The sequence below is a fragment of the Malus domestica genome, chromosome 10 (assembly GCF_042453785.1).
Source record: "Malus domestica chromosome 10, GDT2T_hap1".
Classification (NCBI taxonomy): Eukaryota; Viridiplantae; Streptophyta; class Magnoliopsida; order Rosales; family Rosaceae; genus Malus; species Malus domestica.
The window spans coordinates 38,081,480-38,145,119 of record NC_091670.1 but is presented as its reverse complement, the minus strand read 5'-3'; the positions used below and the strand labels follow the sequence as shown (position 1 = coordinate 38,145,119).

Here is a 63,640-nt window from a genome sequence, read left to right as displayed (position 1 = left end):
AAGATCAAGAGCTCACTCGCTGTCATGAGGAGCTGCATGCCACCGTTGTCGATTACGGGGTAATTAAACACCGCCGGCCATGGAGGCAGAGATCACCACCGCAAGCAGGGCACCACGATCACATAGCAGCCAAGCTAAAATCAAATCCCTAACATGAGAGCTAACCTCTAATAAGGTAGTTTTGTAGAACATCAATAATTAAATTTAATAACTTAATGTGTCACGATTCACAAGGATGTGAATAAAGCCAAGTGTATATACAATTTATCAAGAATATGGTGGATAATAATTTTAAAATCATTCTACAAGGCTTGCGACACTAAACTAAGAAAAGAAGCATAAAAAGATTAATGATAAGTAGGGACGGGCAAATACCCATTGTTATGGGCAACCGCGGTTATCTGCCTATTTAAATTAAACGGTTACGGTTATGGGTAACCGCTTAGATAAATAAACGGTTATGGGTATAACCGTTTACCCGTGAAATTTAAATGGACGGTTATGGGTATTAACCGCGGTTGCCCGCCCGCCATAACCGTTGCCCATCCCTAATGATAAGTCTATAGTTCATAATACATTGTACATATATCATTGCTAGCTGCCTTGTAGCAACGCTTAAACCTTGTAGCAAGGCTTAAACGTCGGCAGATCCTTTAGCTAAACTTGGTAAGCTATTGAAAGAGTGACCCATTGGTTACTGAATGCATCACTTAAAGTTGGGCCATGGCAACTGTATTAGGTGGATATTCATTGGACAAATATTAATTTTTTTTATATGTTTATGTTTATTTTGTTTATATACACACTAAAGGGTGAGGGAAAATTTGTTTTGAACTAACCATTCACGAGATTGGAATTAAGCCCTTTTATTTGCAAGTAAAGAAAAATACCACTAACATTTTAAAAAATAATAATAACAAAATTCAAAATGTTTTTTTTTGAAGGGGGGGGGGGGGGCGGGTGAATCACTTAAGTTATAACCATCTTGTACAAGACCCTTGGCAATGTTCTAAAAATCTCATTCTAGCGCCGCCGTCCCAATTAATACATAAACGTTGACATTAAGAAAGAGTGCCCAAATCTGCCTAGTCGCTCATCTAGCCCACCTAGGCACTCGCTTAGGTCGCGACTCTCACTTAGATAAAAAATAGATAACTTAAATTTCATTTTGTATTTATTTTTTTCATTACATTGTAAGTGACTTGTTGAATACCTTGATAAACACTTATTATATGTTTGTTCCCCATGTTTTTAATATGTTCCAATACTTCACTCAATTTGCAATTTATACTTCTCAATACAATTAATTATGTATCTTTTTAAGTGTAAGTAGACATTTATTCATATGTTATATGATAAATTTAACTAAAATTAAAAAAAAGCACCTAGGGCTCGTTTGGATGTGTTTTCAAAATGACTGAAAGCACTTTTGGTGAACATATTTTTCAAAAAAATCCTTAGTAAAAATCAAAGTGTATCATGAAAAAGCACTTTAAGTGCTTCTTGTAATAAACATATATATGGTGCTTCTTCCAAAAAGCACTTAAAGTGCTTTTGGAACTCAAAATCAATTTCACCAAAATCGCTTTTAATCATTTTAAAAGCACATTCAAACGAGCTACTAGACGCTAAAGCCCTGCCCACCGGCCCACTAGAGGCTAGTACCTTTTAGAATCATGATAATTAGTTCACAAATTAATAAAAACTACGGAAAAATAATAAAAAAAACTACGAAAAAATAGAACCCTTCAAAGCAGTGAAAACGATGGTGAACTGCATTTATGGTATTAGGTCTTGCATTGAAGACATGAACCTCTCAACATCATTTGGAACAAATGTATTGTTGCTTTTGTGGTCCCTTTGCCTTTGGAGAGAATATAATTAGTTTCATTAGACTTGGACTTGGACTTGGATTTACTTATCAATATTTCAAATATGTTTAGATATGTATACGGCAAATTAACTTAATTAGTACGTTAATAAACATATATATTTAAGTGGTATTTTACAGAGGTTAATTATCATCTGTGAACTAAACTACTTTCTTTTCCCTTCTTAGCTAAACAGTTCAAAGCTGCCTTGTTTCTGGATTTACAAAGGGTTGATCATGTTTTCGTGAAACATTACAAGTATATATACAACGAATAGTAAGAATATGTGTGAACCGTTAGAAAATTCCCTGGAGTCCTATCAACTGAATTGGGGAATTGAATTACAAGATGTTCAGCTAGTGTTCCTTTTCGCAATGTCAAGAAAAGGCTATATATCGTACCAGTTTTTTACCAAAGTCTCTTAGGGTTTAATTTTTCCATTTGTTTTCGACTGTACTGTTCACACTAGGGTCGCATCCAACGTACCGATAAAGAAAGCCGAAATCACACCCGAGATTTACCATGCGTGGATGGATATGTATGAGTAGGGTTTTATGATATAGGTTGCCCTCAATGTGGTCCTCATTGTAGATATGGGGAGATTTTCTTGTTGTGAACAGAGTTTTGACCTGTGAGAACATGGAGAATTACCATGACCTTTCTGTTTTAGAACTAAGAAAACTCAGACATGAAGCAATGAGATAAGAAGGTGGATTGGAACGTTTTGAGAAAGCTTATGCACATATATATTGATAGAGGAAAGAAAAAGAAAGAAGAAGATAAGAATCGAATCACGGCAAATGATTGAGGGTGATGTTTCACTAAAGATTGATCATATAATATTTATGGCGTCAGCACAGTAACATACGTACAAGGGACAACAAGAACATATATATGCATTGAACAATACATATACATATACATATACATATACATATATATATATATATATATATATATATATATATATATATATATATATAAAACATATTGTTAATTTGTTATGTGGCATCTAAGATCGATCTAGCGTCAGTGATGTGTTATTTATGTATGGACTCATGGTGAAAGAAATTTATGGGCAGTGGAAGTTTCGAGATTAAGGTGAAATGATCACATAAACAACAATAAACGAGAGGTGAGGAAACCAACAATCAAAACAAAGCCAGGAATCGTTGTATGGGATCAAGTAAACCCTAATTGTGTTGATCTTGGAGATTAGTTGGCTAAAATTCATGTTTTACACATTTTCCACACATTGCCATATTTTCTTTCATTGAATGATTAGTATCCTTGACTTTCTTGCTTTTATTAAAATGTGTGTATTTAAATTATTCTGTTTTCTAACTTATTATGTGTTAGTACACATTTGAAATTTAGAAAAAAAAATGTGGATACAATAAAACTCGCAATCCAATTCCTGAAAGAAGGAAAAAATCAGAAGTCAAGTCAACTGGGGGCTAGTTGATGTCACTACCCATTCATTCTTTCTTTTTCCTGATTCATGATTTCAAAGTAAGTAAACATGTCAACATGAACTTAGGGGGATTTTTATTCATGTGCATACCAATTATGTAGTCTATCTTATTATAAGATGAATGTTACATACATTCTTTATCATACTTTCGACATGCTCTTCTAGCCGTTTTTTTACTTAAGTGATCCAAGCAAGCATTGAAATCCCCTACATGACAGCCACAGACAACACAACACACAAGAATCAATGGTGCAAATTTGCTACAATAATAGATCAATGGTGACAGATCTGGATCAAAGAACACATAGAGCCATCACAAAAGTGAGAGGATACAACCGCTAGGTGGCACAAGCAAACACAAATTACAACTAAGTCGTGAAGGAAACCACTGATGACTAATTTCCATGGCGTAAAACAAGGCAACTCTTTCAGGCCATCAACAACGTCATTGTACCTCGAATCATCCGCAATACAACAACCAAGGCAAGGAAACCCACTGCAAGTCCGGCCATGGAAGGCTTATTGGCCATAGATCAATCTTGGGTTGAGACATGGGTTCACGAATCACGCCACCGCTGTATCTAGATGGATCCGTGTTGAGACATGGGTTCACGAATCACGCCACCGATGTATCTAGATGGATCTGTATCAATTATGGCCCAAACAAGGTGAATTCAACTTAGAACTAGGTGTACAATGTAACAACCCATCCCAAATAATTTTACAGATTTTAGAACGGAGGGGTATTTTGGTAATTTCATTGGGATGAGCTAGATATTTTAAATTGTTGCTTTTGGGTCTTAACTTGTGTGCTTGGTGGGGCCCACTGGTTTTGGTTTGTCTTCCCCTGGCCCAACCTCTTTTCTTTTCTCTCTGTTCCATTTCTGTCACTCTCCCTCTCGGACCTCTCTCTCTCAACTCTCTCGTCCTCTCTTTTCTCTGTAATGTAGAGAAAGTCACCAAACCTCGACAAATCAACACTCCAACCACCACCACATCCACCCTTTAGACCTCATGAGCTCAAACCCGAGCTTTGTTACGTAGGAAAACTGAGCCTAGAGGCTATAACTCAAAGCTCCAACGAGAACAAACTTCCCCAACATAACTTCGACGAATTTTGTAATTTTTCCGACTTGGGTAAGTCTCAAAACACTCCAGATGTTTCTCTTTTCATCCTTGTAGTACATTTCTGACCATGTTGATGTGTGTTGGACGTCGAAACTGCAATGAAACCACCTCGGAATGCCTTTCCCAAATTCCGGCGAGAACCCGTGGGTTTCAGACCGTTTTCTGACCAATTCCAGCCACCACTCGACTTGAAATTGGTACAAATCTCTTCCTGTTCCTTGGGCTTCATTTTGGTATTTTGCATGATAGGTTTTAGTTAGGTTTTGGGGTTGAAAGGAGCTAGGATAGCTTCGGCTTTCCTCTTCATCGAAACCGGCCAACCCGACTTGGAAATGGGTCAAACCCAAACCGCATAACTAGCCCAATCCAAAAGTCTTGCCCAAACCTTGGGCCTATGTAACCAAGCCCAATTCGCTTAGCCCAGGCTCAACACACCTAAACCTAACCCAAGCCCAATTCGCGTGGCTTGCACATGGGCGTCAGTCTTTGTTGGCACATGGAGCACATGCGCCTCCACCAAAGGTACTGTGCTCCGCTGCCGTCCACGGTTGTAACCACGATGGCGTTGATGATTTTTTCGATGACCCAACTCGACACGTGGCGGTGCGTGGAGGTACTTGAGGTCTCCCATGATATTTTTCAACATCCTGAATCAGTTTATGACGTCCATTTCCTGAAATTCAATCGTTATGATAGAGTTTTATTAATTTGACCCTTTATGTGCGTAGGTGCAATTATTTATGGCGTTTCAGTCCTCTCTTGTTTGCACAGCTTTTCAGCGGTGAAATATCTATGAGTGGACCACTTAAAGAATGCATATTTTTATTATCAGAAATGCATACATGAAAAGCATGATTTTATGTCTACATAAGTAATTTGGTTTCATGCTTTATGAATTATCATGCTTATTTGACTTTACATTCTTTGTGGTATATATGATTGATGACTATATACCTACTTATGAACGTGGTTTTACGATATGACGTTTTAGTTACTGAGCTCCAATTTGAGATATATATTAGAAATATTATGTTAACGTTTTTATTTGAGATATATATTAGAAATATTATGTTAACGTTTTTATGTGCTTACTCAGTGGTTATTCATATGATACTGCTTACAGGCGAATGATACTAATATATGGCTTCGGCAGGATGTGTGTAGGTGGCTTCGACTAAAAGATATTTATATATGGCTTCGGCGGGGCGTCTGTAGGTGGCTTCAGCTGGAAGAGTTTTATATGCCTTCGGGCGAGTAAGGAGTTCTATATGCCTTCGGGTGGGAGATGATACCACTACTAAGCACACTATATGATATAGGTTTTATGAAGGTTTTATTGCCTGCTAGAGTTTTCGGAAAACCTATTACATATTATACTATTGAGTTTTCATAAACTTTGGGGGTTAGTACGTTGATGAATAATTGTTTCCGTATTACTTATATATCAACTTGGTCCACTCATGTTTTGTTATGCGCCCCCTTAGGACTTAGAATCGAGGCGTACAATCTTGGCATCAAGTCACTCCAGCATTGGCATCTTCGAGTCCTCTCGGTGTAGGACGCATCCTTTTGTTCATTCAATTTAATATTATTCCTTTTTAGTGTCTTAGATTAGTTGTATGCTCTGAACATATTCCACAATTGCATATTCATTATAGTTAAATTTACAAGTTTTATTTATGTTAGTTATTTCTTTCTAGTTCTTATGCATTCTAATATGGCTTCGTCATCTTCGAGTGTTGGCTAGCACGTGCCTACCTTGATATTTGGAGGATATTAGGGTCGGGCGTGTAATACGAGGTGGCTTAGCCACTAAAACGGCCGAGGAGCGCACGACCACCATGAAAACAAGCAAAAGAAGGTGGCTTCGACCCACCACAAACATAATACCACCCCACAACCGTATATTTGGGATGAAGCTCCATTAAACTATGGAGGTTTGTTCCCAAATAATGGGTGAAGAGATGGGGAAGAGGGAGGCACGTGATAATGTGTGAAAGAGAAAAAACGTAAATAAGGGGATTGCTGCCGACCCCAAGCCATGGCAAGGAGCCAACGGCTGAAGGAGAAAAGTTTTAGAGTTTTCTTTTGGATGGCAGGGGAGGAGAGAGGGGAGACATCCAACCCAAAAATCAATTGGTAAGTAGTGATATGTTCATAATCTTTTGATCTATTGATGCAAGGCTTTCATATTCAATCGTGGAATAATACTCTAAAGAATGAGATTGTTCCATATATACGGTATATATACCAATCTTAGTAGATGGCTCCTAGGAACAAATTCACATCCATAAATCAAATTATATACATATTAATTTACCAATTAGCTAATATGGCACATAAATGAAAGCACCTCCGATGATTAATTGGGTAGTATATAGTAGGTCGAATTATATGTAGCAACAAGAGAAAGATGGATGGTGTTTTCCAATGTCGATCGAGCATGGCCAACATTACACCTTTCCTCGCAAACTTGTTATCATCCCTGTGTTTGCAATTAGGTGGGTAAGGAAAAGTGACATGTCGTCTACAAACCACGAGTGACATGGCATAACAAACAAACAGATGATCAACCTGCAGGAGTACACGTACAGGTGGGCGAGATCCCTTTTGCTAGGTCTAATCAGATCGAATGGAAGCCCCGATTTACGGTTAAAAGTGAGAAATTGGAACGTTTTTTTTTTTTTTTGAAAAAAATTTAGAAATGTCACTAACTAACACATCTTGTTTTACTTTGCCCTGTAAACTTTCAATTTGGTTTCATGTCAGTGTTCTTATCGCCGTTTATTCTGTCATCAAATTGAGGATTGTTTTGTCCATATGGTATAAGAGAGCTTTTTGAATTTGCTTCACATATGCAGGCTTGCTAATTTTCTCATACACTAAGCTTCCAACCATTTGTAGCTGCTAAAGCCAAGATAAGCCTCGCAGTTGTGTGCCTAACAACTGGTCTCCTCATAGTCCAGACCTAACTCTTGACGGGTGACACAAATTGAAAGTTTAGAAAGACTCAAAGCTAAACGAAAGGTTCAAAGGAATATATGCTGATAATATTTTTCAGTAAAGTTAAGAATGAGTATGACTAAATCAAATGATCATTGACGACTGAATATTTTTCATTTTGATCTGACCAAAAATTGGGACTTGGTTATGGAAAATGTCAAATACATGCTAGCTATGACCAGGCCATCACAACAACAAATTATTGGTCACTACAAAGTGATCAAGAGCTCCCTGTATTATAAATATACTCGTTAAGGAGCTGCATATATGGCTGGACAATATGGCAGACAAAGTTATACTTTGAATTAGCTTATTAGCAAACCATCAACGAACTCAAATCCAAATTTTAATATATTGATCAAACGAGAAACGTTCTGTACTTTATGCTGTTTTTTCTTGGGAAATAATTAAATTGGGTTATAAATTGACATCATATATGGTTCATGTGGGAGATGGGGATATATGTATTCTCTCATTCCACCAGGACCAACTCCTTTTTCTATTTCGTAAACCCCTTGTTATCTAGATTTAGGGATATATATGTATCTTATTAAACATTCCAATTTAAGAAACTAAATTCAAATAATTTTTAGAAACAAACATTAAATGAAGTTTGACCTATACTTTACATAAAATTAAATAAATAATTAAGAGTAATAAATAATAATAAAAAATAAAAAAAAAACATGCGGTGAATTGTTCTAGTTGATAGGACTTGCCAAGGCGGGCGTAAATTGTGGTGATCTCGAGGTTGCGTGGTTTGAAGGGCGCCCAGACTTATTAGCAAATATTTGGATGGATGGTATTTTTAGGGATGTGATATCCACACACTCCATTTTACTTCTCGCACATCCTTCTAATTTTCGGCTGTCAGATCGGATTAATTGAAAAAGATCAACAGACAAAAATTAATAAGGGGTGTGTGAGAAGTAATTTGAGGTGTGTGGATAGCACACCCTTATTTTTATGGGAACTTTAACGAAAAACACCTGGTACTGTTCACTTTAACGAAAAACCACATTTTTACACTAAAAAGTCAATCATGGTACTATTCACTTTACCCTTTATTTTGTCCTTATCATTAAAACTCAAAGTTTTCAAGCCATTTTCATTAGTTTTCCTTATTTTTATTCCAAGTTTTGTAATGGTGACCATTTTTTTTTTTGAGGCCGGATTAAAAGTCTGACAAATTTTTTTTCCAAAAGTTCACTTTTTTTTTTATTTCTATCGTATTGAACGAATTATTTGCGTCTTTAAATATAAAGAAAAGTAATGAAAAGAGTTTCAAAATTTTGTATTTTAACAAAAAATCATTTAATAACTTTATTTAATGATAATGACAAAATGAAAATAAACATAAAATATAAACATGTGTGCCCAGCGCGCACTAGTAATGTTAAGTTTTATAAATAATGTAGTACCGTTAAATTTCATAAACAGCATTGTAAGTTTCATAAACAGTGTAGTACCGTTAAGTTTCATAAACAATGTAGTAAGTTTCATAAACAGTGTAGTACCGTTAAGTTTCATAAATAGTGTAATAAGTTTCATAAACAATATGTGTAACGATGCATGGGTCCCGCGCTTCAATTTTTTTTAATTTATTTTAATATTAAAATTATGTTTTTTTTCATTAAAATTTAAGTTCTTCTCAATTTTATTAAAGTTTAAGGGTTTTTCATTAAATAAAGTTATAGCATGATTTTTGGTTAAAATAAACTTAACCCAAACTTTTTTTGTAAAAGTTCCCTTAAATATAGTGTACTCTTTATAAAAATTCCCATAATTTATTTTATTTCTCTATTATTTACATGTATACATTTTGTAAATATTTTAACCTAAAGGGAGGTGTGCTAGCAAAGCCGCTTAGCCAAACGTCACATTCACACCATTAATAATCGCTTTCAGAAAGTAACCCTTCCCTTCTCTTTCTCTCTATTACCTCTCATCCTTCACAGGCATGAAAAATATATTAATAATAAAAAAATAAGTAATAAATAATAAATAAAGTGAATGGTTGATGGAGTCTGAATCAAATGAGTGAATCCCATTTCCCATGTTTTCTCTTTTGCTTCATCTCCATTACATAACTAGCCAGTGTCCTCCAAAAAATAAAAAATAAAAAAATTAGCCAGTGAAAAATATATAAAGTTGTAGAATAATTGCTTCGGAAATTAGAACGATTGAGAAAATCTCGTTTTTTCTTTTATAAATACACACCTCTCATCTCACCTCACTTCCATTTTCTGCATATCTCCTTGTTTAGATTTGTGGAGCTGTGAAAAAATCCCAAAAGGTAGAAAGAAAGAACTCTCTGTTTCTGTCCTTAATTATCATCATCTTATGATCTTTTTCTTGCCATGTTTCACTGAGCAAAATACTCAAACACCATCTCCTAAATCTTCTTCATTTGCTTCACTTCTTTTAGCCCCATCAATCTTTTTCACCAAGATCATCCAAAACAAATATAAAGAATTCAAACTTTAGTTCTATCAAATCTCTTCAGCCACAAATTCTTGAAGTTGGGATTGTTATCTTAATTGTTACTTAATTATAGTTTAAGCTCCCTAGTTGTTGTAGTTGAATTGCACCAAGTTTTCATAATTTCATTTGTTTCTGCAAGTTTCAAACTTTTTGTTGGTGATCTGGAATATAGTAATTAATTAAAGTTCTGGGGTTTTTATTTTAATTAGAAAGGTGCTTAATTGATTGATCTCTTTGTTCTTATTGATTCAGTTTCCAACTATGGCCTATGAAAGCAAATCCTTGTCCATGGACTCTCCCCAGAGAAAATTGGGTAGGGGAAAGATCGAGATTAAGCGGATCGAAAACACAACGAATCGTCAAGTGACCTTCTGCAAGAGGCGCAATGGGTTGCTCAAGAAGGCCTATGAACTCTCTGTGCTCTGTGATGCAGAGGTTGCTCTCATAGTCTTCTCTAACCGTGGCCGCCTCTATGAGTATGCCAACAATAGGTAATATTATTGCTTCAATTTACTTGCTAAATTTTCCTCTTCTTGTTCTTCGTTTAATTTTTTAATGAAAGAATTTTAGAAAATATTTCAGACCCAAGTTTTGTTCATTTTAAATTTACCTTTTAATACAAGTTCTTTGTTCTTGTTAAAGTTCTTTTCTTTTTCTTTCTTCTTTTGTGCAAATTTTGGTCACAAATTTAGCATTTCAAAAAGTTATTGGTGTTTCAGTCCTCAAGATTTTTTGCTGTGAGATAGATCTTTAAGTGGATATAATCAGGAAGAACATAATCATTGTTATGGTACTCAGTTGAGTTGAAATTGAGTTCTCTCTCTCTCTCTCCCCCCTCTCGTTCTCTCTATCTCTCTATATAACTTATAAGATTCACTTTCTTGTGTTTTGTTTTTTTTCCTCGTATGTGCTTTTGTTGGGCATTTTTTTTTTTAAATTTAATTTTTCTTTTCTGTTTATGATCATTTTCTTAGCTCTTGGTTTGGTGGAAACATAGATCTGGTGTAATAGATAGAAAAAAGTAGTGGTTTTTGGGAATGTATGCAGGCTTCTGAGATCAGCTCCTTACCCTCCCTCCCTCCATTGCTGTTAATTTTCTGTTCCCCTTTCTCTGTTTTATTTCTCTCTCTCTCTCTCTCTCTCTACATGACTCTCTTTGTCATCTATGAAGCTAAGCAGGCTTTTAACACACAAGCTGTCATCCCCCCATTAGCCAAGCCCCCCATCTCTTTGACACTTCCTTAATAGCACGTCAGTTGTAGACATCACGAACGTAAAGTACAATTTTAATATAAAAAAAAAGAATTAAATAAATGTATTGACAGGACCTCTCTGCAAAATAAGCACAAATTAGGGTTTCAAGACACCCAAATGTGTTTTGCTTGAAATATGAAACAAACTTCCCTGTAGATCCATATCTGGCTACAACCACCAAAACCCAGAAGCTAAAATTCCCCAAATCTCAATTTCACCACGTGGAATTTCCCACAGAAAATTAAAAACCCTAATTTCCCAGATTAGGGTTCATAAGGAACAACATTGGGTAATCAATTTGTCCAAAGATTTGTGTTGGGTAAACCTTATCGAGTAAAGGAGACATTTTTTTCCACAGCCAATCAAAACCCAAGTGTCAAAATGTCAACTTTTTCCTTAAATTTAACATTTTTTGGGAATGGGATGTGGTCTAGTTAGGGTTAAGTTCTGGGTTTTTTTGGTTTCGTTTTTTCTACTTTGTCTTTGGTTAATAGAATCTTTGGTCACGTCACAAAAGATTTTTTGGTTCTTGACTTCTGACAAAAGGCGTTTATATCATGATTCCTACATTGTCTTCTCTTCCCCTTTTCCCAGTTCTTCAATCCTAAATTTTTAACCTTGCCGGTTAATTTTTTCTACTTGGATTGGGTCTCACAAAGTAATTTCTTTCATAATTTATTTTTCCAAATTATTAGGGAGGGATATTCTGTGTGTGTGAGATCATAGCTCAACTGGGTCATCAAAATTATGGCATCATAGAATGGTTATTGCATTTGCGGAAGATCTTGCATATAGATATATTTATGCAAGTTTTCTTTAGTGTTCGAGAGATACAGAGTGAAACAGAAACAACGTACGACAAGTGCGAGCCAATGGGAAACGTCTGAGCGTTTGGCTTATATGTCAGCTGCCTTCTCTGTTGCTGAAAACAGACGGCTTTGATGTTCTCATCAGAGTTTCAGTCTTTCAGACAGAAAAAAAAAAAAAAAACAATAATAATAATAATTTTTGAGGGTGTTTCTATCCACAAAAAACATATCTTTCAAATTTTTACCGTCGAATTAAAAGAATTGAAGAAAATTAAAAATAGAAAAATAGGATGTGTGATGTAAAAAAAGGGGGTGTGGTGTAAAAATATACAAAGTACTCGAGGTGGGTAAAATGGTAAACTCCGGGTAATATCCCTTGTGTAATGATTGCAATAGGTACGGCCCTTAATCTAGTTGAACCAATCATATTGGGGAGTTGTGCCACGGTGGCACGGGGAGCCAATCACAAGCTCGACGATTTTAAGGAATCAGTATGCATAGGAAAACGTGAGTCTTTATTTTTTAAGAAATGAATGATCTTTTTTATTTATTTGTATAATTATGATATTGATATATGGTTTTGTATTCACATCCGTCAGTTGAGAGACTGATTGAAATAGGTCAGCAGGTCTAACTCAGAAAACCGAGTTTTCTTTTTGGTGTCAAGGAACTGAGATTTGATTTCGTAGGCTTTGTTAACTGAAAGAGTTTGTTCATTTGACCGTTAGTAATTGCCTTATAATTCAAATTTAGTCATAAAATCTCAGATTAAGTCAGTAGGATTAGCCCTTAATGGTATGTGATAGCATGTGTGCCTAAGGAAATGAATAGAACTAGGCAGAAAGGCTAGAGCTTGGGGAAAGAAATTCAAATTTTAGCACAGGCAGAATCTGACTCAGAAATTCTGCTGAGGATAAGCAGGCATTTTGCAGAAATTCTGCTGTGGTTGGGAACTCCCTTTACATGTTGTGTTCTTCTGTAAATTGACATGAACATCAGCAGTTTTATATCTAATTAACCCAAGCGTTTATATCAAGTTAATTAAAAAGGAACTTTAACGAAAAGTTTTCGGTACTGTTCATTTTAACGAAAAATCACATTTTTACACTAAAAAGTTAATCCTGATACTATTCACTTTACCCTTTATTTTGTCTTTATCGTTAAAACTCAAAGTTTTTAAACATTTTTTCATTAGTTTTTCTTAATTAAAATGCACTAATATTCATGCTCATTAATTTTGTAGAAACTATTTGTGAAGAGAGCTCCACTTATAATTGCAAGCACCATGCCAAGAGATGACAAGAGAACCCAATTAGAACTGTTGGTTAAACTGAGATTGGAACCCCTACATGTATAAAATGCTTCATTACTTTGGATCAGAGAAGCTAGTAATTAATTTTCTTTTGTATAGTTATCCCCAAGATGTTAATTAGTTGAGAAAAATATTCAAAGGGGTAAAGGGAAAATTTGAATTTGAAAAAAAAAAATGTAAAGCATTCCATTACTTCAAGCAAGTTACTACTTGTTTTTTAATTTATTATTATTAACGGGAGGGGAAAGAGTTCGAAACTATTATAAAAATGTAGAGAGAGAGAATTTCGAACCCGAGATGCACAAGTAGAAGAAACCCAATACATTATTCACTACAATATTAAACCACATGCAACGACTTACTACCTAAGGCAACAGAAAATGGTAGCATCTCATTATTCCTAACCTTTTGCTTTCTTTTGCCAATATAAGAGGGGTTTCCAATTTGAGACCTCTTTATCATGACTACAGAACCAGTTGGTAGTTCCACTACAAACCATGTTCTTGAAGTTTACCATCTTATCTCCCTAGCTAGATGCCTTAAGATAAAGGTTGATTAATTAATATCTTGTTCTTTAGTTTCACAGTTTTTTTAGGGTAGAAAATGTTTAGGAACTTGTTTCATACCTGTTCATGTTTGAAAGTTTGATCTGATAAACTAGACATAGAACCAATCTTTTGCTAGCTAGGTAGCTTTCCTCAGGGTATGCCTTTCATATTAACTATCACAATTTTTTAGACCGTATATTTCTTAAGTGTCTGGTGCATAAGCAATGCTATAGTATATAGATGTAGCTTGCTTATAATTTGAGGATTTGGTACTTGCATTAATTTATATCGGTGTTTTTTGCTTTTGAGCACTGTTTCCATACATATTGGTTGGACTATGGGTTTGTTTGGTGTTTAAGTTAAATTGGATTTGATAACTCACCATATTGAAGTTGTGTTAAATGAAGAAATGAAGAATTTTGTCCAAGTTCAAGGTAAAAGGTGGATTACTCATGAAAAAAACTTACCCCTTTCAATCTCCTCAGAATAATAGGGTTAAAAGAGATAATATTTTCTTCGCGTCTAATCCCTTCCTTTTTTTTTGGTCAAACATCTAATCCCCTTAAAATGAAAAATTATTTACCCCTCTCTACCTTCAACATACTTCAATTTTATGAGTTGTCCAATCCAATCTAATCTAATCTCAGTGACAAAAAAGAGAATGTCTAACATGGGGTATTAATGCATGAGAGTCTTTTCTGGTAGCTAAAAGTGTTATTAATTTATCATTTTAGTCGAATCATCCTCATATTTCAGTGGTCCCTAGATATATAGATTCATTTATTAACACTGTTAGTGCATACAATGCAGTGTTAAAGGAACAATTGAGAGGTACAAGAAGGCAAGTGCAGATTCTTCAAATACTGGATCAGTTTCTGAAGCTAGTACTCAGGTACACTTACCCTGATTGTAGATATTATTTGGCAGAAAAGTTCATAATTTTGGAGTTTGATTCTAAAAGTTTGATTCAGTTCTTTCTGGGATTTCATTGTCATTTTTATTTGACATCATCTAGGGGACCATGAAATACTCAGGCATTGACTTCAAGACTAGTTATGTAGGTCTTGAACAAAGCCAATCCATGACCAAGACAAGTCTTTTTTTCCTTTTTGGATGTCTTAATCAAACTTTAGGCTATATTATTTAATCAATCAATATTTCCAATATAAATCCTGGAACTTGGGTGAGCATTCAGGATCCATTTTAAATTCTCTGTTCATTCACATTGCAACCAAAGATGCCGGTAAAGCGAAAGCTTTTTCACAAGAATATGCTTTGGTAATGGTAGTTAACGTGTTATCTTGATTAATATAATTGCCTTAAAAGAGTGGTTTCACACTCTCATATTTGATACAAAGATATCAAGTTCTCAGGGAACTAACAGTTAATGAAATTGTGTAAGGTTTATTTTTTCTACCTTGTAATTCATGATAGGTATATGGAGCCGTAATTATAATAATTATGTGGCTGTGTGCGTGTGTGTGTGTATTACACACATATATATATACTAATGAAACTTTTCTTATATTTACACATTATGTATGTATTAACGTATAAAGCCCTAATTAAGAAGCAAACATGTGAAGGTGACCTGTGATGTCTTAAAGCATGCATCCTGTTAAAGCAGTGTTTCTATGAATTTTTATCACTGGTTTAATGTTCAGATGTTTTAACCTATTGCTTTATTGATGTAAATCTCAGTACTACCAGCAAGAAGCTGCGAAATTGCGTGCGCAGATAGTGAAATTGCAGAATGACAACCGGTAATATTCTTAAAGACATGTAACCCTAGCTATACCATAAGCTTGGCAGCCTTTTCCTTGACAATATATGAATGTTGTTTCCAGGAATATGATGGGTGATGCATTGAGTAGTATGTCTGTCAAGGACCTGAAGAGCCTGGAGAATAAACTGGAGAAAGCAATTAGCAGAATCCGATCCAAAAAGGTATCTAATGAAGCTATATATTGATCGTTTTTTATGATTTTCGCGATCTGAACTGTCTGTTGTGATCATATTTCTAGCTTTTGCATAGCCATTGACACGTTTTTCTTTTCTTTCTTTCAAATCTTGAACTCTTTTCAGAATGAGCTCTTGTTTGCCGAAATTGAGTACATGCAGAAAAGGGTACACCACTTCAACTCAGTTAGCTCATTTTACAAAATTACTTTTTCTTATGATATATATACACGAAACCTTTATGGGAAGGGATCCCCATTTTGTTATAAAAATGGGAATTAGTTGTAGAGTCAACACCACATCGAATTTTAACGATCTGAACCATCTATTTTTTCAAGTTACACCTCATAGATCATCCTTGCAAAATATTAGCCAAATCCGAAATGTTTAAGACATCTAATTGAGTTCAACGAAATTAACGAATACTTTATTATATAAGAAACAATGAAATTTTATCTTGATAATTAAATAGGCAAATGGTTTCAGATTGAATTGAATTTTTGTAAGAATGATCCATGAATTGAGACTTACAAAGTAGATGGTTCGGATCGTTAAAGTTCGATGTGGAGTAGGCCCCACACCTAATCTCCATTTTTTTTTAAATGAGAATTCCTTTGCATAAAGGGCCTATATATACGCGTTTTATTTCTGAACATATTGTAAATGTGGTTCATCTGCATTTGGAAAGCTGTAGGCCAGCATCAAACTGTCTTAATCAACTTAATCAGTACACGCAGGGTAGAAAACATGATAATCTGCAATTCATTGTTATAAATCATCATTCTTTTGATGAATTGAAAACTAATATTTTTCAAGATTACTGGTGAAAATTTGATTTATACTTCAAAATTTTTGTTAGGTTATTCTTTCGATTTTTAAGAGACGCCTCTCACCATTCTTATAGCTTCTATGTTGACTAACTGTGAGTTCTTAGTCTTAGATGTTAGTAACAAGCATTAATAATAGGTGACGATTTTCACTCCTATATATGTTATATATCTACCTTGGACTCCTCTCTCTTATTTTTGTGCTTTGGTAATTTAGTAAACAAAAGCGAAATTAGAAAAACAAAGGGAGTGCGAATGGTGAATTATCGCAACAAGTTGTACGTTCGTACTTTTGAAATCATCATATAACTAATATGAGTGTTCTACTCATCAAACTGATATTTTTTTGGTTTCATTATTGTCAAAATTTTCCTTGCAGGAACTGGACTTGCACAACAATAACCAGCTCCTACGAGCAAAGGCGAGTTCTCTCTCCTTCTCTTTAAAAAATTTGTGTGTTTTTATGTGCTCGTGCCCATATTGTCTTTGTGTTTATGTGAGTATGCAGTGCGTATTTAGCTAGAACTCATGGGGAATTATGAATTGGATATATAGATAGCTGAGAATGAGAGGGGCCAGCAGAACATAAATGTGATGGCTGGAGGAGGAAGCTATGAGATCCTGCAGTCTCAGCCATACGACTCTCGGGACTATTTCCAAGTGAACGTGTTACAACCCAATCATCACTACAATCCCCGCCGCGATCAGATTTCCCTTCAATTAGTGTAAGTTCATGATAATCCCAAATTATCAAACACATTATCACAAATTATTATTCACATTGTTTTGATCATCGTTTATTCGTGCGCAGTTAATATATATGCTTGGTCTGTATTGCTTCTGCTGATTTAGTTTACTGTGGTGGGCGTGTATAATAACACCAGATGAATGATCAAGATTGCTTTGGGAATGAAGACCGTTGGTACCAAGTACGTAGGCATACGTACGTATTTTAGTATATGAAAGCGGATTTCTCATCTGTATTTTTATATTTATGCCTGCAGCAATGTGTACTACTAAGATTTCTGTGAGAAATTACCCTAACAAGTTCCTCCAACTTACATGTGATCGAATCTTTCATAATGTTGGTTTGAACATTTATTATATATGTCTGATATATAAATATATCCAAGGCTACCTGGTTTATTTATTAATATATATGCTTGATTGTGTGATATTTAGTCATGATCATAGGCTGAGTTTAACTAGGTGACTGATATATACATCGGATCAGTGTCCGACCGGTCAGAGAAATTGTATGTTCTTCTTGCAGAATCTATATTAGAGGACCTAAATGTACGAGCTAGGTATTTTAATTTATCTGAGCCGCCCATCGTTTTGGACTTTCTTTTCCCAACATTTTCACGAAAATGCTTCTTTCATCTTCTTGCTCAGGAATAAGCACTTACATAAACACTTTCAGCAGAATTGTTTATGAGTAGAAGTGCTTTCATACAGAAGCAGTCCCACACGGGCCCTAATCAATTAGAAAAATTATCACTACTTACTAACCATGATTTGGCTGGAATATTGTTCAACAAGTAACTGCAGTATATTGTTCAAGGGTACATATGAGACTGGTGTTAAAAAACAGAGGCCGGAAGTAACTGTTAATGTAATCACTGCTACCCTGAAACCAAAGCGTACTCTTCGTAGACTTTGCTCATTTACAAGATACAATCTTATTAAACATTATAGTGTTCTCAACATGTTTGAGAAGTTTTTTTATAAAATTTTCAATTGGCAAGCAATTTAGTTGATTCTTGTGGCTGATATTGAGGACCAAGAGGTGTGGTTTTAGAATTACTCTACTTCCTCATGCACAAATATTTTCGAAACCAAGGAAAACGAGATTAAGAGATGCCATGCGCTGATGCGCAAATGCAAAGGCATACGGAAGTTAGGGAACGTACTCTTCTTAGACTTTGCTTAAGGCTGGTATGAAATCGTTAATTTATGTAGTTCTTTTAGAAACACGAGTAACAGGTCCATCAGCCTATATCTTATACTTACATCAATCTCTCCCGCGGAAATGGGTACAAAATACATAGAATGCTTAATTCAACCTTATCATGCTATCAATGGAAGAGGGAGATTTGAACTTGAAACTTCTTTCAACATTGGAAAGAAAAATACATGCCGCCAAGTGAAGAACTAGTTCATAGAAGCATTTAATCGATGAAAGAAAAAGATTCGTAGAATTGAATTGGAGTCACGTTTGGACTAATATATTAGGAGCTTAATTTCATGCCAAATTGGCAAAAAATACATAATTATATTTACAATTATAGTATACTCTTCCTAGTTCGATCTTGTAAATGTCACGTAATGATTAGTTTATTAATCTTGATGTACAGGGGGAAGACTAATTTCAATGTAAAATCTAAATTCTTTGGCTACCCATGGTTATAGCCTAAGCTGAATTAGGTGACTAAGATTCATTGGATAAGTGTCCGACGAATTAGAAGAATTGTATGTCTTTCTTGCAGTGATGAGATTAGAAGCTTCAGTAGGATGGAATAAATCCCAGAACATATACTCGCTTCTATTCTGGCATGGAGCTTTGGAAGGAAGACATTGGCCAGATTCATCTACCGGACAACAGTTTGCTTTAGTCACCTTGAATCCTGAAATATGAAAACAAAACAAATTAATATAACACTTTAACTTGTTCTATTTATGAAAATACGGCTAAGCTAGGATTTTAATTTGCATATATGAGCTCGTCACGAAGGACTTCTTTCTCACATTATGCATATTATATGACCGACATCACATATAACGGTCATATGCGAAGCAAAACAAAAACATTGTAATAAAATAAATGGGCTTTTTAATTTTAATCCTTCAAGAAGATTGAAATTTAAAATAAACCTGGTGTTAGATTGCATGTTGATTATAATCCCTTGATGTGTCCTTAATTCAAAATAATTAATGTGCATTTTATTTAATGTCTCCCATTAAATATTTAAATTTATTAACATACAAATTTTAATTTATTTTTTTACCAAAAAAGAGTTTTTAATTTATTAATTTTATTTAACATTCTTTAAACTTGAAAGACTCAATTAATGTACCTAAATGTTAGTACCGAAATGTATTATATTGAACTAATGTATTTAAATGTTAGTATCGAAATGTATGTACCGAAATATATGCACTGAAATGTATTATATTAAATTAATGTACCTACATGTGTGTACCGAAATGTATGCACCGAAATTTTGGTACAGAAATATATTATATTGAATTATTGTACATAAATGTTGTATGTACCGAAATGTGTGTACCTAAATGTATGCACCGAAATGTATTATAATAAATTTAATGTACCTAAATGAAGAAGATAAAGTACATCAAAATATATTGTATAACAAAAATTAGTTTATCTAAATGTTTGCGATAAATGAAATGAAAATGAAAATTATAATGAAATAAAATTAAGGGAACTTTAATGAAAAGCTCCCGGTATTGTTCACTTTAACGAAAAATCACATTTTTACACTAAAAACTCAATCCTGATACTATTCACTTTACCCTTTATTTTGTCCTTATCGTTAAAACTCAAAGTTTTCAAGCTTTTTTTAATTAATTTTCCTTAAAATTAATACATTAAAAATTGGGAAGAAAAAGAGAAATAATTAAAAAATCAAAATATAATTAATAAATGAGGTTATTAATGTATCAAGGGACTAAAATTAGATTTTGATCTTACTCCTGGTTTTAATGTAAAAGTCATCTTTGCCAAAGATTAAAATGAAGTTTTCTATAAAATAAACCATAGCACAAACAGAGTTTAAAAACCTGCAGCTGTAAGATCTGATGGACTTCCGGAAATTCCAAACATGTCAACATAGATGAATTTTGCATCGGTCAGTTTGGCGTTGAGCTGATCAACGAGTGACTTAAGCTTTTGGTTAAAAAACTGAACTGCATTGTTCAAATTTTCTGCGCATGTAGACCCATTTGTAGTCGAAATTGAAGATGGAGTGCATCCTACTAGTCCTCCATTCAAGACCACCTTCCTTGCTCCATACTTGTACAGAGTCTTAAGTAAGCCAATATATAAAACAAGTCAGTATTCAAACTTTTTTTTTATGCAGTTGCTTCGAGTCTCAGAGACAAGGAAAATTAATTATTTAAACACAAGTGCGTTATGTTAACTAGTTACTAGCCTTTATTTGCTGAAAATATTGTTCAATAAGAACTGAAGCATATTGTTCAAGGGTGTATTGCTTACTGGTGGGATAAAACTTGGGCTGGAAGTAATTCATAAGATAATCGTTGCTGCCCATTCCAACTGAATATAAGCACTTTTGTAAATGCTGCCTGGACAATTGTTTAAGACCCATTATTGAAGTAATGCGCTTGACTGTGGATTTGTGATTCAGTAATTGCTTATTTAAATTGACATTCTCACCCTACAAGGAGAAATTATGTGTTATGATATAATTAATAAATGCATATGCAAAATATGGGCAATATATACTTTGAATTCACATATGTAAATAAGTCATGTTTGTTATTGCAAATAGTTAATTAATTACCATATGGGAGCCAGTTTCATCTCGAAGTCCTGCTGAGGCAGATGCATAATTCAGACCTCTAACAATGTTCTTGTACCCCCTAGTATTGGCAAAGCATGGGATGGGATTCTCAAAACCCAGAAGTTCAGCTGTAATGTAAAGATTGATATTCAAATTATAGCCTTATGTTCTACATGTCTTGCAAGCATACTTATTATAGATTATTTTGTATATATATACACACATATATATGCAGTATATTCAACAGAATAACTAAAGAACAATGCCTGGGCATGGCCTATAGGATTCTATCCATTAAGGTCATAGGAATATTTATTGTACATATGATCTTTTTTCCTTTATGGATAACAAATAAACAGAGGTATGCAGAAAAGAAGGGGCATGTGTATAAATCATATTCCTAAACTAAACCTGATCAAATGCGTGCAATCATCTATAAAAGACACTTCACATAAATTTGGATTTCCATCAAAATTCCATTTACATAGAACGTCTGAGTTCACAACTTATTGGCTCCATTCTTGACAATTAAAGAAGCAAATGCACCATACAAGTATATGACAAAATAAATTAGACATAAAAAAAGCTATATAGTGTGATATATATTTAGAAAGCATAAATGAAATTTAGAAAGAGAGAGGCAATGAGCAGACCTAAAATATCAACAATGGTTCGGCCATTGGTAAACCTCCCTGTTGGTCCCTGGGGAAAATCAATCCCGTAAGGCTTGTAGTTCCCTCTAGACGGGGTCTGGAGGCGGTTATTATTGCCATTATCTGCCAATGAATCACCAAAAATGAAGAAACAGGGCACCTTTGGTTCTCCACAAACGCAAGATTGTAATAGTGAAATCACCAAAACAACATTAATCATCATCAACGTCCATGTTGCTGTCATTTGTTCCCATTGTGAAAGAAAAAGCTAGAATTCAAAAATCTTATAACTCGGAAAAGACAGGTAAAACAAAGGTGGGGGGGGGGGGGGGGGGGGTGTGGTATTATCAGATAATATGAAAAGTTGGTTTTTATTTTTATTTTTTAACTTTGAATGTCTTGTTTTTTGGATTAAACACTTTGAGTGTCTTTGTTTGAATGAAAGCCTTTGGAATGTTCGTGGGGGTAAGCATGTTATGCTCTTGATCATACAGATTAAATCCAAAAAGAATTTATACTAATTAAAGACAATTAAACTCGGGACCTTATTGGGGGTTATTATCTTCAGTCATAATAGTTAAAAATTTGGGAAAGAAGTAGCCGTCAATGCTATGATTTCTGCCCTATTTTTATATGAGCACTTGAAAGAGTAGTGCAGATAATGAAGAATTGCATTCTTTTCGCAAAATATAAATGAAAAGCACTTGATTGTCTGAGACTCCTGTCTCTTGCCTCAATGTATGCTCAATTATTCTCTCCCATAGCTTCATGGTATGACTCGTTAGCTTAATACCCCTATAATTCATACAATTTTATGCATCACCCTTATTCTTATAGATAGGCACCAAAGTGTTTCTTTGCCACTCATTTGGCATCTTCTTCGTTTTCAAAATCTTATTGAAAAGGTTTGTAAGTCATGCTATACATGTCTCTCCCAAGACATTCCACACTTCAATCGGTATACCATCTGGGCCACTACTTTTATGTGCTTCATCTTTTTGAAAAAGACTTGTTTTTCTCTTTTTAGATTCTGCCATATGGCCCTTAGACACTTCATGGTCTTATTCTTTCTTCTATCTCTTTTGATGTGTACATCCATCACTAACAAGGGATGTTGGGTAGCCAAGCTCTCTCCCGGTATCACTTTGCAATCCTTACAAGTTATACGATCCCATTTCCTCATTAAAAAGAAATTGGTTTGTGTTTTTGATGGACCACTATTGTAGGTGATCACATGCTCTTCTCTCTTCTTAAAGAAAGTGTTGGCTAAAAAAAGATCGTATGCCATTGCAAAACCCAAGATGCCCTCCCCATCCTCATTTTTCTCCCCAAAACCATGGCCACCATGAAAACCTCTGTAATTGCTTGCCTCCTTGCCCACATGTCCATTTAAATCTCCTCCTATGAATAACTTCTTTGTCTGAGAGATTCCTCGAACCAATTCTCTAAGGTCTTCCAAAATTTCTCCTTCAAACTCATATCTAATCCAACTTGAGGTGCATACGTAGTAACCACATTGATGAGTTATTGTCCTATCACAAACTTGATTGCTATAATTATATCCCCAACCTTCTTAACATCTACAACATCTTGTGTTAGGGTCTTGTCCACGACGATGCCAACATCATTTCTTGTTCTATTTGTGCCTGAATACCAAAGTTTAAAACTTGAATTTTCGAGATCCCTTGTCTTAAGACCTACCCACTTAGTTTCTTGGAGGCACATAATACGTATCATTTTCCTCACCGTAACTTCCACTACTTCCATAGATTTTTCCGTTAAGGTTGCTATATTCCACGTTCCCAAACGCATTCTACTCTCTTGAACCCTACCCTCCTGTCCTAGCTTCTTTGTCCTTCCCTGAACTATTTTTTCAGAAGAATGAGTCCTTGGATTATAAAAATCTACCAATTACATCCCTAATATTATATTTGAAGCTATTATGTTCAAATTTCCGTCAATTTAAGTCACATTTGCATGTGATATAGGGTAGATTGATAATTTTTTATAAAGAAATAGTGTATGGAGTTAACTTTGGAAGGTAACTTAGATGTTAAATTCGCAACCTATATAAAATGTTAAGGGCTTACAGACGAGAAAATGATGGTATTACACTCTAAGTTGATGACAAATTGAATAAAATAGCTTTGAAATAATAATAGGGATGAAATTAGCAATTTTTAAGGAATTTAGGGACTTATTTTACCGAAAAAATAATTTAGAGACCTAATTTTCACTGAGGTGATAGTTTATGGACTAAATCGGCACTTTACCTATATATATATATATATAGAGAGAGAGAGAGAGAGAGAGAGAGAGAGAGAGAGAGAGAGAGAAGATATGCAAGACCTAGTATGTCCACAGCACAGTGGTGCGGCCATTGCAAAATCTTCCAGATGGTTCAACGGGAAAATCAATCCCGTAGGGCTTGTAGTTAACTATAGCAGATGTCGGGAGGAGGTTATTATTGCCATTGTCGGCCAATGAATCGCCAAAAATGAAGAAACAAGATACTTGTGGCTCTCCATAAACAGGAGGAGATTGTGATAACATTGAAACCACCAAAACAACAATATTCGTTACGAAATATATTGCTGCTTCTTTTGCCGTTGTGAAAGAAAGTAGTAGTAGTAGTATTAGGATACAGTGAATATATATATTACCAGAACAAATTACGATGTGAAGAAAATGGAAAAGGGGGGAGAATATATATATATATAGAGGGGCTTGGAGATGTTACATGCGTGTTAGCCAAAGGGAGTATTAGAGGACCCAATCTACTTATAGTCCAAAATCAAGATCGATAAGTTTTCCAATTAAGGGTTAATTAGCCTCCACGTTTAAGGCCTCACTACCAAGGAAATTCAAAAGTGAAATAGTTAATACGTTGGACTTGAGGTTAATGAAGGACTAATCACATATTTTCTTATTTGGAAATGATAAGAAATGGTATTAATATTATTTTGATTAGGAGGAATATCATTTGCATTAATTCTCTCCTCAATTTCTATTTTACAAATTCACTACTTATTTCATTCTAAATATGTAAACGTGTAATTGATTGACTTATTTCAAACAAAGTGCTACGTACTATGCCCACTCCATACTCTCATTTTTCCCGCCTCATGTGATATTTTCACTCATCATAAAAAGTTTAAAAACCAAACATTTTCTTCTCACCCGTCATATTTTTAAAATATCCCTAACAGATTTAAGTTACAAATAAAATAAATATAAAGAATGATTGAATCTGGAAGATTTTAGGAAAATGGAATAGTCAAGAACGTCCTCGCCCAACCCAGCTGAAAGCAACCACAACTAGACACCAGACATGGTTAGTAAGTGGGCGGAGAATTAAGACTATGGGGTGGGTACATATCAACACTCTTTCAAAAATCCATACATCCTTTTAAACTGGCTAATAAGCTATTACCCAAGGACCTTTTAATATCTCTCAGGATAAAAGTCCAAGTACAAAAAGAGAATATTGTTGGAACCTAACACATCCAATGAGAATGAAGAATAAGGCGAGACAAATTACACATAAAGGCTTGGTTGTTGAATTTCAATCGTTGTCTAACTCTCTTTTCGCGTGACACGGGTGGAAAAAAAAAAATTCCTCAAAGTAAAGTTGTCGAGCAAATGGTGCTTTATTGTAGTGGCAAAAAACAATCATATCTAGGCACCTTAGTATTGGCTCTATCCCTGCTTCAGTCCACCTCCCCATAACAAATAACAATTTAATCCAGTAATGCTATCATTTGTCTAAAAAAACAAAAATAAAGTCATCGAACTACAAATTTAAGGCTTGTATAGTTGGTCCTTTTTTCACATAAAGTGATAGCAATTTATTAAATTCGACCATTTGTTACACCCTATTCGACCATTTGTTACACCCTATCTATGAGAACGTCCATTTCTACTCACATAAGAAGACATCGAGTAAGCCGCTCCGTTGCATTGAGTCATTGATGAGGAGCATGAAAAAACTCTACTTGACTCCAATTATTTAGCCATATGCAGAATATAGAAAGTAATGCCATAAGCGGTTGTATCTATTTCAAATTCTCCTCTCGACATTCTCACAAGATTGGAAGAGATCTTCCTAAATCCCTCTTCGACGCCGCTCGCCCCACACCTCCCAGCGATGACTTGGATGACTGCCGCTAAGCTCGACACTTAGAGGAGTCCTCCTCCGAGGAATCTTCCTAAACTCCGTGAAGGGTATGCGTCTTTCTAAAATATTGAGGTTTAATTGTGGAAAGCTACCACTTAGTACTACGGTCTAGTAGTATTCCTCTTCATTTATATGTGAGAGGTCTTAAGTTCGAATCTCGCTAAAGACAAATTTGAATCACATTATTGCTATGCTAGCCCATCCCTTCTTCAACACACCTCCTCACGTCAAACCAATCTACTATATGATTGAAGAGCCAAATACATTTGGTTTAATACATTAAGAGCTATCATGCCATATCAATCGTAAACTGAACCCTGCCATATATGTGGTTATCCTATGTAATGTATCATGTAACATTTTGTTGATCACTTTCCTTGTGAATTTTATTTTCTTGGCTTCTAATATAATCCATTATCATAGGCTAAGCTGAACTAGGTGACTGATATCCATCGGGTAAGTGTCCGATGGGTCGAATTCTGAGTAAGTTCTTGCTGCAGTGATGACATTCAAGGCCTCTGTAGGATGAAATCCGTCCCAGAACACGTACTCACTCCTATTCTGGCATGGAGTTTGCCCTTCAGCACATAGACCAAAACTATTTATTGGGCAGCAACCAACATTCACAACCTTGAATCCTGAAATTAGATGAACAAAATAGATTAATGTCACTTATTAATCATATAAAAAGATGTTAATTAGTCCCCAAAATTATAAACTTGTACCAGCAGCTGCAGGGTCTCCTGAGCCCATTCCAAAGCTGTTGACATAGATGAATTTTGCATCGGTCAAATCGGTGTTGAGCTGATCGACCAGAGATACAAGATTTTGGTTAAACATTTGGGCAGCACTGTTCAGTTTATCAACACACGCGGACCCATTTGTACCAAACGCTGAAATTGCACTTGGAGTGCATCCAATTAAGCCAATTCCAATCAATGCTACCTTCCTTGCTCCACTCTCGTACAAACTCTTAAAAACAGTATGAAACATATTAACAATCATTTTTTTAATCAAATTTATGGGAAATGTTATTTAAACCTCTAGTCTGTCATTCTGCACATTATAAGAAAATTTAAACGTCAAGGGGCTAGCTAGAATGCAAAATGACAAACTGAGAATCAATAACAGGGTTAGAAGTCACAAAAGATATGGACAAGTAAACAATTACAAACCATGATTTGGCGAGAATATTGTTGAACGAGAACAGTGGCATATTGCTCGGGGGTGTATAGGCGACTGGTGGGATAAAGTTCAGGCAAGAAGTAGTTATTAATGTAGTCATTGCTACCCATTCCGACTGAATATAAGCATTTATTCAAGTACTGCCCAGCTGATCGTTTACTTCTCAGAATAGAAGCAATGCGCGAGGCTGTGAATTTGTGATTCAGTAGCTGCTGATCTAAGCTGATAACATCTCCCTGCAAATGCGAGGAAAGGTTCACTTTAATCAATACTAATTAAATTTTGCATATGGACAATATTACAATATAAGTCATACTTATTGTGATTAATTAGTAAATTTACCTGTTGGTATGAAGTTTCTGCTCGAATTCCTCCTCCGCCTGATGCATAATTCAAACCTTTTAATATTTCTGGGCCTCTGGCAGTTGCATATGGTGGGATGGGATTCTCAAAACCCAAAAGTTGAGCTGAAATTAGGGTAAACTTTTTCTAATCAGCTTCATTAATTTTTTTGTGCATGCCTTGCAAGTTGCAACCCATACATCTAATAGATGGGTTAACATATATGGATACCTTATATATAAACACACAAATGGATAGAGAACATAAAAAAGAAAAATTAAAACACACGCACAAGAATTTTCATCTTCTGCATGGCCCTAATTAATCAAGTTGGTAGCTAGCCAATTAGATTGTGTTTACTAAATTAAGGATCAATACACGTAAACATAAGGGAGGGGGGCGGAGAGTGTTTGAATCCAGGATTGAAGAGGAAAACCCTGTTTACCAGGTATCAACCTAATTGGATTGAATTTACTAAATCAAGGATCAACCTACAACTCAGGCTTTACTAATTATGTAGTCGCTAGCTAGGATGTATAGGGAGGGCTATGATATGAACAAACAACAACTATATAGCGGGCAAGTAAAAGAAATTTAAAGGAATAGGAAACCTTTAGACCTAATATGTCAACTGTGGTGCGGCCATTGCAAAACCTTCCTGTTGGTCCGGCGGGATAGTCAATCCCGTAGGGATGGTAATTCACTTTGGCAGAGGTCCGGCGGTTGTTATTGTTACCATTGTCGGCCAATGAATCCCCAAAAATGAAAAAACAAGGTACTTGTGGTGCTCCATAAACAAGAGAAGACTGTGACAGTAAAATCACCATAACCACAATCATCGTGAACCATATATTCGCCTCATTTGCCATTATTTTAGAAGATAATAGGACAGAGAGAGAGAGAGAGAGGAAGTAGGATATGAAGAAATCGAAGGGAGGAGGGAATATTTATAGAGACAAATCGAGGTTTCGAAATGTTACTTTGAATCTATATTAAAAAGAGGTTTCATGGTTTTGGGCAATGTTGCTTTGTACATACAAAATTAACACATTTGTTGACACTCTTCAATATAGGTGGATTCTACATACAATATAGTAGTGTGCACCTCTATTAGAGTGTCTCAACAAATGTGTCACCTTGTGTGTACAAATAATATTATTGCAGCAAGTGGTTTGTAGATTAGTTAATTAAGAGCGTTTATTCTTGCACTTGAGCTTAATGTTGATTATCCTATCATTTGTTAAAAAAAATATTATTGCATTTTTTATTGTATTATTATTTTGACAAGAAAACTAATACGCAATTTTTTTCGAGGAAAACGGTAGTTTTATTAATAATCAACCGTTACAATCGTCTAATAAAACATCACGAATAAGGTTTGGAAGTTCCACAAACCAGAAGAAAAATAACGTTCTCGATCAATGAACATATGACGCAACTTAGTATTACGGTCTAGTGATATTCTTCTTCACTTGTAAATGAAAGGTCTTAGGTTCGATTATAGCCAAAGAAGAATTTGAACCACATTATTGCTAGCACATTGTGAGGCTTAGCCGACTCTCTCACTCCTTTAGTGTTGATTATATTGTTTGTTGAAGAAAAAAAAATGAACAGATGGCGTGGGCAAGGCAATGGGAGAGAGTTGGGGTAACCATTATAAAATAGGTTCAAATCCTCAATTGCCGGGAATCCGATCATAAAAAGATTTCATTCCCAATTGAATTAATATTATTCTTCCCCGTGGATATGTTTATTAGAGTTGACTCAAGATTGGGCAAAGAATATTGAAGCTAGCAGCTGGTACAAGTAAGCTTCAATCATGGCATAAAACTGAAAGAAGGAATGATGATGTATGCATACAAATTGTTATTGCCAGTCTGTTTCAAGCATGACATATTTTATGCAAGTTTAATAAAAGCACGTGGAAGTTTAAGTACTTTTTCTTTAATTTTTTACCTGAAGATGCTCATACGTTGATCTTTTATTTTATTTTCTAGAATTTAAATACAATATTATATTGATGAAAAAATTACAATAATCATGCCGTATAAAATTTGCAACTGACTCAGACAGCCAAAAATGAAGGGATAATTAGATGTTGACCATCGACTTGTTTGAGATATCAGTTTTGTCACCCATCAAAAGAATATGCTGGAGGTCAACTGACCATTGCATAACTGGCAAAGTGCCGTTCACGGTTCATCAATTAATTTTATTTATGTTAAACCCCAGCTTCCGGAGACAATCCAGAGCAAAAGCCGTCTTAGGGGGAGGAGGAAGGAGGAATTTGAAGCACTTCTGCTTTTCCTTCTTCCCTCTGCTCCACTCGGCTCCTTCTTTTCATTTTTCTAATCCGTTGTATTGAATAATAGCCCATTTTATGGTGACTAAATCTTCCTCTTAGTATGAGTTCTCCATCACTAATTTTTTGTCATTTTTCAATCAAATCCTTTTACCAAAATCCTCCCTCTAAGGTTTATTGGACGTAGTAGATGAGCTAAATTTTTGTGATGTTGGTCTTCTAGATTATACTACAGCTTTTTTCCGTGTTATATTTTTTTCTTTTGGCTTTTGTCTTTTGTTCACACCTCATGTTGAGCGCCCTGGCATGAACCCGAATTGGTTGTCCGAAACCCGTGTCTCTTGCCTCAATCTATCTCCTACGAAGATTGATGGAAAGATATAGAGATGGGAAAAAGGATTTACACATGGTCTTTATAGATTTGGAAAAAGCGTATGATAGGGTCCCAAGAGACATTCTTTGGAGGATTTTAGAGAAGAAAGGAGTACGAGTAGCATATATCCAAGCTATACAGGATCTGCCGTAAGAACTCATGAAGGACAAACCGAAAGCTTTCCCATAACTGTAGGATTACATCAAGGCTCATCCTTAAGTCCTTACCTTTTTGCGTTGGTAATGGATGAGTTAACAGGACATATTCAAGGTGATATTCCTTGGTGTATGCTTTTCGCAGACGATATAGTGTTGATAGATGAAACTCAGGAAGGGGTAAATGCAAAGCTTAACCTTTGGAGAGAAGTGTTGGAATCTAAAGGTCTTCGTCTAAGCCGATCAAAGACAGAATATATGGAGTGCAAGTTCAGTGCAAATGGAGGCCAAAACGAGTTAGGGGTGAGGATCGGAGATCAAGAAATACCAAAGAGCGACCGTTTTCGTTACCTAGGATCTATCTTGCAAAAGAACGGAGAATTAGATGGAGATCTCAACCATAGAATACAAGCTGGATGGATGAAGTGGAAGAGTGCATCCGGCGTGTTGTGTGACCGCCGTATGCCACTGAAGCTCAAGGGAAAATTTTATAGGATGGCAATAAGGCCGGCGATGCTGTATGGCACAGAATGTTGGGCGGTGAAGCATCAACACGTACACAAAATGGGTGTAGCGGAGATGAGGATGCTTCGTTGGATGTGTGGGCACACGAGAAAGGATAAGATTAGGAATGAGGATATCCGGGGTAAAGTAGGAGTAGCCGAAATTGAAGGAAAGATGAGAGAAAATCGGTTACGGTGGTTTGGACATGTGCAAAGAAGGCCTACTGACGCTCCGATTAGAAGATGCGACTATGGGACAGAGGTTCAGGGCCGAAGGGGCAGAGGAAGACCTAGGAAAACTTTGGAAGAGACCCTAAGAAAAGACTTAGAGTACTTGGATCTAACGGAGGACATGACACAGGACAGAACACAATGGCGTTCTAAGATTCATATAGCCGATCCCACTCAGTGACTTGGATTTTCCAAGTCTCCAACCGAGAAGTTTTCCTCACTCGGGAAATTAAGGGAACACTACCTCAACCTATATGCTCCACTCACAAAGCTTCAACATACAAGCTTCAACAAAAGAAAATTCAAAGAACTTAGCGAAGAAGGCTTTGGTGTATTTAACACAATACGTTGAAATGAAGGAAAGCTTATTTATTGATATCCCCGATAAGTTACAAATATGTACATATACTTGAGTCAAAATAAACAAACAAGAGGGAGCCTTCACAAAGGTTGCTTAGGAGAAGTCTCAGCAGTCGGTAGAGCCCCAGAAAGAGAAGGCACCGGAGGGGGATCATTCGGAGCCTCAGTACTGGACAAAACCCTAGAAGGAGGAGGCATCAGAGATTGATCATTTGGAGCTTCATTACGCGGTACAGCCCCAGAAGACGAAGGCAATAAATGCCTTTGGAACAAACCCACAAATCTCTGATGATCAAGTAAAACCTGACCATCAGATTCCTTCATCTGGTCAAGCTTCCTCTTCATGTTTGTAGCATAGTCATGTGCGAGCCGGTGCAACTGTTTATTCTCATGCTTGAGCCCTCTAATCTCCTGTTTGAGACTCATCACTTCAGCCGCCAATGATTCAACTTGGCGGGTTCGAGCAAATAGGCGTTGGGCCATATTAGACACAGAACCTGCACACTGAACACTGAGAGCCAGAGAATCCTTAACAGACAACTCATCAGACCGTTTGGAAAGTAGTCTGTTATCTTTGGGAGTGAGAAGGTTCCTGGCCACTACCGCAGCGGTCATATCATTCTTCATCACGGAATCCCCAACGGTAAGAGGACCAGTAGGGGAGACGAAGGATGGGCGCCATATGTTGTCTGGAGAAGGCGGGGCTGCCTCTTCAACAAGGTTCAAGTCAAAACGACGGTCGGAGGGGCCAGACATTTTCAAAGGTGTTGAAGAGAGAAGAGGTCGGACAAATCAAGATCTTAGAAGTGCAAGAATGGAGCTTCTACTGGTGGATATTCAAGTGTGCTTTGGAACTTAATGTCAGCCCCTATAAAAATCTGCACTCGACGAAGCTTCAGAAATCGAAGAGGCGCCTGCTCAGAAATCGAAGAGGCGTTTGCTTTCTCAAAAGCTGGGCTGCTCAGAGACCACGAGGGTCGATCTCAGAAATCGAAGAGGTGTTTGCTTTCTCAAAAGCTGGGCTGCTCAAAGACCACAAAGGCTGATCTCAGAAATCGAAGAGGCTTGCTTTCTCAAAAGCTGGGCTGCTCAGAGACCACGAGGGCCGATTTCAGAAATCGAAGAGGCACCTACTTTTCCAGCCTTGTCAGCACCTGTCACACGCACACTCAGCTTTGCTGAAATTATGGGCATTCTGTCGAAGATTTTTGGCGAAGTAAAAAGCACATGAATCGTACTGTTCAATCACCCACTCCCCACACGCAACAGTAGCTCATGGGTACCACAGATAACTTTGCCAAAGTTCTCTGACAAAGTTGAGACACGTGAAGCTTGCAGCTCCCACTACATCGCTCTGACCAAGAAGGGTAAAAGAATTGCAAAGAAACAACACTAACAAAGTTTAGACACATAAATTTTGAAGGTCTAGCTACCATATTATTACCCACAAGGGTAAAGGAACAGTACCACTGCTGGATAATTGGAAAGTCCCGGTGTGTCAACCTCTGTGCTTCGTGGCAAGGTAGACTAGCAAACATGCCCAACCTTTACTCACATTCGAGAAAACACTCCTAACAAGATTGCTTGCTCCAAAATCGAAGAGGCACCGCCCTCCGAATCTCGAGAGCCAGACTCCCAACATGATTACTTTCTCAAAAATCGAAGAGAGGGTAAAGGAACAGTACCACTGCTGGATAATTGGAAAGTCCCTGTGTGTCAACCTTTGTGCTTCGTGGCAAGGTAGACTAGCAAACATGCCCAACCTTTACTCACATTCAAGAAAACACTCCCAACAAGATTGCTTGCTCCAAAATCGAAGAGGCACCGCCCTCCGAATCTCGAGAGCCAGACTCCCAACATGATTACTTTCTCAAAATCGAAGAGAGGGTAAAGGAACAGTACCACTGCTGGATAATTGGAAAGTCCCTGTGTGTCAACCTCTGTGCTTCGTGGCAAGGTAGACTAGCAAACATGCCCAACCTTTACTCACATTCGAGAAAACACTCCCAACAAGATTGCTTGCTCCAAAATCGAAGAGGCACGGCGCTCCGAATCTCGAGAGCCAGACTCCCAACATGATTACTTTCTCAAAAATCGAAGAGACACCGCTCTCCGAATCTCGAGAGCCAGACCCCCAGCAGGATTGCTTTCTCAAAAATCGAAGAGGCATCGTTCTCTGAATCTCGAGAGCCAAACCCCCGACAGGTCTGTAATCTTCACACGCAACATCAGCTTTCCAGATACCACAAACCACTTTTTCAAAGTGCTCTGACAGAGTTAAAACATGTGAAGCTGGCAGCTCCCACTACCGTGCTATAACCAAGCAGGGTAAAGGAATAGCATTATTACTTGATGTTAGGGAGACTCCTATATATGTCGACTTCCATCCCTAACGGACAGGCAGACCTGCAAAAATGCTCAACCCTTTCTCTTATCTGAGAGGGCACTCCCAACAAAGCCTTTCGAAATATTCAGCTTTCTTTCCCCCCGATAATACCTCTGTAAACAAGCTATACTAGAGCAAGAATATCTCATATCATCAGGGTTAAAAGCAAGAGTATCCCATATCATGCTTTTTCCCTGTCTTTTCCTTTGACCTTGTTCTTACCTGCAAGACAAGGAGAAAGAGAGCAATCAGTCAACACTTGGAATCAAGCTTCCAGCCAGGAACTGACTGCCTGGAACCCCTTACCTGATTACTTACCTGGCATTGCTCTCGAGTACTCATCTTCAACATCTTATGCTTCCAGGGAAGATACCGCATCTGCCTGAGGAACAGATAGGGCAAGTGAGAAGGATACAAGGAAGCATGTGGAGACAAGTGTAACAGCACACGTGCCGATACATCCACTACTCTATCAAAAGCAAAAGTATCCCATATCAGCAGGGTCGAACGTACTCTAGATTTGATGGACTTGTTTTGACCCTCAAATTCTTCAGTCGGCCTTATACTCTGGAGGAAACCAGAAAACCCTCCAGCCCAGTTCAAGAATAAGCCTGTGGAAAATTACTTCTTCAAAAGCAAAAGTATCCCATATCATCTCTCCTCATTTTTCTTCTCTTTATCCTTCACGCTGCCTGCAAGATAGGGAGAATGTGAACAATCAGCCGGAGCTCTGATTGCTTACCTTGTCTGTCACCTCTTTCAGCAGATCCCCCAGCTCGGCGACTTGGGGGACTCCTACTACATGGTTTGTATCTCGCTTGACCAAGCATGAAACTACAAGTAAGCTTCAAGTGAAATTGATACATTACCTTGTGCATCTCCACCAGTTACAGATACCACCCCTGGATGGAGGAAGAGTACTTCCAGAGAAGATGCCACATCTACCTATGAGACAGATAAGGCAAGTCAAGACGATACCACACTCCGGTACTTAGAAGTTTCGTGGCTACGAGATCATTCTCCCACAATATTTCCTAAAGTCATTTGTACTAAATCATTCACTTGTACTCACTAAAGGAGAGCTTGAACCTATGTACTTGTGTAAACCCTTCACAATTAATGAGAACTCCTCTATTCCGTGGACGTAGCCAATCTGGGTGAACCACGTACATCTTGTGTTTGCTTTCCTATCTCTATCCATTTATATCCACACTAATGACCGGAGCAATCTAGCGAAGATCACAAAAAGTGATCGTTTTCGCTACCTAGGATCTATCTTGCAAGAGAACGGAGAATTAGATGGAGATCTCAACCATAGAATACAAGCTGGACGGATGAAGTGTAAGAGTGCATCCGGCGTGTTGTGTGACCGTCGTAGGCCACTGAAGCTCAAGGGAAAATTTTATAGGACGGCAATAAGGCCAGCGATGTTGTATGGCACAGAATGTTGGGCGGTGAAGCATCAACGTACACAAAATGGGTGTAGCGGAGATGAGGATGCTTCGTGGGATGTATGGGCACACGAGAAAGGATAAGATTGGGAATTAGGATATCCGAGGTAAAGTAGGAGTAGCCAAAATTGAAGGAAATATGAGAGAAAATCGGTTCCGGTGGTTTGGACATGTGCAAAGAAGGCCTACTGACGCTCCGGTTCGAAAATGTGACTACGGGACAGAGGTTCGGGGCCGAAGGAGTAGAGGAAGACCTAGGAAAACTTTGGAAGAGACCCTAAGAAAAGACTTGAGTACTTGGATTTAACGGAGGACATGACACAAATGAGCGCAATGGCGTTCTAGGATTCATATAGCCGACCCCACTTAGTGGGAAAAGGCTTTATTGTTGTTGTTGTTGTTGTTGCTGTTTCTCTTTGAAGTTGGGACTGCTTGTATGCAAAGAGTTCCCTTAAGGGTTTTGTTGGCAATCTTGTGCACAATGTCTCCCATTCGGCAGATCATGAAGTGATTGAATTTCTAGTTGCCTGGATTGAAGTTCATTTGATTTTGGAGTTCTATTTGTGTTCTTGTGCTTCTTAGTCACACTCAAAAATCCGCCAATATGGTGGTTATTAGATTTGCCAAGTTGGCCTTGTTTATTGTTTTGGATACCTTTTTGTTTGAGGATCCTTGGTATTTGATTCAAGATACCCTTTTTGAAGTAGGTACATTTTTTTAAGATGCTAATAAAACTTCAATTAAAGAAATAAATTTTTACGTTGTGACGTTAAAAATATTTTGAATTATTTTTTACTAAATGAATTTTTTTAGCTAGTAGTTTATGTTGGAGTATTGGCAATTCGGAGGAGGACCGGGCGCTTTTGAGCCATATATTAGCGTGTACCAGCTATACAACTTAGTATATTTGACACTAATTTATGGGTAAATTACATTTTACCCCTCAGGTTTGGGGTCGATTTCAATTCCTTACAACATCTTTAAAACATTTCAATTTCATACATTTACTATCATTTTATTTCAATTTCATACATCCGTTAGAAAATCCGTTAAGTGATGACGTGGCAAATATGGGATCCACATTTGTGCTGACGTGGCTACCAAATTTGTGCCACGTGGCAAAAAAATTTTATGCATTAAAAATATTATAATAATTTACCCTTAAAATAAATAATTAAATTAAATTAAATTAATTTAAAAAAATTTATAAAAAAAAAAAAAAAAAACTCATCTTCTTCCTCGAGCCATTCCCCTTCCCTGTAACCCAAACACACCATCCCACCCCACCCCCACCTCCCCCACAACCCCTCACCCCACCCCACGCCACCCAAAACCCACCCGTCTCCTACCTCATCACCCCTACCCCATTTCTCCATCCACGTCCTTCATCTCCCTGTAGAGCCGACTTGGTCATTCTCTGCTTACCCTGCAACGCCAGGATCCACGCCGCCACGAGTGAAAACCCCCTCATCCATCCACTATGACATCCACCGGTGTCTCAATTTGAGTGAAAACCCTATAATCCAAAGCGGTGTAATCGTCATTGTCGTTGCTGATGTGGTTGTTGTTGTTGGCGAAATCAAGGGCGGTTGGGATTTTGGGGTGGTGTATGACATCATTCTGGGGAGGAAGGAGGAACTCAATGGAGTCGGAGAAGGAGATCTTTCCAGTGAGGTAGTTGAGAAGGGGCTTGCAGTTGGGGAAAGTGACGGAGAAGGAGAAGTTGAGGTTTTGGTGGTGAAGGGAGGGGACGAAGGTCGGGGAAGTAAAGAGGGAGAAGAGGGAGAAGGTGGGGATGGGGTGGGGGTTGCGGGGGAGGTAAAGATAGTGGAGGAGAGGGAGGTGGGTCAGGGGAGGGGGGAAGATGGGTTCTGGGTTTGGTTTTTTTTTTTTTAAACTTTTCTTTAATTAATTATTTTTAAATGCATAAAAAATTATTTTTGTTGCCACGTGGCACAAATGTGGCAGCCACATCAGCTCTTAACGGATCAATGGATGAAAAATGTAACGAAGGTATTATATTGAAATAAAATAGTAGGTGAGGTATGAAAGTGAAATTTTTTGAAGATGTTGTATGAGGTTGCAATAGACCTCAAACTTGAGGTGGTAAAGTGTAATTTACCCCTAATTTATTTACACACATCATTCTTTTTTGGGTAAATTACACAAAACTACCTTAACTATGGGTCGCATTACAATTTCATACCTCATGTTTTAAACACTGCAATGTCATACCTTAATTTATGAATTTGTTGCAATGTCATGCCTATGTTAATTAGTGACACACCCCGTCCCGAAGGAGGGCATGCTGGCCGTCACGTGAGAGTGACGTAACCATTTGCACAGTACGGAAGCTTTAAAGATACAATTTATAATTTGATACACCCGAAGGTGAGTCCTAATTTTGTCCAATCTGTCAGAACACCGTCGAATTCCTCGTAGTCACCACACCTTTGTGATTCCTGAACCTGGAGGGGCGCAAAACCAAAATTGAGTGGGTCAGTAAAACAATTCTTTTCCAAATCCAAACATTTCTCAAAACGTTGTAACCCCTCTCCGTAAAACCTGTATACTTTCCCAGAAATGTAAAATATAAATATACATATATATTCTCAAACTTCATTTTTTACTATCTCAACATTTTTCTTTATCAATCATGCCATGCCATGTCTAATTCAACAGTTAAGTATGGATGCATCAACAATAATCATATCAGGTGCAAGAAAGTAATCAACCGGAGGCCCTCTAATAGCCCTGCACGGTTGAACCTAGAGCTCAAAATCTATCACTCTCACACTCTGCCGGAGTCACTCCGCGTGACCTGTCCGGCCTTCTGCACATAAGTTACGCTCTAGTACTTCTCATAAATCATCTGTGCACATAATCTAAGGTCACCCACCAGTCGGAATCTCACTAACACTCTCGCGACTGGCCTGTCGTACCCACTCCGCGTGGACTGTACGACTAGCATCTACTTGGATCCAAGACGAGCGTGCGATGCGGTGAATACTATAAGCACTAAACTATGGTGCAGGATTTGAGCTCAATATACATCAACATCATCATAACAGAAATAAATACTCACATGTGCGTCCACCGCACCATTTCATACATATGCATCATAAATCAATTCTTACCCGTGCGTCCACCGCACCAATTCATGCATATGCATCATAAATCAATTCTTACCTGTGCGTCCACCGCACTAATTCATGCATATGCATCATAAATCAATTCTTACCTGTGCGTCCACCGCACTAATTCATACATATGCATCATATATTAATTCATGCATGGCATTTCAACTCACATTTCTATATACTTTTCATATCAATTCTATGCATGGTATTTCACTTCCCGTTTTTCCACATAACTCATATGCATTTCATTTTAAACATATTTTCATTTCAATTCAATTTCTGGGAAACGTCAAGTATATATATATACGGAAAACAAAACTGCCCACTCACAGAATACATCGACGTCTCGTAAGTCCCTGAGCATCCCTTGGCCATGCCCGATGCCCGCATAAACCTCACCTATACAAGAGTAACCAATTTGACGTTATTTAACGCCTAACCCAAATCTTAGTTAATAACTCCTCATATATTGCTCAAATTGGGTATATGAATATACCACCGTGACCTACACAACCTCAGGATCATCCCCATATTTTTAAAATAATTTTTGGAGTCCTCACGCGCCCCCACGCGCCTGACGTGGCACGGACCTACGCGCCCCCACGCGCGGCCACGTGTCGTGTACACTGACGGCACAGTAAACGGCAGTTAGGGAATATTCCGTTAAATCCTAGCATATTCCATTAATAATTAACGGCGTCAGTCAACGCCGTTAGCATATTCCGTCAAAACTGACGGAATATTCCCTGTCTTCTCCGGCGATTCGCCGGTCGCCGGCGACTGTTCGCCGGTTTCTGGAAAAATTTCAAACTTGCTATTCTCCTTCGTTTTTCATCCATTTTTCACGTAGATTATACCAAATTGAAGCCCTAAACATCTACTAACACGTTGGACTAGTTTTAGGGTCTAAAAACAACGGGATCAAACTTTCAAAAATTCAAGAAATCGGCCTACCTTCGAACTAGGTGATCTCGACGTCCAATTCATGCCAACGAAGCACTCCGAGCTTCCTTGGGACTTCCTTAAGCTCACTGTGAGCTTGGTTTCACCTAAAACAAAGTCAATTCGAAGATCATGAACAGTGTTCTTCACGGGAACTTTGAAACTAGGGTTTTCCGAAGCAAAACTTACCTGAAATGGATACCATCGTGATCGTGGAGGTTCCAGGAGTTTGATGGTGGTCTTAACTCCGTCGTTGGTGGAAGTTTAAGGTGGTTTTGTGGTGGTCCGTGTGAGTTCGAAGGAGAGGGAGAGAGAACTGAGAGTTTCGTGAGGGAGGAGAGAGAGAGACAGTATGCAGAAAATAGGGAGAGGATTGAGGGATGTGGGGATCCCTCGTGGTCCTTTTCCAATCCCCAACTCCAAACCACAAAATTTTAACCTAAAAATCTAAGTTCCATCCTTAATAAATTCCATTTTATTTTCAAAACTTAGGAACCTAGATAATTAACAACTTGAGCTTCTCATACTTAGTATTTCTTAAGGGCAATTTCGTCCATTCACAGCCACGAATGTAATATTTTGGAACGGGCTGTGACAATTAGTCTGTCAAATTGACCGTTAAGTGATGATGTGACAATACTAGGCCATATTTTGCTAATGTGGCAGTCTACTTGTGTCAATGGTCAAACAACTTATAGAAATATTTAACTATTAAAATTATTTTAATTCATTTAAATATTATTTTAAAAAATTCAAAATAAGAAAAATCCAGCACGACACTCACCCCACCTATCTCCTTCCTTCCCCATAACCCAGAACCACCATCCCACCCATTTCTTTCTTGTCATGCCTGAACCCAGAAGCACCATCCCACTCATCTCTCTTCCCTTCCCTCCTGTATTCTCTATCCCTTTCTCCTTTTCACGCTGCAACATCGACCTCGTCGGCTTCGCCATCGTCCACAAGCTCCAATCTCTAGGCTTCACGAACCTCGCCCTCTGCACCCATACTGAGCTTGACCTCACCCGCCAAGTAGACGTCAATTCCTTCTTAGCCGCCGAGAAACCCTAATTCGTGATCCCTACCAACATCATTCACACCAATAACACGGATGCGGCGGATTTCATCGTTGTCAATCTCTAGATCCAAACCAACATCATTGATGGCACCTACCAATTCAGAGTCAAGAAGCTCTTGTTCCTCAACTCTTCCTGCATTTACCCCAAATTCGCTCCTCGGCTCATTCTTGCTTGTTTGCTTAATTGGTTTCTTTTTCTTCCTCTGATGTAAATTACATGGCTTTCTTTGATTTTCTTGGCTGAGCCTTTATGATTCAGAAATTGGGGTTTGATTGCTTTTGCAGAAATGGTGGTTATGGGATGATGTGTGGCGAGAGAGAGAAGTGAGGGGAAGGATGGGTTGGGTGGGGTGAGGGTCGTGAGCTTGAATTTTTCTTATTTTTTAAAAATAATATTTTAAATAAATTAAAATAATTCTAACAATTACATATTTTTATTAGTTGGCACAAGTTGGCTGCCACGTCAACAAAATATGGCCCTACATTTGCCACGTCATCACTTAACGGTCAATTTAATAGATTAATTAACCGAGGTATGACATTGCAACAAATTCATAAATTAAGGTATGACATTGCTATATTTAAAACATGAGATATGAGATTGTGGTGCGACCAATAGTTGAGATAGTTTTGTGCAATTTATCTTTCTTTTTTGTATATCTTTGTTTAGTTCGTTTGTTATTTTAGTTTGATTTTAACAAACAAAAAAAAATTCAAAATTTATTTTCGAACAATTGAAATCACTTGAATTAATTCTAAAAAAAAAACACCTAGCATGCATATATAACACAATTGTTTATAGCAAAAGCACTTATCAGCAGCATTGCATCCTACTGAAGCACCCGTGAACCAGGTTCAGCACAAAAACTTAAGGGTGTACTTCATTATTAAATTGCTTTCTAGTTCTTTCAAATGTTTCTTCATGAATAATTTGAAATTTTTATAAAAAAACTTATTGTACTTGTAATAAAAAAAACATTTCATGCATAAACATTAATGACATTTCGTTACAGAAATATTTATAATGTTTATCATGTTATCATCATATTATTATTGTATTGTTGTTTTGTTATTATTGTGTCGTTTATATATGATTCCTATGTCGTCGTTACTCAAAATATGTTTATTATAGCTTCCCCCAACACCCCCCTCCCAAAAAAAACTTATAGACACATCATTTAGGTCAGCCCTTAAAACTGGGCCAAGCCGAATTAAATTTGACAAAGTCAAACTCCTTTACGAATTAGGTGGCGATTCATAGGATGGATCAGCCCATAGTTCATGAGTTGGGGTAAAACATAAAATTTTGTTCCAGATCAAACCAAAACAACACATGATACGTTACAATTACAATCTTATCTAGCTAGAGACAAATGTCGTGATTCATTGCTCATGATAAGGATGTTTTTTTTTTTTTCATCTGAATGAGATTTTCTAGTTACTCAAGGGTATTCTATATTCCCATTATTAGATCATAAGCTAAAATGACCAAGATCTATACTCCGAATCAGCATAGAATTTTCGCTTATGAATTTTATTCGCAATACTTCTAACTTAGCTAGATCTCGTTGACTTGAGGATTAATTTGCAGCTCAGCTAAGTGACTCATATCCATAGGATATGTGTCTGAAGGTTCAGAAGCTGTGTATGTTCTGCTCGCAGTGATCAAATTGCCGGCCTCAGTAGGATGAAATGAGTCCCAAAACACATATTCACTCCTATTCTGGCATGGAGTTAGATCAGGAATGCACTGACCAACTTCATCTGCTTCACAGCACCCAGCATTCAAAACCTTGAACCCTGAAATATTAAATAATAGATTAATTTTCATCCAAATCATTTTTACAATACTTGTGAAACCAAAGCATATATGGCAGATAAAGAGAGTTTAAGTATCATAATTCGGCTATGGAACAGGCGTAGTGTTGAAATGCTACATTGATAACATATTAATTCACCCTTGATATTATTGTGGATAATAAAACACGGACACTTTATGGATGCCTTCTCGAGGATATAAATCCACATCCTTTCTTCAATAAAGTGTTGGATTTTTGAATCGCCGGGTCCGTCCCACTCTAACGACATCGATACTGTCCTCAACTTTACCACATGCTCAATCCGTCAAGTGTAGAGTTTTACCACAAAAGGCCTCGGTATTAGTTAGAGTAGAATAATTCTATTTAAACCCTTGGTTTCTTTTGCACCCACCGATGTGGGACTTTAACACTCCCCCTCATGTGTAACATCATTTTAGTGGTTCACACGTGGAGATCCACATCAGTAATTGAAACTCAAAGGTCGGCTCCCATTGGGCCCACTTGTTTTCAATGGAATTCAGCGGTCGTTTCTATATTAAGAGTTCAAACTTGTTTCCTTATGGGTGACAAACTCATTGACTTGAGCAGGCCCGAATTGTGGGCTCTGATACCATATTGGATTTTTGGATCACCGGGCCCACCCCACTGTAACGATACCGATACTGTCCCCAACTTTATCACATGTCCAATCCTTCAAGTTTGGAGTTTTACCACAAAAGGCCTCGGTATTAGTTAGAGTAGGGTAAATTTAAACCCCTTGGTTTCTTTTGCACCCACCGATGTGGGACTTTAACATAAAGAATAAACGGCTAACACAAAATTTATCTACCAAATTAAAGAACGGGCGTCGTACACAAAAAAAAAATACATCTGAAATACGTACCAGCTAATGTAAGGTCCCCTGAGCCCATTCCATAACTGTTGATATAGATAAATTGTGAGTCAGTGAGATTGGTATTGAGCTCGTCCACAAGAGAAACAAGTTTTCCGTTGAAAATTTGGGATGCATTGTTCATTATATCCACACATGCAGACCCATTTGTGCCATAGGTCTTAATTGCATCTGGAGTGCAGCCTATTAGTCCCAGTCCAACCAAGGCCACCTTCCTTGCTCCGTACTGGTGCAACCTCTTTAAAAACATAATATTAAACAAAATAATCAATTTGTTTGGGGGGTGTTAAGCAAGTGCAGAATCTAAGACATATTTCTTTTTATATACCAGTCTTTTTCATGTCTAAGTTTTAGTTCACAGCAATTTTTTTACAAAGAAAGGCATTGATAAAAAAAAGGTATTTTTAAATTACTTGTGACCTAATTTCAAATGTTTGTGACCTAATTGAGCTGAAGTAATGTTTGAACTCAAGTAGCCCAAATGAAAGAAAAAGTGAACTACTCTAAAACATATGTTATAAAAAATAAAAAATAAAAAATTCACCAAGGGTATTTAATCTTGTTGCTCTGTAACTCTTTTTGTTGGTTCAAGCAGTCCAATGACATTCTGAAATTAAAATAAAATGTGTTAATTAATTAACTAAGTAATTACCAGTATTTGGCGAGTGTATTGTTTAATAAGAACATCAGCATATTCCTCAAGGGTGTATTTTTGACTGGTGGTATAATACTGAGGCATGAAGTAATTGTTGATGTAGTCATTGCTGCCCATTCCAACTGAATATATGCACTGGTTTAATTGATTTTTGGCTAAGCTTTTCTTTCCAAATATGTCGATAATGCGCGACACCGTAGTTCTGTGATTCTTCAACTGTTCCCCCATGCTAATACGTGCACCCTGCAAGACAAGTTTATCAAACTTTCGATTATACAACAAATTGATGGAATATAAAGACACATGGCAGTAGGATAGTGGTGGCTGCCATGTCAGCAAATATTGTTGGAAAGATTTAGTTAGAATCTGGTGGGATTTGTGAGGAGTTTTTGGATAAGATTAGCTAGGATTTGGCTAAGATAGCTAATGGCTAAAAGCTGAGTTAATTTAAGTGATTAATAGCTCGTTTGGATGTGTTTTTAAAATTAATGAAAGAGTTTTTGGTGAAAAAGTTTTTAAAATTAATCCTTAGTAAAAATGCAAATAAATACTGAAAAAGCACATAAAGTGATTCCTCGAAGAAGTACATAATTGGTGCTTCTTGCAAAAAGCACTTTTAAGTCCTTTTGGAACCCAAAAATATTTTCTCTAAAAGCGCTTTCAGTTATTTTAAAAGCACATCTAAACGAGTCATAAGTATACCAGCTGCTTTCCACTTTCTTTTCTAATTCCTGCTGCACCAGATGCATAGTTCACTCCTTGGAGTATTTCCGTGCCATTAGCAGAAGCAAATGCTGGAATGTAGTTTTCAAATCCCAGAAGTTCAGCTGTAATCAGAAGCTTAAGCTGTCAGAGAATGGACAACCAAGTATATCGAGCTTACACCCTCTCAAGTGCAGATTCATTCTGCATATAGAGAGGCAAACCAACAGAGAGAGAGAGAAAAACACATTAGCCAATGGTGTAGCGCCACGCTATACCGTCTAAAACCAACAAAGAAGTGAGGAACGAGAATCGAATTCAATATCAAAATAAGACTCTGATACCATTTAAACAAAGGAAAACTAATGAAAAGGGCTTGAAAACTTTGAGTTTTAATGATAAGGACAAAATAAAGAGTAAAGTGAATAGTACCAGGATTGACTTTTTAGTGTAAAAATGTGGTTTTTCGTTAAAGTGAACAGTACCGGAGCTTTTCGTTAAAGTTCCCTTTAAACAACTTCTAAACACACAATTTTAAGCTGTAAAAAAAAACAATGTATATAGCTTACAATGTTTGCTGAACACAAAAGGATCCCAAAATATAAACTACAATGTAGAAAAACCACGCTAATTTTTTTTTCGATATTTTGAAACTTTTAGTTCCAAACCATCTTAACTATCCAAAGTAATTTACCATATATAGTTTCTGTGATTGTACGTAAGGAAGCAATTTAAAGAAGAAAATGAAGGTGGAGAAGAGGCGCATACCAAGAAAATCAACGATGTTTCGGCCATTGCAGAACCTTCCTGTTGGGCCAGCCGGGAAGTCAATACCATATGGCTTGTAGTTGACTTTAGCCAATGTGGGAAGCTTGTTGTTGTTGCCAGGATCAGCTACTGAGTCTCCAAATATGAAAAAACAAGGCACTTGTGGCTTTCCCTGAACGAGTTGCTGCATGTTCGATAGCCAAGATAGAGCAATCACCACAGCCAATAGTTTCGTGCCACCAGCCATATCAAGAACAGAAAATACAAAAAACCAAAATTTAGAATAATATTTTAAATAGAAGAGAATGAGGCAAAAAGTTGAAAGCTAGAGTGGCTATTTAAAGGTAGAAAATGAAACTTATGATGAAACCAAGGCCAAGTTTGGCAAGCACACTTTGGGTGAAAAAAAATATAAAATTATTTGGACGCATTTAACATGTTTATTTACACTCTTTAATAAATGTGAATTCTACAATTACATGTGAACTCTACTTATATTAGAGATCGTGTGTCAATCTTGTATTTTCAAATAAGATCACGCAAAAGAATAAAATCCTTGATATATATGGATATAATTTTCTTCACAAAAGGTCGCCAAGAAAAAGGATGACCAAAGGCACAAGAAAAAGTACGAAATATGACGATAAGGACTACATTAATGAGTAAGACAATACATAAATTTGATGACTTTGAAATATAAAAGATCAATTTGATAAATTAGTAAAAGATAAAACACCATTTGTGATGCAAATGGTCTTTTATCATAGTGGTAGAAAAATGTCGAGTCTTTACATGATTATATAAGTTCAAATCTTATTATTAGCTAATCTAATATCCAATCTAACAAAATATATTATTTAAAAAAAAATCATTTGTGATAAATACTCAAAAGTAAAATAAATAATATTCAAAATCTCCGAGATTTCTGTACCTCCTCATCATGTCGGCATGTAAAAATCAAAAGGATGAACAATCTCACGTACGTACACATTAATCTGTACGATTACCCACTACCTAACAAATTAATCCATGGCCTACGCATGGCTGGTAAGTGTAGACCGAATAGTGTGTTCAGAAGCACGGACTGGATATGTCAATATCTCATAGCTCACATGCATTTTATAGCCTTTGGCTGTGGTGGGACGTTTGTTTTTGTTTGCCTCATATTTTCTGTGCTATATATGTTTTTTTTTTTTTGGAAATTTTTTTTGGAAATTTCTGTGCTATATATGTTTTTCTTTTTTCTTACCTGTTTTCTTCTTTCTTTAGACCCCAAAAATGTATGAAGAGCATGTGATACTTTGTTCACTAATGTTACGTCTTAGTTATTTATATGTTGATTTTATTTGTCACTCGTATTATATTAAGTGGAATAGTAATATTATGTGACTGTGCAACAGTGAAACTCCAAAAATTGTACTAAATTTGATCCCTGACTGGCTCAATAGATGCTTAATTGATTTTGATTTCAATGACAAGGAGAACTAAAAATCCATCTCTGCAATCTTCATATGGTAATTGTGTGAAGAAAAGAGACATCAAACATTTGTTGTATTAATGTCTTATCTAAATTTCGTGATAAGGAGCATATCTAACCATGAGTTTAAATTTCCATCTCTATAATAGAAGTTAAAAGAAATAAGAATTATGAAAATAAGAATGATGAGAAATAAGAATTATGAAAATATAAAGAGATTGGCATGGTTCGGCCATTAAACACCTAACCAGTTTCATTTTTTATTTTGCTTATATCCAAAACTACTACATTTCTCTAAATACTTGTAACTCAAATAGTTAATAGTACTAAATCTGTTGGCAGAAATTGTTGTTCAATTCCCCCCACTTCCCAAATATTAGTAAAAAATACCACTTCATTTTATGTTTTGTTAAGTCATCATGCACTCCCATATATCTCATTAATGTTTTAATAGTATAAATCTTGTAACATTTCCTTTCTACATTAGTTTCTAACAATGAAAATTAATAAAAGTGGTATTTGAATGTGTTCACCGTAAATCATTTTAGTTATTCCGTAAAAAAATATGTTAATAGCTTCGTTAAATTGTCATGTTAACAACCATGTGACCACTTTGTTAAGCTATTTTTGTCAAACCAACTTCACTTAACAAGAATATTGATAGATTTTTTACGGAATGACCAAAATAATTTACAATGAACAAACTTAAAGACCACCTATATTAATTTTCATTGTCAGGAATCAAAGTACATGTTTATAGCAATACCAAAGAACCATTTTAGCTAAAAAGCATTTTCATTCATGAGATACTGAGGCAAAGTGTTTAACCAAAAAAATGAAAATTTCCCACTCTTGCAATGTGTTGATTTCGGGATGCCGTGAATTTTGTTCGCGTCCATATATACATGTGTGTGTGTATTCCTAACAAAAAGTGGCTCAAATAGTTGGTCCATCGATCATTTCGATACTTTAATCGCCACGAGTACCTCACCTTCCAGTTACAGAGTTACTGTGCATCTGTAATATATATATAAATATGCATGTATATTTATTCAACCAAATATATGTGGTTCTTAGAGAAAAAGAAAGAGATGTGATTATATATAGTAATAATCACGTTTGTCACATTGCCTGCAGATCATATATATACGGCCAAATTGCCACAGGACAACAATCTCTAAATGAATCATGCCCTACGACCTATCTTTGGAGGGATACATATCTTACAGCTACCCTACAAATCTTACATATCTTACAGCTACCCTTTTCAGCTACTGCCCATACTTGCAATGCAATGCAAGATCTATGAGTAGTCACAAGTAAAAGGCGGGAAGTTTTGGCTCCTAGCCTCCTATTAAGCTAGCAACTCTGGCTGGCGTTTTGGGTGGCTTCATATATATGCTTCTTAGGTGGCTTCATATATATGCTTCTTAGTTTTATTTGCAGTTCGAGCTCAACTCCTCGCTTTACTTTAGCGGACCTACAGGTCGGGTTGGGGTTCTGTGCTCTTTCTTTCTGTGTGGAACGAGAGGAGAGAGGGGGATGAGTCGACTGATGACATTGCCACATGTTCCTGTATTGGCCACACGCTCCAAAACCCTAGCCATATACTGTTGTCCTCACACTCCCTACCATCGACTGTTCCTTTAGGTTGGGTTTAACCTACAATGCTTCATCCTTTTGTATTGCTAGTATTATTCTGTTCCTATGAAATATTCTAGATGCATCGTTTTGTTTTTTCTTATGTTGGATATTGTTATAAATTATAATCACATATTAATTAGCAATTTCGTAAATGTTATGCATGTGAGGCATGCGCAGTTATTAACGAAAACATTGGAAAAAAAAAAATAGGAAAAGGGATTAGTTGGAGAAAAACTTGGGGTTTTATTCAATTTTTGTTTTCAAAAGCTATTGTAATTTGCAACATTAGCCTTATTATATTTCAACTAGTGAAACACAAATATTTCAACTAGTGAAACACAAATATGGTTGAATAGAAGATTTCTCAGAACAAATATAGTCGTGATTTAGTAGTTTGGTTTGAGGAATCCCCGGATGTTATTAGGTAGTTTCTCAACCAAGATTTGTACTCTCGTTGGGTTAGTTATATAAAGCTATCGTTTTCCTTTCAAGATATATACACAGATTAGAGGAAGCATAATGAGGGCATAATGTTGGTGGACATGTATAGAAAGAAAATTTAAATTAAAAGTTGTGGTGTAAATAAAAATAAGAGTGGTGTGCAAATAGAAACCGGAAAAAGAAAAGATAGACATTTTTTTTTGGGACAAGGAAAGTACATTCATAACAAGGGCTTCCTTATCCAAAGTTTTTACTCTATGAAAAAAACTTGTAAAGCAAAATGAAGATCACAAGCCAACAAAATTTGTAAAGCAAACATTTAACAAGGTTATTTGATAGAATTTTAGAAATTTAGTTTGAAAAAAAAAAAAAACACAAAGCAAAATGAAGATCACAGGCCAACAATATCGAGTCATCGAGTCATTGACATGCCACATTAGTAATAAATGCACTAATGCAGCCGACATATATGATGACACCAAATGTGGGGAGATATAATGCTATTCACCTATTTAACATGTCTGTAACTGTAAAGTTTACAAGGAATGTCGGGCACTGGGGAAAACAATTGAAATTGAAACGAGGTCGGCGAGACCACTCATGGAGCTTCTTTTTTTTCTCTAAAGTAAACCAAACAAACTCAATTTCGTATTAATTTAATCCTTTCAGTAGTCCACAAGAAGAAGATCAAAGTTCGATGAACATTTCAAAATTCTAAAAACCAAAGATGATTAACTGCAACATAGAAAACCATGACGTACAAGAAAGCACGACGTATTATATAGCTGCTACTTTTTTTATGATATGATGCAATCATGCAAGCATGATTATATGCCACTGCAGCCATAAATCAATGATTATGTGGATGATGACGACGACGATGATGATTAAAGAAGGGCAAGCCGGCGTATATCGACAGGGTAAGCGTCCGAGGCCTGAACGGCGCTGTATGCTCTCCTTGCTATAACAGCATTGCCAGCCTCAGTTGGATGAAATGCATCCCAAAATAGATACTCATCCCTATTTTGGCATGGAGTTTGGAAAGGAAGACATGTAATTTGGCCATTGTTCCTCCCTACCCCACAGCACCCTGCGTTTGTAACTCTAAATCCTGAAATAAAACACACCAGAAACACACAAAAAAGAAAGAAAAAAATCCTAGTGAGTTTTAATCAATAATTAGGGCAGACTTCATGAACCACTCTAAAAAATTATCTTGAAAATACAAAAGAAATGTTTCGACCTTTTTACCTTGATTTTGCTTCTTTACTAGTCGATTATGTTAAAATTAATTGAAAAGCAATCACGTAACCAAGAGCAAGAATTTTCAGTTTTACCTACTTCATCAGGCAATTGGTGATTGCGTGATTGCTAATTCGTTAATCTTAACCGAATCAACAAACAGAAGAAAATCGGGTTATGTCGCAACAGAAAAAAAAAGGGTTGTATTTTCAAGATGAACAACAGAGGGTTTTTGAAAATTTCCCTTTGTAATTACCATATTGTGCAGGGTTGCTTATTATGTCCTGGAAAATGCCATAAGAGTCTACGAAGATAAATCTTGCATCTGCTAGATTAGTGTTGAATTCATTGGCAAGTGCCTTGAGCTTGCTATTGAAAATTTGGTTTGCAGAGTTTATTTTTTGCACGCATGAGGAACCATCTGGGCTATTTTGTGCCAATTCATTTGGACTGCAACCTATTTGACCAATTCCAAACAACACAACCTTCCTTGCTCCATAATTGTACAAAATCTATACAGCACACATCAATCAACATTAAATAATTACAATCTACTGGTTTTAAAGGAAACCACCTAATTAAACTTCATAATATAGTTACACTCACATATATATGTATGTATGTACATATACATATACATATACATATATATATATACATATATTATATTTATGTTATATGCAAATTACCAAAATCTATACATATTATATATAACGAGTAACACATGACCATAACTTAAGGCGCATTCTCATTTTGTGTTATATTTGTGCTAGCTATTATCATAGTTTATACGAGATAACTTTTAGCTAGCCTGAGATCTATCTAAGGGAGTGTTACGATCTTATAAGAAATGTTCTTTTATCAAATTGTCAGACAACATAATATATTCGATTGTTTGACGGAATAATGCTGCAGCTTCTGTATTAACAATATAATTTCATAACCATAAAATAACATTGGTCTTGATGAACCTAAATGCACAAAAAATGCACGGAAGGGGAAAAAGACTAACCGTCAGCTGTTGACCGTAATCGTGAATGAGCGAATCAGCATATTCCTCCGGGGTAAATTGGTTGCCGGTGGAGTAAAACTGGGGCATAAAATAGTTGTTAAGGTAATCGTTGCTGCCTAATCCAACTGAGTATATGCATTTGCTCAGATAATTTGCAGCTTGGTCCTCATCACCTAGTAAGTTTACCACTTGAGACACTGTGTTTTGGTAATTCTTTACCTGACCACTAAATGTAATCCGATCACCCTACAACAGTAATAAAACATGATTGAATATAATTAAAACACATTAATAATTAGAATAATGTTATAGTGAAAATATGTGTCATGGAAAATTGTAATCACCAATTGGCGTCCAGTTTCTTCTCTAATTCCAGCAGCTGCAGATGCAAAGTTAACTCCTTTCAGTACGTCTTGGCCTCTAGCAGTTGCATAGGGAGGGATGAAATCATCAAAACCCAGAAGCTCAGCTGCATGCAGATAATTTAAGTCATCAGTAACTCCAGTTATGGTGGATTTCACTGTTTTGGTAAGTGGTTTGTGTCTCCCATGTAACATCCATGGTTTTTACTTTTCATGCATTCAGTTATTTCCCCCACTTGAATTATATGATCATGTAACTAAATATATGGGATTTCTGAATTTTTAGAAAGCAACATGTGAAAGCAGACTGGTTGAGAGAAATAAATTCTCCCTTGAATGTCATAAATGATGAAAACAGACTGGTTGAGAGCTACTATTCTTTGTTGCTAGTTTTATTTTCAAACAACTAATAGAAGGCTGCATGTACAAAAATCCAAGACAAACATAGAGAATTCTTGGTCTAAAAAATTTATTACCAACTGCAGGTTTTCACAAATAATTGGCATGAGATTTATGCAGAAATTAAGTGATCATAATCAGCCAAATAGCAGAACATTATGCATGTCAAAAACACATAAAATAGGATTTGAAATTCCAATATTTCAGTTTGAAAATTTTGTTTAGAGAAAAGGTACTATATTCATTTATGCAGAGAGAAAGTACAAGAAGGTAGTGTGCAATCTTGTGGCCGAAACTAAAACCTTGCCGAACCAACATTACGACGTCTTATTATTTTACTTATTTGGATGGATCAACTAGCACTACATCACATTAATGAATAGCCTTTACTTGTGTAGTCTAATAAACAAGAGATTCTCTCATGTAACCAATTTATTGTTTATTGGACGGATAGTATAATTTTTGAACATGTTAAACACAAATATTAGACAGTCACGCCATTAGGACTAAATATTATTGCAAGAAAGAACCTCTCATGAGGATTTTATAGAACAAAGAAATGGGCAAGCATGCATGGCAAATGTAAGTGGAAAATGAGAACGAGAGAGCTGGAGGGAGGGAGAGAGAGAAGCTCACCAACAACATCAACGGTGGTTTTTCCGTTGGAAAATCTTCCGGTTGGTCCACCAAAGTCGACCCCATAAGGCAAGTAGTCAGCTCTGGCCAAGGACTGAAGCTGGTTGTTATTACCATTGTCAACCAAAGAGTCCCCAAAAATGAAGTAGCAAGGCACTTGCGGTTCAGCCCTAGCGCCACTCCACCACAGGCTCACGGCCAAAACCACCACGGAAACCAACCACATTCTCCTCGCCGTTCCCGCGATCATAATATCGACCCCAATTTAGCAATAAAAACTAAAATATAGAGGAGGAAGAATGAGAAGGACCTAATGGCTAGAAAGGTGAGAGTGAAACCCTGAAGAAGGAAAGGTGAGTGTGTGAGCCTGTGAGGAACATAAAGCAAGGTTGATGAGGATATATAATAGCAAGGAAGCAATGGCATGCAATGCATAGCTCTTACAGTTGAGAAAGTTGGTTCGAGGCATTAACTACACCCGGATATAATGTGAGAGACTGTATGGCAAAGCCCAGCTCTGACACCTCTCTCTATATTTTTCTCTCTGAATTTCTCTTAATTTCTCTTAATTTTTTGCATCCCAATACCTCTCATCAATACGTGTTGCGTATCCAATGTGCATCTTGGCCTTTGTTGGTATTAATTTCTAAAATTCAACGACACACTTACATTAATCACTGTATTAATTCAATCTGTAACAAATCAGCATTGCATAATGGTAACCTCATGAATAAGTGAATAACATACATATTTGCTTTTTAATTTCCATGCACTAAATTTGTGCAGCTCCTGTGACGACCCTAGCTAAGTTATTGGCTCTAGATTTGTGCAGATCTATTTTTGTCATAGATGAAGTTCGACCCAAGTGTTTTGACAACATGTTTAGTTACTTGGGATGAGTTGGAATTGTTCTAAATCTTTTGTATTGACGTGGGTATTCAATGGCGGAGCTAGACTTGGTATCAAAGAGGAGCATATAGCTTAAATATGTACGAAGAATTATACATATCCGCCTTTGTAAGTTTGTGCAGGCTTCAAATGAGTTTTTGGAATGTGGGGGGTCACATCTACTTCTGGCTTATATGCATATCCGCCTTTATACGTATTGGAACTATTTTGATTATTATATAAGTGTTCAAACACATAATTAGAGTTCTATGCCACAATCCTATAATCTAATACTATAGTAAAAATTAGACTGATTCGGAAGGGATAGATGATCACATCATTCATTCTCTATCTTGTGTGTAATACTACATGTACATGTCTATGCTACACTAGTTTTGGACCTGGTAACCATGCTCTTGTGTTTGGTGATCTACAAAAGTACTATTGCAAAGTCAACTTTTCTCTAGAGCTCTGTGATCCTTGTTAACTATGATCAATCTTATACAGTAAGGAAGAATAAGAATGTAACAAACTTAGAGAGAGAGAGAGAGAGAGAGAAAGAACTTAGAGAGAAGATAAATATCTCTGATATATTTTCTTAACAACCAAGTAATACAGTGTTGAGGTATTTATAGTCCTACACTTACACAGCTAACTTCCTTAACTAACTTCTTCTCTAATCTAATTACAAGTGGCAACATCTTATACACCAATATCCCTATTCTATCATCCCCCCGCAAACACATGATTCGAAGCTCGAAGCATGAGGTTGGTACAGTGAGTACGAAACAGAGGAGAACTCAACCCTTTAGTCAAAATATCAGCAAACTGCTCTTTAGATGACACAAACTGAACAGAAAGTTGTTTCTTGGCAACGCGTTCACGCACAAAATGAACATCAACCTCTATGTGCTTAGTGCGTTGATGTTGAACCAGATTAAAAGCCAAAGCAATGGTGGACAAATTATCACAAAATAAAACCGGAGGTGATGTAAGAGGAACCTGCAGAAGGACTAACAGTTGCTGAATCCAGTCTAATTCAGCGGAAGTAGAGGACAAGGCTCGATATTCAGCCTCTGTGGATGAGCGAGAAACTGTCAATTGTTTCTTTGATGACCAGGATATAGGATTGTTTCCTAAAAACACAGCCATGCCAGTGGTAGAACGCCTATCATTAGGGTCACCTGCCCAATCAGCATCACTAAAGGCTTTTAATTGGAGTGGTCCTTGTGAATAAAAGAGGCCATGATGAATGGTACCCTTTAAGTACCTCAAAATGCGTTTGACAGCAGTGAAATGAGCAATCATAGGCTGTTGCATGAATTGACATACTTGATGGACAGAAAATGCTATATCCGGCCTTGTAAATGTGAGGTACTGCAATGCACCTACTACACTCCTGTACAACGTTGGATTGTTATAAGGAGCACCATCATCTTTGAGAAGCCGTTTATAGGGCAAACAGGGAGTCTCACATGACTTGGACTCAAGCATCTTAGTTTTAGTAAGAAGATCCAAAATATATTTGGATTGAGACAAACATAAGCCATGTGCAGTGCGAGAGATTTGAATGCCCATAAAGAAATGCAGATCCCCCAAATCCTTGATATCAAATTCCTTGGTTAAAGCACTAATAACCTGTTGCATAGCTGCAGCTGCATTCCCTGTGATAATAATATCGTCCACATAAAGCAGTAAGATGACAATACCAGAGTCAACTGTCTTGACAAATAGGGAGGAGTCAGAATAAGTGTGCTGAAAACCCAAAAGAGGCAAGAACTTGGTAAATCTGTCATTCCAAGCTCGAGGGGCTTGCTTAAGTCCATATAGGGACTTGTGCAACTTGCAAACAAGGTGAGAAGTAGTGACATCAGCAAAACCAGGAGGCTGGGTCATATACACCTCTTCATCCAAAATGCCATGTAAAAAGGCATTCTTGACATCTAGTTGCCTAAGGGGCCAATTAAATTGAGCTGCCAAAGCCAATACTAGGCGAACCGTGGTAGGTTTAACCACAGGACTGAAGGTTTCCCCATAATCAAGACCCGGTTCTTGACTAAACCCTTTAGCAACAAGCCGAGCTTTATGGTGAGCTCTGATACCATGTTAACTATGATCAATCTTATACAGTAAGGAAGAATAAGAATGTAACAGACTTAGAGAGAGAGAGAGAGAGAGAAAGAAAGAACTTAGAGAGAAGATGAATATCTCTGATATATTTTCTTAACAACCAAGTAATACAGTGTTGAGGTATTTATAGTCCTACACTTACACAGCTAACTTCCTTAACTAACTTCTTCTCTAATCTAATTAAAAGTGGCAACATCTTATACACCAATATCCCTATTCTATCAATCCTCTCATGCGGTCTCTCTGTCCATTTTGCGTTACTTTGGCTCCTCGCTATTTATGGCGCGTTTACGTAACGATAATGAAAATATGAGAAATTGAATTGAGGAGAAACTGAATTGAGGAGGAGTTGGAATGAGGAGAAGTCAAAATCAGATTCCTGTTGAAGTTGTTTACTTAAATGTTCTGGAATTAGAATAGAATTCCATAAAGCTGTTTACTAATTCAGCAGAATCGGAATATAAACTAGTATGATTACTAAAATGCCCTTGTCTCAAATCAAATATTTTATATACTTTAATGGGTTTATAAAGGATAGTCTTGGAAATAAAAAAAGTAAGTGAGGGCATAAAGGGAACAAAAGTGTCATTCCGATTACCCAAACAATCAGGAATTGGATTACCACCTATATCTAGGGAATCCAATTCCACCAATACAAGGAATTGAATTCCAAAATTTATGTGGGCCCCACTGATTTTTTGATTCCTCCATGTTTAGTAAACACCGGAGTATTCCGTAATCGGAATTCAATTCCACATTCTCATTCCGATTACGGATACGTAAACGCGCCATTAGTGCATTGCAAAACTGATGAAGCAAATTAAAAAAAGAAAAAGAAAAAAGAGAGCTATATTCTGATCTAGAAAAAGGGTCATCGGGAACAGATAAAATCAAGGGCTGAGATTCAAGAATCAAGACATAACATAATTATTGGTCTGTGAAGAATATGCGTAGCAAGAAAAATGCTACGGATACTATATTGGTGTATCATAATGTGGCAAATGTCACATTAATTAATTATTTCATTGAATGTTAGTTGTATGCATCATTTGCCACATAAAACAATATACTAATTGAGTATAATATATGGTCTCTTTGGCATTGTTCGTATAATAATGATATCGGTCTCGAGCATGTTCTACAAAAATTTATACCAAACCTACCCACATGCAATTTAATGTGGAAGGGTGGCAATCTTTAATGTTTTGGGCCAATTTAGTTTCATTGCAATTGCATTGCTGCATTGCATGCCTTGTAAGGATAAACGCCTTTACAACCATCTCCCTCGCATGTTTGACAAGAATAATGGATACACAATTTGGTAAGAAAATATGTCTTTTCTATAGTTTTCATTGACTTATATGCGTCGGTGGTCTCTATTTCATGTGGAAGGGGAAGACAAAAATACAGTATAGTGAACGCCAACAACAAAAGAAGCAAACCCAGCTACCCAAAACATGGCCAGCAGTATATAACCTAACTTTCTTTGGCCAAAACAGTGAGCGCCTAACTACAAAAGAAACAAAAATAAACCCCAAAGAAATGTGTTAGAGAAGCTAAACATTAGTGAAAAAGGGTTTGACTAAAACACATACATACACTTGAAAATACAATGATTAGGGTCCATTTGAATGACACATTTGTTCCATTTAGTAGTAAATTCAGCCCGTAAAATAGCGTAGCACCACTTCAAAGGTCTTATATAAACCATTTAATTAGTCTAATGCATCATCATATAATTGATCCAGTGCATCGTCTTATTAGTTGTTTTTAGATGTTTGCGTTTAGTATTTGTATTTTAAAAAACTTGACATGTTACACTAGTCAATTTGACAGGGTAGGGTCAACCCTTTTTAAGTTGACTAAGAAGTGAAGGGAAAGCGGCACCTCCATGGAAATCGATCTTTCTCATCTCATCAATCATCTTGATCCACGGTGGTCCTTGAGCCGAAGAAGTCAAACATTACATTAACGTAAGGCAAAATAATTTATATTGTGTTATCTTCTTCGCCATCTCTCTCACACTCTTTATCGGAGAGGTCTTTTGGCTGGTTTCCTGCTATGGAATTTGAAAGTTTAAAAGGCTTGTATAGCTTTATTTGCCATTGTAAAAGTTAAACACTGCTTGTGTTTATAGGGAAATGCTCCTAGATAGCACTATTTATCGTGACAAATTGAGAGTATGTTGATACTTTATGCGGTTTTTCATATTTATCCTTAAATCTAAATTTTCATATCCAAATCTGACACAATGAATAATCCACGGAAAATAGGTTTAGCAATAAGTCACTAGTTCAAACATTTTTCTCCTTATATTTTTTTCCAAACTGATATTCTAAATTACTCTAATCTATAAAAAGAAACTCTAACATAAGTGTAAAAAGCATACACAATTGCTTTGACTACCTAACATAACCACATCTACTTCTCTTTTAGGCTTGCTTGGTACCTATGATTGAATTGAAATTGATAACCTACTAAAATTAAAAGTAAGTTGAACTTGAAGGGAGATATTATAAAATTACAACCACCGAGAGAATATAAGATTGATTACTCATAAATAAAACTTAATAATTGCAAATGGTAGGATTCTAAAGAATAAATTTTCTTCATAGCTAATCATCTTCTAATTACCTCGAAAACGCGAGAGCTTAAAAAATTTGCTTGTGAGTTTGTGAGTGTGAGGGAATAAATGTCTATAACTAGTTACACATGAAAGAAATGGTTCCATTACATGCATGCTCTGCACAAACGCACAAACAAGATTTGAAGAGCATGAGTTGGATCAGCAGAACCAAGACCCGTGATTATTTCTTTAACATAATCAAATTGAATTTTGGGACCAAGTTTATAAACTTAGAAAAAGGATAAGATGAAGGAAAGATGGAATTTATAAGCACGCGATAACGGTTAAGTTTTTTTGGTCGCAAGGAGTGGCACAATTTAAACAAGTAGTTGAGATACTATACTAGTACTACTATTCACTACTTAGCCATGTCACATCACCTATCAAATATTTGCCTTCAATTATTTCATCACCCACCACCTGCCACTTATTTATGGACATCACTGTATATCTGATTAAACAAAATCTAAGCTTTGTTCCATCTTTATTTGCAAGAGAGAAAATGGATTTGGAGAAGCTGAGTCCACAACATAATAATTCATGTGTTTAGGTGTGCATGGTAGGTAACCCTGGTAATTTTTTGCACGATTCATTTACACAATATGTGAAAATAATAGATTTCAGATCAACTTGTTAACGAGTCATGTTATTATCAGATCATCCGTTAAAAACACAATAAAGTATCGTAAGGATCACCGTTAAGATAATGGGTATAATACGTAAACGACACGAACACGATCCATTTGCAAGGTCTAGATATAAGACACGACAATTTCTTGCATAACCCATTAACATGATGCGAAACCACACGACCCGTTAACGATTGGGGTCCTTATTGAGTCGCCTCTTAAGAACCCTTTAAGATAACAAATTTTACACGATACGATCTGTTAAGATACTAATTATGACACAAAAATAACAAAAACACAACAAAACATGACCGGATTGCCGGGTCTAGTGCTAGGTCATAACTGAGTTCTAGCAAGAACACTTTTGGTAGAAGAGCATTTTTTATAAATACTCTCAAATATGTAAAAGGACTTTTTCAGAAACGCTTTTAGACCGACGCTATTTTAGTGTTTGGCAGAACCAGCTATAAAAACATTTGGACTTCTACATTTCTAATTCAAAAAATTGGGAGGTGTTAACAGTTTGAAAAAGTCGTCACACTCTATCTTGGTGAAAGAAATTAAATTGGGATATATAACTCTTTAATTTGAAGGTATGATGAGGCGATAAATAAAAAAATTATGTCCAACACGAGCATAAAAGATGAATTATTCACGGTAAAAACTTATCCATTCTAACCCTTTATAAAATGGAAGAAATAGAAATAATGAGTTTTCTTCGTGTCTTATATTCTTTTCATTCCCACCAAATGAAAAATATTCACTTCTACTTCCGATATGTCTTAAAATTAGGAAGTCTTCTTCTATTACAATCTAATCATACATACCATGCATGCCCAATGTGACAAAGAAAAAATTATACTTCTAACAGAAGCATTTGTGAGTCAAAGTTGTTCCTACAAAATGAAAGATTTTTCCGTATGTTCAGAACAAGAGCTTGTACTTATAATATAAGTGCATAGAAGTTTTTATATTCAGGTATTTCTTCACTTAAAAAATGTTCGTGTTTCAAGTAAACCGAAAAATTTCTCTTACAAAAGCAGATCCAACAACAAAAAAAATATCCAAAGTTTATGGCACATTGACACTACATTCGAGAAGCAATAAATAAAGGAGCCCATTGTCCTCTAAGTTAACGCCCCATAATTATTGGGACTAAAGGACAATAAAAAACAAACGTGACAAATTTTTATAGTGTATGACGAAAGAAAATAAAATTACAAGCCATAAAATGTCATAGTTCTTGATGGTTGGTGGAACCGTATTTCAATCCCAAATCCTTGAGGATCTGAACAACACCTTGCAAATCATTGGAGCCCAATTCAAGACAATCCCTCAATAGTTCGCCCTCCACCACCTCGCTCTGCACCGTCTTCACCAAGTCTCTCAACGCTCCCTGCCACATAATCCCAACCGTAGTGTCACACATTTTATAACACGTGTATATATTCGATAACACTCGTGTAAAAACACCGTTGTTCAGGGATGCTACGGTTTAGGTAACACGTGGCAATAAAATATTTTACAAAAATGATTCACCAGATATTTAAAGGGTCTGTTTGAAAGTGCTTCGGAAAAATGTAAAAGTTAACCATCAAAATGTTTTTTATTATACTTGACCTAAAAACGTAAACGTACTTGATATTTAGTTAAGGAGTGATACGGTGCGTACCGAATGATAGAACACTTTGAGGAGCCGACGGAGCAGCGAATTGGAAACCCTGAGGATACTTTGGTAATTCTGAGCGACCCAAGCGGCTCTATCGGAATCCGATTTCCTCTGAGTCAAGTCACCCAGCCACCTCAGCAACTCGTTCGCGTCCGAAACGGCGTATACCACCTCCGTATAGGGGAAGTCCCTCCACGCGTAGTTCCTGAGGTAGTCCCAGCCGGCGGACCGCATGAACCCCCACACGCCCATCTCGAGCCCCCGCTCCAGCTTCGACGCGACGGCCCTGGCCCGCTCCGATCCCGAAATGTCGCCGCGTGATGCGCGGAGGTTGGCCACGCGCGTCATGAGCGAGTGGGCGAGGGAGAAGAGGGTTCGGTACTGAGAGTAGGAGAAGGATTGGGAGGGCTGTGCTGTGGTCAGGAGGAGAACGGTGAGGAAGAGAAGGGTGGGGCGCGACGGCGTCGTTTTCGCCATAGGGTTTTCTGGAGCTCTGAAAGGGACTGATGAGTGATCGACGGTTGAAAACGTTTGACACTTTTTCGTTCCGGAAATTGGAAGCGAAGAATGGTTGGTGGGTCCTACTACTGGTGGGCTGATGATGAGCCCAAGGGAACTTTTCGTTATTGGGCTTTATTTAGATGCCCAATAATATTTCGGGTTTTACATTTTCACAAGCGAATATTAACGTGTGGCCTTAACACTACTTTGCACTCATAGACGGTTTAATCAATCCATTAAATTAGTTGATTTCATGCTTTAGCTTTTTCACATGCTTTAGCTTTTTCATGCATAGTTGATTTCAGACACTATCACACTGATATCCTTATTTCATGTAAGTTATTTTCAACTATTGCTTTTCACTCTAACGTAACTTCTAAAAGTTCTCGTTATGCAACTAAATACCAAATTTGCTTACGCATACTGAAAAATAATGTCAAATGCACATACATGGATTAAAAAACCATAGTTGATGAGTGCTTGTCTCTCAAGATGCGAAAACCACATCCATGTAACAGTAGTACTACAAATCACAAAGTTCTAATGAACCGCGTTGTGTTGAATACTCTATTATATGGACTCGATGAAACTCTATAATATTTAGTCCACTTTTAAGTATGATTATTTAATTAATGAAAAAGTGTTTCATGATCACAAGGTGACTTGCCTATTTATAGAAATAAAGATGTCTCTTTTGAAAATATGTGATTATCCATAAAGTCTCAAACGTTGCAATTCTTTATTTGAAGAGCCATCATTCCAAAAAAAAAAAAAAAAAAACATCCTTCTAATTTTCATTTAATTGATCAATTTAATATTATAATAAAATATTAAATTTCCAACGAAGTGCACGTAGACAATGTTCTAACTGGTGTTTATGAAAAGTAACCGAAAATTGCATACCTTTCATAGCCTCTCTAATTTGTTTCTTTGTAGTGTTGGTCTCTTGTACACAACCAATTGGATATGCGATATAGATTTCGATGAGGATAAACCCCACCACAAAGATCTGGTTTATTCTTTTTTGTGGTTGAGTCTTGCTTTCAATATATGTTATATGGCAATTTATCGATATTCAATTGATATGTCGAAAATATCGACAAAAACTGCCAAGTTTCGTTGATATCCTTTAAAGTTTAGACTTCATCCTACTTCTAAATCTTTCTCTAAGAGCTTGTTTGGTACTCTACTTGAATTCAACTTTTTAAACTCAAAACAATTTTCAAGTTTTAAGCCTTAAAAACTTGTTTGGTATGACTGTTTTTAAAAAACTGAACTTAAGACTAACTAAAAAATATAGTATATTCTTTAAAAACATAAAAAAAATGAGTTTTTAGAGTTTTTAAACTTAAACTTATTCATTTATTTTCTCTCCCTCTTCCCCTCTCACTCCAAATATATCTCTCTCTCTTCCTCTTCTCTCCTCTTTTTTATATTTTTTTATTTTTTATCTTTTTCGTCTCTCATCCAATCCGCTATCTTCATTCTCTCACTCATCTTCCTTTCTATCTCATCTGATCCTCTCTTCTTTCTCTTTCCTTCAATCATCTTGTATTTTCTTCCCTCCTCTCTCCTCTTTCTCTTTCTCATGCGACCCTTTCTTTTTAGATATTTTTGTCTAGTTTAAGTCTTAAGATTTAGAAATTCTAAATAGCAAACCAATCAAGTTTTTGAATTTAAAAAAAAAATTGTTTTCAAGAAATGTTCTTAAGAAATGTTTTGAAAAATGATAAAAAAATTCAAATAGGATACCAAATAGGCCCTAACGTTTCCGATATTTTCACATAAATCTCGACCATGTCGAATAAATTTTAAACACTGAGTGCTAGTAACCATATCTTTTTTGAGCTAAACGATATTCTAATGCAATCTAAATTATATACAATGAAGATTCAAACTTGATATGTAATAACACACAACACACCATTTAGATAATTCAGATACATCTAAATTGCGTAATGAAACAAATATTCTAATTAAATTTCCTTGCTTTATATAATGAAACAAAAATAATATCTTTTTCATTAGAGGCTAAGCTTATGGCTAAGGTTTTTCTACGTACATTTTCTACGTACACACGCATTTGTACTAGTGTTAATTGAAAAGCGGACGACAATGACCTAAATATAAGATATATTGGTGTCCTTCATCGCCACACGTGGAACTTGTGATGATCATGATATGTACCCTACAGACTGGTGACATAACCCCTACAGCCTGGATCGCGTGAACAGTGAAAGAAAAGTGTTCAATCACTAAGTCTATCTACAAGAGATTCTTGAGTACGGACGTAGTCGGAGTGGTATATTTATGAGCCAGGTGGATTCTCTCCGAATTCTATTTTTGAGAATTCTGAAAATCTTCAAATTGTGTTCGTTTATCGTATATCGTGTAGTTAGTTTTCGTCAAGTACTATTTATATTTAATTTAAAATAAAATTATTTTAAATGATTTCTAAATCTACGATGTACGACGAACGAATATGATTTGAGAATATCCAAGATCCTTACAAAGAGGATCTGGGGAGAATCCTCATTCATTTATGAGAGGGGGAATGGGACCAGGTGGGGGAAGTTGTGGACCTCAATAGCGAGGGGTGGGGTATGGGGTGGTTTTTGTGACTACGGTTGTAGAAAACATGTAATCACGGGTA

General features: G+C 36.5%; 6 protein-coding genes across 8 annotated transcripts; 1 reads left to right on the top strand and 5 right to left on the bottom strand.

Annotated features, from left to right (window-relative positions):
- The first annotated feature begins 9,445 nt into the window (after positions 1-9,445).
- MADS221 (floral homeotic protein AGAMOUS) lies at positions 9,446-17,823 on the top strand. Of its 3 annotated transcripts, none has more exons than XM_008385324.4 (9): positions 9,446-9,772; positions 10,213-10,451; positions 14,694-14,775; positions 15,585-15,646; positions 15,731-15,830; positions 15,969-16,010; positions 17,049-17,090; positions 17,225-17,394; positions 17,481-17,823. In XM_008385324.4, the coding sequence occupies exons 2-9, from the start codon at positions 10,222-10,224 to the stop codon at positions 17,482-17,484; spliced, it is 732 nt and encodes a 243-aa protein (XP_008383546.3). In that variant the 5' UTR covers positions 9,446-9,772; positions 10,213-10,221; the 3' UTR covers positions 17,485-17,823. The 3 variants fall into 3 exon arrangements, with proteins under 3 accessions (XP_008383546.3, XP_008383547.3, XP_070662820.1); XM_008385325.4 differs by having other exon boundaries at positions 9,499-9,772; positions 17,554-17,823; XM_070806719.1 differs by lacking the exon at positions 17,481-17,823 and having other exon boundaries at positions 9,526-9,772; positions 17,225-17,398.
- A 1,338-nt stretch (positions 17,824-19,161) lies between these two features.
- Positions 19,162-22,191, bottom strand: LOC103446272 (GDSL esterase/lipase At1g29660-like). The gene is made up of 5 exons (XM_029110281.2): positions 21,870-22,191; positions 21,217-21,344; positions 20,910-21,090; positions 20,474-20,717; positions 19,162-19,296 (listed from the first exon to the last, which is right to left on the bottom strand). The coding sequence occupies exons 1-4, from the start codon at positions 22,111-22,113 to the stop codon at positions 20,587-20,589; spliced, it is 684 nt and encodes a 227-aa protein (XP_028966114.1). The 5' UTR covers positions 22,114-22,191; the 3' UTR covers positions 19,162-19,296; positions 20,474-20,586.
- Positions 22,192-26,268: 4,077 nt separating this feature from the next.
- LOC103412394 (GDSL esterase/lipase At1g29660-like) lies at positions 26,269-28,554 on the bottom strand. The gene is made up of 5 exons (XM_008350962.4): positions 28,193-28,554; positions 27,574-27,698; positions 27,222-27,467; positions 26,772-27,018; positions 26,269-26,684 (listed from the first exon to the last, which is right to left on the bottom strand). The coding sequence occupies exons 1-5, from the start codon at positions 28,440-28,442 to the stop codon at positions 26,464-26,466; spliced, it is 1,089 nt and encodes a 362-aa protein (XP_008349184.1). The 5' UTR covers positions 28,443-28,554; the 3' UTR covers positions 26,269-26,463.
- A 13,226-nt stretch (positions 28,555-41,780) lies between these two features.
- On the bottom strand, positions 41,781-46,189 carry LOC103429667 (GDSL esterase/lipase At1g29670-like). The gene is made up of 5 exons (XM_070806997.1): positions 45,332-46,189; positions 44,564-44,688; positions 43,859-44,104; positions 43,198-43,444; positions 41,781-42,294 (listed from the first exon to the last, which is right to left on the bottom strand). The coding sequence occupies exons 1-5, from the start codon at positions 45,576-45,578 to the stop codon at positions 42,053-42,055; spliced, it is 1,107 nt and encodes a 368-aa protein (XP_070663098.1). The 5' UTR covers positions 45,579-46,189; the 3' UTR covers positions 41,781-42,052.
- Positions 46,190-49,519: 3,330 nt separating this feature from the next.
- Positions 49,520-53,001, bottom strand: LOC103429669 (GDSL esterase/lipase At5g45670-like). The gene is made up of 5 exons (XM_008367802.4): positions 52,545-53,001; positions 51,492-51,616; positions 51,148-51,393; positions 50,392-50,647; positions 49,520-50,004 (listed from the first exon to the last, which is right to left on the bottom strand). The coding sequence occupies exons 1-5, from the start codon at positions 52,792-52,794 to the stop codon at positions 49,781-49,783; spliced, it is 1,101 nt and encodes a 366-aa protein (XP_008366024.1). The 5' UTR covers positions 52,795-53,001; the 3' UTR covers positions 49,520-49,780.
- A 6,797-nt stretch (positions 53,002-59,798) lies between these two features.
- LOC103429666 (uncharacterized) lies at positions 59,799-61,227 on the bottom strand. Its single transcript, XM_008367800.4, has 2 exons — positions 60,490-61,227; positions 59,799-60,213 (listed from the first exon to the last, which is right to left on the bottom strand). Exons 1-2 carry the CDS (start codon positions 60,961-60,963, stop codon positions 60,052-60,054), a joined length of 636 nt encoding a protein of 211 aa, XP_008366022.3. The 5' UTR covers positions 60,964-61,227; the 3' UTR covers positions 59,799-60,051.
- Positions 61,228-63,640: the final 2,413 nt, after the last annotated feature.

Coding starts and splice junctions, on each gene's coding strand:
- MADS221 (XM_008385324.4), top strand. CDS start 10,222: ATGGCCTATGAAAGCAAATCCTTGTCCATGGACTCTCCCCAGAGAAAA. Junction 10,452..14,693: donor TATGAGTATGCCAACAATAG/GTAATATTATTG, acceptor CATACAATGCAG/TGTTAAAGGAACAATTGAGA. Junction 17,091..17,224: donor ACCAGCTCCTACGAGCAAAG/GCGAGTTCTCTC, acceptor TTGGATATATAG/ATAGCTGAGAATGAGAGGGG.
- LOC103446272 (XM_029110281.2), bottom strand. CDS start 22,113: ATGACAGCAACATGGACGTTGATGATGATTAATGTTGTTTTGGTGATT. Junction 21,345..21,869: donor AACCATTGTTGATATTTTAG/GTCTGCTCATTG, acceptor TTTACATTACAG/CTGAACTTCTGGGTTTTGAG. Junction 21,091..21,216: donor ATGAAACTGGCTCCCATATG/GTAATTAATTAA, acceptor TTCTCCTTGTAG/GGTGAGAATGTCAATTTAAA.
- LOC103412394 (XM_008350962.4), bottom strand. CDS start 28,442: ATGGCAAATGAGGCGAATATATGGTTCACGATGATTGTGGTTATGGTG. Junction 27,699..28,192: donor CACCACAGTTGACATATTAG/GTCTAAAGGTTT, acceptor CCCTAATTTCAG/CTCAACTTTTGGGTTTTGAG. Junction 27,019..27,221: donor AATATTCTCGCCAAATCATG/GTTTGTAATTGT, acceptor ACTGTTTTTAAG/AGTTTGTACGAGAGTGGAGC.
- LOC103429667 (XM_070806997.1), bottom strand. CDS start 45,578: ATGGCTGGTGGCACGAAACTATTGGCTGTGGTGATTGCTCTATCTTGG. Junction 44,689..45,331: donor AAACATCGTTGATTTTCTTG/GTATGCGCCTCT, acceptor TTCTGATTACAG/CTGAACTTCTGGGATTTGAA. Junction 44,105..44,563: donor AAGAAAGTGGAAAGCAGCTG/GTATACTTATGA, acceptor CTTGTCTTGCAG/GGTGCACGTATTAGCATGGG.
- LOC103429669 (XM_008367802.4), bottom strand. CDS start 52,794: ATGATCGCGGGAACGGCGAGGAGAATGTGGTTGGTTTCCGTGGTGGTT. Junction 51,394..51,491: donor AAGAAACTGGACGCCAATTG/GTGATTACAATT, acceptor TTACTGTTGTAG/GGTGATCGGATTACATTTAG. Junction 50,005..50,391: donor AAGCAACCCTGCACAATATG/GTAATTACAAAG, acceptor GTTTTATTTCAG/GATTTAGAGTTACAAACGCA.
- LOC103429666 (XM_008367800.4), bottom strand. CDS start 60,963: ATGGCGAAAACGACGCCGTCGCGCCCCACCCTTCTCTTCCTCACCGTT. Junction 60,214..60,489: donor TCAAAGTGTTCTATCATTCG/GTACGCACCGTA, acceptor ATTATGTGGCAG/GGAGCGTTGAGAGACTTGGT.